The sequence below is a fragment of the Equus caballus genome, chromosome 20 (assembly GCF_041296265.1).
Source record: "Equus caballus isolate H_3958 breed thoroughbred chromosome 20, TB-T2T, whole genome shotgun sequence".
Classification (NCBI taxonomy): domain Eukaryota; kingdom Metazoa; phylum Chordata; class Mammalia; order Perissodactyla; family Equidae; genus Equus; species Equus caballus.
In genome coordinates, this window is record NC_091703.1 from 31,344,317 (window position 1) to 31,403,436 (window position 59,120).

A 59,120-nucleotide genomic window follows, 5' to 3' on the forward strand; every position below is an offset into this window, starting at 1 on the left:
CTGAAGCCAATAGCCACGTAACATGGACCTGAAGCCATGTTAATCAGGCACAACAGCTGCAATTTGTCTACCACATGGTTGAGTTTGTGGTAGTCCACTGTCGTCTTCCAAGATCCATCTGGTTTTTGTAGTGACCAGACTGGTGAATTAAGTGGGGGATATTATAGGGACGACCACCTCTGCATCCTTTAAAGTGGCATCAATCTCCGCCATTTCCTTTGTGATATTGTTCTTGACTTCCTGTCTTTCTTGGGAACAGGGGTGCAGATTTAAGGATTCTGCTGGGCCTCCGCCTACCATCTCTTAGTCCACAGACCAAAAAACCAAAGAGGGGATTCTGCCAACTACCAAGTATTTGCATTCCAATTATACATTTGAGGACTGCGGAAATGACTAGCGGATGGGTCCATGGACTCAGTGGATTCACTGCGATCTGGCCCTGGGCTAGGATGCCATTTATTAGCTGACCCCTTGTGCCCTCACTCTGATGAGGGAGGGGCATGGTAATGGTTCAGCTACATCATATGAGGGTTAGACTAAATGCCCTAAATGCTCTTCCTAGGGTTTTATAATTCTGTGTTACTACAGTGTAGGCCAACTCAGAGAGAAAAATTAAACGGAAAAGGAGGAAGTTGAGAATTTTTAAAAGTGAGACCCTGGGGGGGGTGGGAGGTGGGCAAAACGGATGAAAGAGGTCGAAAGAATAAACTTTCCACTAGAGAATAAATAAGTCCTAGGGCTGTAATGTACAGCATGGTGACTATAATTAACAACACCCTATTGCATACTTGAAAGTTGCTCAGACAGTAGACCTCAAAAGTTCTCACCACAAGAAAAAATTTGTAACCATGTGTGGTGACGGATGCTAACTAGACTCATTGTGGTGATCCTCCCACACATACATCAAATCATTACGTTGTACACTTGAAACTACTATAACATTATATGTCGATTATCTGCTAGTTTTTAAAAATGAAATGAATAAATAAAAGTAAGTGTTAGAAATGTCTTCACTCTTAAGAAAACAGTTTGAAGACAAAATCCAGACTCTGGGGCCCCCAATGTCTCGGAATTCCAACATGTAAACCTGAAAGCGCCCTCTGCTGGCAGCCAGTATTAAGCACCACTCGTCAATAACTACAAAATAATGCAGACCTCATTGGTACATATTAAGTTTTAATCTGGTGATCACACGTAGTGAGTTATATTTATATTTACTATTAGGTTCCCCAACTGTAAAAATGCAATTGAAACACCATAAGTTACAATCACTTTAAATTATACAGAATCTACAGATAAAAGACGTTCTTTGTTTTACAAGATTTCAAGTATTATAAACAAATTTAAATACTATTTGAAAATGAAATGGACTAGTTATTGAGGATAACTGTTATATTAAATAACTTTTTGGACATTTCATATTATAATAGTGTCAATATTTCTGGGATAAACATATGTCAAAAGTCTATGCTTCTAACTACTTTTTCCCCTGATCAAGACCAAACAAATCCATGACTATCCTATTTCAGTCATTATGTAAAATTTTGAACTGCCTAAAAAAAGATGGCCATAAGAAAGAATAAAAAACAAGTTTTATAGAATTATGACCTTTGGGGGCGGGTCACCAGGAAGATTGGCCCTGAGCTAACATCTATCGCCAATCTTCCTCTTTTTGCTTGAGGAAGATTGTCGCTGGGCTAACACCTGTGCCAGTCTTCCTCTATTTTATGTGGGACTCCACCACAGCACTTAATGAGCAGTGCTAGGTCCACACCTGAGACCTGAACCTGCAAACCTGGGCCGCTGAAGCAGAGCACGCAAAATTAACCACTATGCCAGCAGGCCAGCCCCATGACTTTTTTAAAAATAATAATGAAAATTATAAGTGGGGTCCTGAATGGATGAATCAGAGGCTTGAAAGGAATATCTGGAAGCCTGGGGGGACTCTCTGGCGGTGGGGGGAGGAGAGACCACCTTATTCTTCCTATTGACAGAAAGAAGCAGTGGGTGACCTTTTTACCCACCACAGTGATGACTGTTGCTGGCATGTTTCCTCTAGATGCTCCCCTGGCCCCTTGCCACAATGATTCATGCCTAATTAATTGTCTATGGGCTGTATGACCCCAGGGCCTTAACAGAATTAATGAGCTCTTCCTCTCCATGGGATGGGAGCCCTGGGATCCCTCCTTCTACCACCGCATCATGTCAACCTTTCCACCTCCAGTGCCACTAAAACAGGCTAAGTTCTCTCCAGACTAAGGGGAAAGGTTGTTCGCAATGAGCGCCATTCCAAAAAGGTGACTCTGACTTCCTTTGGCCTCATCTTACCTGCAGAGATTTCGTGGGCCATGGTTGGTGTGCAGCCTCTGCAGCCAGTCCACTTAGGTTCAAGTATCAGCTCGGCTGCTTACTAACTATACTGTCTTGAGAAAGTTATTTAAACTTTCTTTGCTTCAATTTCTTAACATTAAAAGGAAGATAACACGTGGAATTGTTGTGAGGGATAATCAGAGATGTGCTGATAAATGCTTAACAACCAGCTTGGTTGGAGGGAGGCAGAGCTCTAATCCGAAGGGTTTGCCAATTTCTATAGTGTAAATAGTCCTGCCATGGCTGATTCAAGCTACCAATGGTTTAATACTTGTCTCAGAAAATTCCTGAAAATTAGACAGTTAAGAGCTAATATGAGCCAGCTCCAGCACGTCACATGTATGTGTGCCTAGAAAAGTACCTGGTAGGAAGTATTAGCAATCCTTATTATGACTAGAAACATAACTGCCCATTCTTCTTGATTTTGTTGTTTTCCTCTTGATGTCCAAATGGAGGCTAGGCACTAGTTGGGTTTCATCATCACTGGGAGCAGAAGAGATTTTTATTTGATTGAGGGTAAGTAGAAACTCATTCTTCTCCAATGAGACATCAGTTTCCACATGTCCTCAATAGTGGAACACCAGATTTGGAGTTAAACAGGGTCTAGAATCCTGACCCTGGCACCTACTGGCTAGGTGACCTTAGCCAAGTTACTTAACCTCTCTGAGACTGTTCCTTTCTTGGTAAAATTGATGTAACAATATTTTTTTTTGCAGGGTTGCGATGAGAACCAGTTGATCAGGGAGATGATGGGCACGACGTTTGGCACATAAGAAGCACCCAACAAATGGTAGCTACTGAGAGCAATAGGAGGTAAAGATCACTGGATTATCATAAACGACTTTAAGTATCATAAACACTCGCCCAACCCCTGCCCCCTCTCCTAGCACAATGCTGGCACTTTTGAGCCTCAAAAAATTAATAAATGCGTAAACCAATGAATGAATGTGTCAGAGGGCAAAGGACTAGGAGAAAAATGGTAAATGAAAGAAAGAGTGGAAAAGACAGAGAGTAAAAGAGAGAAAAGGGGGAGAGTCATTAAGGAAGACGGAATCTAAAGAGATTCAAAAATAAGGCAGAGAAAGAGAAAGCGAAATGTCAAGAGAACGAGAAAGTTAGAAATGCAAAAAATTGATTAGGATGACAGTTGGCGGAAGAATAAGAAACAGCTGGCTGTTGTTTAGAGTTACAAAGAATTTTATATTAAAGAAAAAAAAGAAGTGGTAACTGCTAATGAGCACGAGGTTTCTTTTTGGGGTGATGAAATGTCCTGAAAGTTGATAGCACTGGTTGCACAACTTGTGAATACAGTAAAAACTACTAAATTATACACTTTAAAAAAGTGAATTAAAAAAAGAGTGAATGTTATGGTATGTGAAATATATCACAAAAAAAGAAGAGAAAGGAATAATTAATTAAAAATTCAGAACGGTGAGAGGGGTGGGAAATTGAGCAGTCAGGGAGGGGCGCCCAAAGATTCTAAGCTACTTGAAACGTTTGCTCAGTTCCTTAACCTGGTTGGTGGGCATACCAGGGGGTGACTTTATTATTCATTAAACTATAGAGATTTGCTTTACTCACACTTTTTTTGAATATATAAAAATATGAAAAATTTCTTTAAATATATCCCATAAGGGAGAAAAAAAAAACAATGGGAGAAAAATAAAGAACAAACCAAGACACAAAAGCCGAAATCTCTGGCACAAAGGAGACGTGGGAGAGCTTAAACACAAAATGGGAACCCTGCGATGGGAGATGCTCATGCCGCCCTATAAGCTCCCAGGGCACTGTGGTCAGCTGTCCCACCCTCTCGCCTATCACCACCCCCCCCCAATGGCCTTCCTAAGATCTCCTGGGACCACAGAACCCAAGTCCTTATCTCCCAACTGCCAGAGAGGCTGCAGCCTCTCACCCTATCTCTGAGTTGGCCTTCTATGCCCCAATACCGCTCTCCTTTATAGAAAAAAATCCAGCCACCTCCTCTAGGAAGCTTTCCCTGATATATCCACCTAAATTGGTCCTTCATCTGACAGACCCTTTTCTCTCATTCCCTCAGTATGTTGAAATTACTGACCTTTAAATCTCAGAGTCTTTGATAATGTTCCTGTGAGTTTCTCAGTGATTTTAATGTGCATGGGGCCACACTTACCTCTTGCCTGTAAACTTCTCATGGCAGGAAATGAGCATGTGGACCAATTCCCCCAACCAGGACACCTGGTTCAGAGACTTAGGCAACCAAACTGATCTGTGTGGGAACAGAGTCGCTAGACATCAAGGGAAAATCTCTCTCAGAGATATAACAAGTGTCTCTGATAAGCTCCCTTGCAAATAAAGAAGCATAAATAAATGGAATAAAAATAGCTCTACAAAATTCGTATGACCAATAGAAAAATGATCAATGCTATAGAGATAATTCATAGTCAGAAAATCCATTCAAAATATATTGCTTTCCTGGGCCGGCCCAGTGGCGCAGCGGTTAAGTTCGCACGTTCCGCTTCTCGGCGGCCCGGGGTTCGCTGGTTCGGATCCCGGGTGCGGACATGGCACTGCTTGGCAGCCATGCTGTGGTAGGCGTCCCACGTATAAACTAGGGGAAGATGGGCACGGATGTTAGCTCAGAGCCAGGCTTCCTCAGCAAAAAGAGGAGGACTGGCAGTAGTTAGCTGAGGGCTAATCTTCCTCCAAAAAAAAATATATTGCTTTGCTAGTTCTTCCACAAACACACAGGGACAATGCAACACATAGAACAGTGCTCAAAACATAGTGGCACTCAATAAAGGTGTGCTGAATTAGTTAAAGTTAATTAATCTATGTTTTACATCACCTCCTTTACTCTAAACCAGTAAGTCTGAGGTGCCAGTGTGAGGCTCCATCTGTTTTCCAGCACATCCACGATTTCCTTACTCGCACTAGTCAACGTCTGACCGGGAGGAACTGGGCGGGAGAAGGAGCTGCTGGATGGTGGCTTGCCTAGAGAGAGAGGAAGGGAAGAGAAACGTCCACCTGCTACAACCTGACAAGTACCCACGGTGATTTGATAAGACAGGTTGGAACACACTGCTCTGACATCGCTTATCCTTCTGGGTCTGGACAGGAGCAGGCCATGGTCAACCAAAGCTCCCCAGTGGGCTTCCTCCTTCTGGGCTTCTCTGAATACCCAGGACTTGAAAGAATCCTCTTCATCATTGTCTTAACTTCCTACCTCCTGTCTCTGGTGGGCAACACACTCATCATCCTGCTGTCTGTGCTGGACCCCAGGCTCCACTCTCCTATGTACTTTTTCCTCTCCAACCTCTCCTTCTTGGACCTCTGCTTCACCACAAGTTGTGTCCCCCAGATGCTGGTCAATCTCTGGGGCCCAAAGAAGACCATCAGCTTCCTTGGCTGCTCTGTCCAGCTCTTCACCTTTCTGTTCCTGGGGACCACTGAGTGCATCCTCCTGACAGTGATGGCCTTTGACCGCTACGTGGCTGTCTGCCAGCCCCTCCACTATGCGACCGTCATCCACCCCCGCCTATGCTGGCAGCTGGCAGCTGTGGCCTGGGTCATTGGGTTGGTGGAGTCAGTGATCCAGACACCACCCACCCTCCGCCTGCCCTTCTGCCCCCACCAGCAGGTGGATGATTTTCTGTGTGAGGTCCCAGCTTTAATTAGACTCTTCTGTGGGGACACCACATACAATGAGATCCAGATGGCTGTTGCCAGTGTATTCATCTTGGTTGTGCCCCTCAGCCTCATCCTTGCTTCTTACAGTGCTATTGCGCAGGCAGTGCTGAGGATTAACTCTGCCATAGCATGGAGAAAGGCTTTGGGGACCTGCTCCTCCCATCTCATTGTGGTCACTCTTTTCTACAGCTCAGCCATTGTTGTCTACCTCCAGCCCAAATATCCGTATGCTCAGAAGAGGGGCAAATTCTTTGGTCTCTTCTATGCAGTGGGCACTCCTTCACTTAACCCTCTCATATACACCCTGAGGAACAAGGAAGTCAAGAGGGCGTTCAGGAGGTTGCTGGGGAAGGACGGGGTCTCCAGGGAGAGCCGAGGGAGAGCTGCTTGATGTGCTTTCACACCGACAGGAGATTCTTCGTGCTTTTGTCAGGAAGTTTGTGTTCCCCACACTCTTGCCCTTCCACATCCGTCAAGCCACAGTAATTGGTGATAGCCACGTGTGTGTGCATATGTGTGAGTGTGTGTACGCACGTGTAAGAGACAGAAGCTGAAAATGTGGTAAGAGGAGGCACGTATCTCCATATGAAACCTTATACGAATCAAATTTAATATTTTCTCTTTTCTCTATTTCATTATTAACAGTCTTCGCCTCCATGAGGTCCCTAATTTTATCATTTCCATTTTTAATTCATCTTCCTGGTCATACATCATTATTTCTTCACCTCCATTTCTAATTCCTACCATATCTTCTTTGCTTCTCCCTCAAGTTTTTTCCATTTCCTTATGTGTCTGTTTTGCATGCTTATTCTATTTTACCCCCCAAATGACAGCAAGGGAGAGGGGAAGCTGAAACCCAGGTAGGTTCAGAAACTCACCCAAGAACCCACAGTATTAGAACTAAAATCCAGGCCCCCCTGCTTTCAGTCAACCTCTCAAATACATACTGTTGCTTTTATACTGTAATCAAACATCCGAGTGTCTTCAGGCTGGAAGCCAGAACAGAGCCTTAGGGAGAAAGCTTAACTTTCCAGTCCTAGTATTTCTTGTTTTACAGCGCCTGCAAATCACAGGCAAACAGCTCAGAGCGGAAACATCTTAATGTTTAGGCTGGCAGGACAATTCTGACAATGCAGACTTTGTTGTCATCTACCGGCAAAATGTGGAATTGCATGTGGCATCCCAGACTCCTGACCTAAGACCTCTCTAAAGGTCATCAGTTCTGTACTCTGCTCAGAAAGATCATAATTATGGAATTGTTATTATTAAGTATTTACATATTGATTATGATATTCCAGGTACCATTTAAAGCGATTGACACATATTGACTCATGTAATCCCTATAACAACACTAGGAAGCAGATATTATTATCCTTTTTCAGATGCAGAAACTAAGACACTGTGTTTAAGTAGCAGATTTAAAATGCAGAGATTTGGACCCAGGAGGGCTGACTCAAGTCTCCGTGCTCTTTTGGTACAAACGGTGCCTCCCCAGCCCAGGTGAGAAGCTTCCATCTCTCGGTAAACTTTGAGGAAATCATCCCAACCTAAAAATACATCTAACTCAATCCCCCAGCTGGAGGTTTGCTTCCCTGGAATAAGAGTTTTATCAAGTGCCTCATAGCATCTCATGGGAACAAGAAACAATAGCATGCTTGGGAAGAAGTTTTTTTACAGCTCATGGTGTGTGTTCCTGGCTTAGGTCCCCCACTCGAATTCAGACTGCAGGAAGGCAAGGACCAGAATATTGCAGAAAATTGGCACTCGTTTAATTCTATAAATCAATGAATGGGTGAATGAAGGAATGAATGAATCTCTCCAAATAACGTGTAAAGGGCTCTGCAGGTACCTTATCTCATAGATGCTGTTTCCAAGCTTTTCCACGGTCATAGCAACAGTACCAAATTCTCTTTGGGTACATGCTGATAAAATAAGAAAAAGGGAAATCCTACCTTTTTTCTAGTTCCAACACAAAATGGCTTTGACTCAACATTTACCCTGGCATCAGCACAGAACAGCAGCATTAACCTATTTTAATCCTAATCTTCATTTTAGCCATTTGTGTACTAATCTTATTGTCTCCTCAGCCTCATTATTAAACTGTGTCCTAATCTTAATGTAGATCCCTCATTTATATTTAATAATCCTAATCTCAGCCCTACAAGAAATGTTAACGTTAATTCCACTTTTCAAATCACTTACGTAATTTTTTTTCTCATGACCACCTCCATCCTCTTTCTCTCACTGGCACTTGGAAACCTCTATTCTTTTTTGCCTGTTTATCAACTCTCTATGCTCAGAGGCACTGATATTCATGAACAGTAAAATCCTCTTTAGACAAACTCTAGAGAAAATACAACAGAGAATTAAATGAAGCAATCTAAAAGAATCTGTTTTAATGAAACCTCATTTGTTCAATAAATGGTTTAACATAGGCTTTAGAACCAACATCTTATTCTGAATTAATTCTACATGGACAGCTATCTATCAGATACTCCAGAAGAAAATCCAACATAAGTTTACTCAGTCACAACCCTCAAAGTGTCCAGAGAAGATAGAGGTGGTCAGAGACATATTTCCAGCATAAGTAACCGAGACACAACTGAGTTGGAGGCAAATTAGAGGCCAAAGGAATACAAAATAAAAGGATGAAGTGTATGAGTGCTTAGGTGGTGTGGGGAGCAGAGAATTCTTCCTAGAGGTTTGAACCACAGCAGAGGGAACAAAATTAATACGAAATATTTGCTGATTTACAATATGGAAAGAGTTAAGCAAGTTGCGCATTAAGCTGGGAAGATATGAGGGAAGGAGTTACACCAGGGAGATAAATGATTAAGGAGAAAGGTATGGATTATTTTAGAAATTTATAGAAACTACTGAATTGGATAGAACTGGAAAAAGGGATCTCTTAAAGACACTGTAAGATGACAAGATTTAGGTCCCAAGATGGCGGCCACTTACCTAACCACCTAATACAATACGGTCCTGAGTTGGAAGCATTTAATGGACATTATTCAAAAACCTCAGGGTTTTAGTTGCCTATTCAAGTATGGTCACCATCTGAAGCTCTCACTGAATCAAGGATAAGTACTGATGCGTGGGGCCCAGCTCCTGTTGCATCCCTCCAGCCCTCAGTGAAGCCAGCCTTCCTGGTTTCCCTTAGGCGGAATTAATCACTCAGCCTTGAAGGGTACCAGAATATGCCACCCCAAAATAGGCCTCTTCGGAATATGAATTATTTTGAGCTAAAGGCTATTGAGAACCAGCAGGTGCAGAAAAAGCTCTAAAAACAGGACACAAGTTTTCCATTTGTAAAGGAAATTTACATTTATAAAGGTGCCTCCCTCTCCTGTAGCAGGAAGAGGACTCAGCAATTTTTATGAAGAAGGCGAGACTTAAATCTGCATAACAAACCTCACTAAACAACCCTTGTTTACACTTTTCCTGAGTAGCTTCCCATAACCTTCCTCCCCCACCCAGAAGCCCAAACCCCTTTTCCTTTGCTTAGCCAATGATGGAATACAAGCCCCAGTTCTAACCACCCCTGGGTTACCCATCACTAGGTGCCCACATGTATATAAGCGATGCACATATTAATAAACTTGTTTGTTTTTCTCTTGTTCATCTGGTTTTTTGCCAGTCTAATTTACAGGGCCCCAGATGAAGAACCTAAGATGAATAGAGGAAAAAGATTATTTTTCCTGCCCTCCACCCCTCTACACACACCTGGAGGGGGCACTCTGCATGCTGTATTACTTCCACATATGTCTCCTCTCTACACTATCGGTCCCCAGCACAGTGTCTGGCCTATGTAGACCTCAATGTATTCCGCCGCTATGGCCACTTGTGCTGGTTATCTTCGTGAGAGAGTCTCTAGCATTTCCTTCTGTGCTCCAGAGCACCATATAAGTGGATACCATATTGATAAAGTATTTTGAATATCACCACTTTTGGGGGATAAGCCATCAGTAAGTCCATACTCTGATTTCCCTCAAGTCCATGGACCATGAAGTGCAAAGGAACAGAACTCTCTGCTTCAAAAGCCTGAGTGAATAAACAAAAAGGTGCCTGTCCAGAGTGACTAAAATTACGGTGGACCGTGGGAGGAGCCACAATTGGCAGAAAGGGCTAGGTATGGGACTACTGCTGGCCCTGAGGCGTCCAGCAAGAACCAAAGGCTGGTCAGAGGCAGAAAGCTAGCAAATAGACAGGACTGGGTGATCAGCTTGGGAGAGTAGACGGTGTGTGAAGTGGAGTGAACACTGGCTTTGAAGTCTGTAGACCAGATGTGACATATTGTTCTTTCCAAAGAAGTCTGCAACAGCATATTGATCCCATCCCACATGCTTTTTACAGTGTGTCTGATACTCATCCCACCAAGAGTTGGGGACTATGTTTGCTCCCCTTGAATCTGGGCAAGGCCTTGTCTGCCTGGACGATTGGGATACAGCAGAGGTGATGCTATGTGACTTCAAAGGCTACACCAGAAAAATGATACAGCTTCAACCTAGCTGGATTTCTCGTTCTGTCTGTCTGTCTCTCTCTCGACTCACCTTTGGAACATAGTCACCACATCATGAGGAATCCCACGCCACATGGAAAGGCCATGTGTAGGGGTTCCAGCTCTCAGCCCACACCCACTTTAGACCCTTTAGATAACTCCAGGCCCCAGCCTTCAAATCTCCCCAGTCCTCTGAGTTCCTGACCCACAAAAACCATGAGATAATAAATGATTATTCTTTTAAGCCACTGTTTTAGGGTAACAAGTTATGCAACAATAGTAATAATAATACAAGCAGCTTGAATGCTTGCTCTACTCCTTGCTAGCTCTGTGACCCTGGACAAATCTTCCTCTTGCAGAGTTGTAGTCTCCTTGCCAGACAGCAGATATGAGCACAAAACACCTTCCCCACAGGGCTGGCTGTCCTGAGCATCAGAGCTAATAACTGAGATGTCTATCACTCCTGGTTGCTCTCTCAATCTGTCTTATTTATTTCCCCTGCTTACTTACTAACTTCATCTTCCCACTTTTGAGAATGTACATCCCATTAAAGCTCATCTTGCTCACGGCTCTACCCCGAGTGCCTAGAGAAACACCTGCCGCAACTTTCCCAATCAGAACTTGTTGAATGATTGAAAAGATAACAAAACTAACATAGCAGCAAACTGCTCACAAAATGTTCTGTGTTAGTAAGTGACTAAGGCAGGGACGCAAGAGGCCGTCAGGGCAGAGCAGGGGCCACCGAGGTCTGGCAGGCAGTCTAGCCCAGGGTACTCCAAAGTCAGAGAGATCTGTGAAGCCCATCCTGACCAGGGCAGGGCTGGAGATGCCAAGGGAGCTACTCCTCCCAGAACTGCTGAGTGGTGGTCTCATCACCTGGCAACACATCCCCCTTTCCACCAGCAGCCTCTGCTAGCCCTATCATTGGCTTGTTTCCTGCAGTCCTGCTAGCAAAGGATGGCCTGCTCACCCTTGGCCACAGCAGAACTTCTGACCCCTTTGTTTGTAATTGACCACCCACCTAAGTGCAAAGAAAGTGTGAGGTGGTAATTCTCGTCTTTTACGTTCTACCTGGGGCTGGTACATGGATCCTGCTGCTGCTTCTAAAGCCAACTGCTCATTTTCCACACTCCGGGCTTACCTATTCCATAGGCTTCTTCCCCCTTCCTTGAGAATAGTCCACAGTGGGAAGAGGGGAGACTCAAATTAAGTCCAATTGGTCCAAGGTGGATAATCACAGTGGACTGGTTTCCAAGTACTGGTCTCAGGTTTAACCCACCCAAGTTCTCGTGGAATTTCATAAACTGGTTCTTACACAGGATGGTGAAATAACAGGGCCCAGCCAACCCTTGCTGTTCTTTGGCAAAAATGTGAGAATTGCTTAAAAAATCAGTGCCAAAGGGAAAGAGAAAAGTCGAGCTTCAAAAGAGCACTTCTCCAAGAGGACACAAAAGCACTGGGCAAGTTTTTTTTGTTTCCTCTTGGCCATTCAATACTTTCTTTCATTTGGATAGCAATTTCCTTCCAAGATGCTCAGGGTTCTTAGACAAAGCCTTTTAAAGGTGTAAGCACTCAGGGGCCATCTCATCCACTATCTTCGTGCAGTCATCTTTTTGCTGTTCTTAGTTCCTAGGAAGGACCCTGCTCACATCAGCTGTTCAGCCACATGCTCCAGACTCCCAGTATGTGCCCATCACTGTCAGAGAACCCATTAAACAGCAGTGACGGTGGCTAGCATTTACCCAACAGACTCCATTGGCCAAGAACCATCCTAAGCACTAGTCTCTGTATTCACTCTATGGAGGACTAGATGATGATGATGATGATCTTCACAAATGAGGGCATGGAGAATAGAGATTAAGGAACATTTTTGCCTGTGGTGGAAACTGACGCTCTGATAGTCTGACTCCAGAACCCATATTTTTAATGGATAATGTCATCACTCACTAATCTCAACCCTAATCGTGTCCTGCTTTGCTCTGCTAAGCCCTCAGTGGATCAATAAAACACCTCTTTCCACCCTTCCACTTCAATGCCTTTTCATTAACAGGGAGCCCTCTGAACCTCCCTCCTTGGACTGAAGCCCACTCTGTTCACAATAAGGGACAAGGTGCTGAGTCACACTGTTCACTGCTTTATTGAGATTCGGGAAGATCCTTCCCTAAGAGACACCACAGTGTGAATGGGACACCACCTCCCACCCCATAAGTCCATCTGTCCATCTCAACAGTGAAGGGTGCCTTCCTTTGGTCAGGATTCTTACCAACTATCCACTAGAAGCAGCTCCCCAAACCTGCCCCTATTTCTTCTCCCTTAATCATCCTCCCAGATAAACACAAAGCCAAAGGGAGCACTCTTGGGAGAAGATGATTGTGAATGTGGACTGAGGGTGGTACATGAGCACAAAGGAGAGGGCGGAAAGTTCTAGCAGAAGCCAAGTGTGATGAGGAGAGGGTGTGCATGGCCCCACCAAACATGAATTGGGGAAAAGTGCATAACGATGTGCAGGGTGGGCACATATGGCTCTGTTGGAAGAATACAATGATTTTAAGGTGCAAAGGGTAAGGGTACACAAGGTACCGTGAGTACACACAGGGAAAATGTGTAGATGAATGTGGATGTGTGAAAGTACGCAAGACACAACTCAGCATGCCAGACAAATGGCATACGCCTACCCACACACTCACAAGGGCACACCCATGACCACGAGAGGGGCATGCGGTAACTACGAGTAAAGGGAATACAGAGGAGCACATGTGACCACAAGAAGGGGGAAGAAACCACATGTGAGAAGCATGTGTGCACATGAGCATGTCCAATTGGAACAAACAGGGGAGGGGAGGATACACGTATGTTGGGAAGCATGAGCACACACAGGGCAGAGGCGAAGAGCATGTGAGCCTTGGCAAGAAGAATGAGTGCCCTTAAGAAGCGAAATTCCGGAGGGACAAAACTTGTGGATGTTGTGGATGGAAGGAGATTATGATGGCGAGAGAAATGGAGAGGCCCCTGTTGAGGCAGAAAGGGCACTTTGGGGAGACCTCTGCTGGATGGGAGCAGAGCACAAAAGCAAGGGAGATAGCTGCAGGGTTGCTGTGGCAACGAGACAGAGGGTGTTGTAGAGAACAGAAAGGTGTATGTGGTGAGGCTGCCAATGAGCCAGTGAGTGAGAAGCTTCAAGCGAGGTACAAACTAAATTATGAAGTAGTAATATAAAATTGTATGAATAAATAAGAGAGAAAAGGGTCTGATTCCCAGAGTATTGGAGACCCAGATAACCCCAGCCTCACAGAGGGGCCCATATTTACAAGAGATGGGATGGGGTGGCATGTTCTTCCCATCTAGGGGTAGAGATCCCCTGCCTCCTCCCAAGCGCCCCCTTCCCCTGCTCCCTTTCCCTCCCCCTCCTGGCCTGTCCTCCCTCAAACTCCCTCACTTGTAAAGCAAATGGACTCGACTCCCATCACAGCTAAGCCGGTCAGGGGGCTCAGCAGGCCCCCTGGGTAGGCCCCCAGAGGGGTCTGGGGGTGTCGGAGGGTGGCGCCGCGAGCGGAGCTGCTGCCGAGACTGGAGCTGATGGCGCAGTTCAGAGACACGTTCCTCTTTCTGGAAGAAGAAAAATAATGGGAGAGTGGGTGGGGAGGAGGGAAAGGGAGGAACGGCAGAGAAAAATGCGGGGGGATTAAAATGAGGACTCAGGGAAAGAACAAGGGGAGCCAAAAGGGCATAGTGGGGCACCAGTGGAAAAAGAGAGATCAGGGAAACAAAGAACGGGGGAGGGGGAGAAGTCAGTGCACATAGCTTCCAATATCTCACACACAGATGTATCAACCCAGTTTTCATATCCCCTACTCTGGCTCCCCACCAGCCCCTAACTACAGCCTGGGGCTCAAAGGGCACCGTGGGTACCTGCCTAGATTCCCTTCACTGGGGGTATGTTCAAAATCCAGCTGCCCCTACAACCTGGCCCCGACAGCCCATGGCCGCCTCCATCTCCTATTGTGGGGGCAGGGGGGTCAAGTCCACAGTGCAGTTCATGCCCCACAGCTCCCTCCACCTGATGAGTCCAACCATCAGATGGAATCCTTGATCAACCTTTCCCCTTCCCTACCCTCCTCCACTCACTCCCTGCAGCTTTTCTCCTGAGACCTTCCCTCAATAGACCACACACACCCCAACCCCTATCTCAGGCTCTGGTTCAGAAAACTCGACCTGAGACTTGGGCCTCCTGGACCCCGCCACCAGCCCTGCCACCACCACACACCTCAGCAATGATCTTCTCCAGTTCGCGGTTCTCCTTCTCCAACAGCCGGGACTTCTCCTCCTCGTTGTTGTTGGTAGATGACCCTGTCTTCATGGTGTCCTGTGCCTCCGACTGCCACTCCCCTCGGGTGATCAGCCTGCGCATCTGCGGGGAACATTTGGGGCATGGGATGCCGAGCAGGGACTGCGTCAGCGATTAGCTGACGGTAACTTGGAATTGGAAAGGAATGAAAATAAGAAGGAAGCTGGGCCCCAAACAAGGGAAGAGTTAGGAGGAGGGGGCAGGGAAAGGCAGGGGAGAGGTCTGGGAAGAAGGGCTGGAGGGCATGGGGTAGGCAGGGCGAAAGAAGACCCCGAACCTCACCTTGGGCACGAAGAGCACAACCAGAGTGATATAGGAGGAGAAAACTATGGCAAGAGAGGCAAAGGCGAAGGCTGCATCCTGTTGGCTGGACAGGATCATGGTGACAGGCGCAGTGATGAGGCACAGGACCTGGGGGCAGAGCATTTTGGGGAGGGTCTTAGATCTGCAGGCTCAGACAACACCCAGGGTTTTCTTCCCCCCAGGAGAGAGTCTATGAGGATAGGTTCCTGGTGAACTTTCCATTTGAAAAAGATCATCCTCAACTCTAGAGTGAGAAGGATCCCAAATAAACTGTCCCAAACCAGTTTCAGCTCTAGGTCAACCCCTCCCTCAAGGCAGGAACTCCCATGATCTCTGTACACACATTCAGGGTCCTCGAGAGCCAGTCCCTGGGCAAATCTGGCAGGAAATCTTGATTCAGACTCCAGCCTGTAAACCACACACAAGTAATTTAACCTCTCTCTTTCTGCCTCCTCATCTTTATAGTGGAGATATTAATATCCACTTCATTGGGTGGTTGCATGAAGATTAATAAGATAGTGTCTGCAGTGTGCTTTATAAACTGTAAAGTGCTTTACATATCTGAGGCATTAAAAACTTTTTAAGACTTCCACCCAACTGATCCCAGATCTAGCGCCTGATTCTTCCCAGACCTCCCCATCAATGCCAGGTGTCCAGGGAACTCACCGCCACATTGTAGATGGCCATGCCCACAGCCCGGTGGTCATTGATCTTCTCAGTGGATACACTCTTGGTCTCATAAGCAAGAAAAATGCCCAGTAGCAGCAGCAGCCCCTTATAACCATAGAAAATGCCTAGGGTGGCAGGAAACGGTCACCTGGGCAACAAGACCTCCATGCTCCCATGCATCCCCATCCTCTCTATGCACTACACCTACCACTGCTCCTTCTTACAGCTCCACAGTAAGAAGGGGGCCTCCTCTCCAATCCAGCCCCTCTGACCTAGCACACCCCTCCCCGTCCACTCCTCTCAATGTCCACCCAACTCGGCCAGATTTCAGCTCTTCCTCCTTGGACTAGAAGCCACATCACACAGGAAGGTGAGGGTCATGAGCAGCTGTCAGTCAGGCAAAGGCCTGGGTCACACACAGTAGCTCACCCTCTTACCTCCAGGTAGGAAGACAGCTTTCCAGGCTCAGGGTAGGTTTGCCATTTATGGTCATAGATCAATAGATAGATTATAACAATAGACAGATTGTTAAAAAGGCCAAAGGGGACCTAAACCCTCACAGCCCTGGTCTTACTTTAGGGAGCTGACCAGACACAGATGGCATCAGGTCTAGAGATGAGGATGAGGCCATCCCCACCGGTCCTTCTGCTGAACACAAGTATTGCCTCATCCCTGCTTTAGACCCTAAGCTCCTCACAGCAAAAAGAATCTCCTTCATTCTCAGAGAAGAGTAGCGCAATGACAAAGAGGAGAACATTTAAACTGTGTTGACATTAGCTCTCTGTCTCTTTTTCCAAAGACCCTTCTCCCTCCAAACCTGCTGTCCTTTCTCCATCCCCCTGCCTTTGCTGCATCATTCCCCTCCTTCCCCCACATCCCACACACCAAGCCACGTATTCATCTTCCTGGAGCTGCAGTGCTCCAGCTGGGGCAGAATCGACACGTCAATATCTTCCTTCGGTTCCTCCTTGGCAAAAGTCTAAGGGGGAAATAGGGCCACAGGAAAGATGGTTGCCATTCTCCCCTCCCCTCCCTACCCCTGCTCAGTTCCTGACACCAACTCTGCCCCCTCTTTCCTATGAGATCCTCAATAGTGAGGCCAAATTCCACTCAGGCCTGGGGATGTTTGCCTAAACACCTTGGAAATGCTTGTTCCCCTTCCCTCCATGATGCCTCGAAAGTCTACACATTTCCCGGATCCCCACCACGTCCTTTCTTCAGATGAACCCAGAGGCCTCTGATGGGGCTCCTTCTAGGAAGGAGAGGAAAAGCTACTGATATGCAGAGGGCTAGAAAGCACTCTCCTACTGGGTGGCTTTGCTCCTCAGGACCACATGCAGCCCCGGAGGTCCTGAGCACTAGTGAGCCCTGCTCAGCCTCCTGACCGCAGTGCCTCCTCTTATGCGGTACCTCAATGGTCCGGTGCAAGGGGTCTACAATCTGCCAGATGGCAAGAGTGAGGACATCCATGCCCACCAGCAGGCCCACCGTGGCATACAGCTTCCAGGGCTCCAGGGTCTGGGTAAACATGGAGCACAGGCATGTTGGGGAAAGTCCTCTAGGCCCCAAGAGCCAAGGAGCTAGGGGCTGAGGGACAGGAAGCAGCTCACCTTCCTCCACTCCTTCTTTTCCTCCTTCTTTGTAAAGACTGTGTGGACCCACCAGATCTTGGTGAACATGGAGCCATAGCCCAGACTAAAGCCCAGACCCAGGAGCCAGAGGCGGGCCTAGGAAAGGAAAGAGGGCAGGGCAGAATACATTGGGGCAGTAGGTGGGACTGTGGTGAGGATGGGGCAGGGCTGTAGGAGGGAACAGATGACAAGGCAGGCAGGATGCAGCCCGTAGGGGACAGTGAGGGGGAGGGGAGAGACAGCAGGGCATGGTCTCCCTACCTTTAACAAATTCCTCCCATCCATTTTCTATTTTGCCTCCAAGGTGATCTTGCTAAAACCTCCTGGTTTTAATGGCCAATCACTTCTGACTGCTCCCCAGTGCCTACAGGTTGCAGCCTGAACACCAGATGTGGCACAAAGCACTTCACAAAACAATCCCAGCCACCTTTCCAGGCTCATCTCCCAGGAGCTCACCTACTCCAAGCTCCAGCCATGCTGAACTGCTCGCTCTCCCTTGATCTACCTTCTTTTGTGTCTTCGCTAGCCACATGACATTCCCTCTGCCCCAGTGCAACCACCCTTTATTTCTCCAGCTGACAAAATCCCATGCATCCTTCAATATTCAAATGCCACCTCTTGTGAGGTCCACCCAGCTACTCTATGAGCTGCTTTCTCTTCTTTGCTCCCACAGCACTTTGCACAGATCCCTACTCTGATACCTCTCATACTGCACTGCAGATAACCGTCTGCCTCTCCCACTGCATTGTGGTCTCCCTGGGAACAGACATCTCCTGATGAATTGTATGTGCATGTATGTGCAAATGCCATGTGCACAGATGCATGATCAGAGCAGGCACAGTGCAGATGAAAGAGAAGGAGTGAGGAGGAGCAGGAAGAAGGGTGAGTGTTTCCCATCAGCATTACAGAGAACTACACAAATATCACTGTTGAAGCCAGTCTTTCCCCACAGCCCCAGAACTTTCCACGTACCAAAAGTCCCGTAGGCCCTCCCCCTGAGTAACAGTGATCCCTTCCCCCTAACTCTTCCTGCTGTCAGTTCAGATCTCTGCCTCCGTCCTTCCAAACCCCAACTAAGGCTCCCACGGGAAGTCCACAGTTTTTGTTCTCAGCCCCCACACCACACACAAGCCGCCATTGTTCAGAGTTCTTTGTACAGACCCCCTTCCTTTGCCTTCACTGCCCCCCTCCTTTTGTCTGCAAGGCCTGCCATGGCAACCTCGGAACTGACAAGTGAACTACGGAGTGAAAAGGCTGGAGGCACAGAAAGAAGGGACAGGGTCAGACAGACACCAGAGGGGTGATGTTAGGAGAAGGAACAGGGACAAGAGTCGGGGAAAGACAAGAAGAAGGAAAGGCAGGAAACTATATACATCGCAGAAGGTGCTCCTGAGTAGGTGAGAGAGCCACATCCTGCAGGGGATCTGCCCCCCACTCCTCACCTGGCAGACGAAGGGGAACTGGTTTCTCCCGATGTGGTACCCATCCAGCCCCAGAGGGAAGACGGCAGCTAACGCCAGCGAGCAGCCCACAGCAGTCAGGTTATTCAGGTTGGGCTGTGAGTTCTGGATGTAACTAGGGCAGAGGTGGGAAGGGTGGGAGAGGAAGAGCAGGATTACCCCTCTACTCCAGGGAGACTCAGCTCTCCAAATGCCACACGACAGCCTGACCCAACCTCTGGGCCACAGGACAAAGGGAGACAAGCTCGGAGCTGGCAGCAGAGCCTTGAGAGACAAAGCCGATGGGTCATAGGGCTAGAGACAGGGCTGCATGGGTTTCCCCCACGGGATCCCCTGGCACACACTCCATTTAGAGCCCTGCACCATGTTACCTGGCCCCAAAGCTCTTTTACGTTCAGTTAGCTGCTTTGGGGCAGAGATGGGAGTTATATCTGGCTCCCCACTTTCTTTCTCAGTGGCCACTGGGAAGCAGGAAGTCCGAGTGGAAACCTTGATGAATCGTGGCCTCAGGAGTCACACAGCTTTTATTCATACTCCCCTCAAGGGACAAGATTGATCATTATCTTGAAAGGCAGACAGGACAAGGAAAATGTCAGAAGAGAAACTTACCGGACATGGGAGTTGTAGATGTTAAAGGACAGACAGACAACAGCTAGGACAATGCCCAGGCTGGAGAGAACCGAGACGGAGATAAAGAGTTTCTGTGACAGGAAGCGGAACGTCTTGATGACCAGAGTCTGGTCAGCTGGGGGGGACCCTCCTGCATGACACAGGGGAGGGTGAGGAGAGGGGGAAGAGAAAGGAAGGAGGACAAAGGATGAAGGTGGGACAGGAGAAGGGGTGAAGAACAAGGGTGCTGACGGACAGTCAGTCTTTGGCTCTGAGGACATGAGGCCCTAACTGCCCTGAATAGGGGTTGTTGCAGTTGGAGTCCTCACTGACGCTGGGGCTTTGGAAACAACTGGAAATGAGATGAGAGAATGGAGCGAATGTCCTGTCTAGAGGTTGAGAAAGGCTGAGGTCTATCACCAAAGTTGCAGAGTCTTTTTTTGTGTTGTTTGTTTTCTGTGTTTTTCTGTCTTTCTTCCAGCAAAGGAAAATGGGAGGAGAAAGATGGGGACAGCTAGAAATAATTTTTATGAGGTGTCTCAAAATTCAGATCAAAAACTGCAAAAGACAGTTGTAGAATCATAAAGCTAAAGAGCCTCAAAATATCTAGTCTGGCCTCCTAACCTTAGGGAGAAAAAAAAAAAAACTAATCTGTGAGTTTAACACTGGAAGGGTGATAGTCCCAAAGGGAAGCTCAAATTTGTCAGAGTTCACAAAAAAAAAAATTAATTTCAATTTGCTTAGTTTAAAAAAAAACAAGTGTAATTTAGGCCATGCAGCATTTATAGCAGTACAGAACGCTGTCCTAAATTCAAATCAAAAAAAAATTTCAAAACTCCAGCATTTCTGGGAACTACTAGATTTCAGCTGGGCAGGGCAGATGGCAGCTATCATCAGTCAATGACTGTGCCTCCTTTCCACCCTTAAGATGCCAAGCCTTTATTTTATCAGTAGGTCCTTCCTTTTGCCCACCTTTAGTATCTTTCCTATTTCCTATTATTTAGCCCACCAAGTACATGAAGAAATAATTGCTTCCTTTCCCTCTTTTTAAGCACATTTTAGCAGAAGACAGTTATATGAGCTTTGTATCCTCTCCTATAGTTTAAGCAACGGTTTTCTTGGCAGAGATGAAGAAGCAACTCTAGGCTTGAAGTAGCTGGTTCAGATACATCAAGGCACCAGAACATCTGGGAAACCCAAATGGAGTTTCCATTTCCACTCCCTGCCCACCTCCTGCCTCTAACCCCCAGTTACCCCAGCAATGTACTGTTTTTAATAGTGCATTGCTACCAACTGCCTATTCCCTCTCCAAATACACCAGTCTCTCCTACCTACGTATTGGAGGTATTATTCCCTTTCTCTTAATCCCGACCCTTGGCCCATCTCCCCGGCACATTTCAACCTAATGGCGCCTACCAGCCCACCCTCATTCAAATGCATGACCCTTTTCCTTGATCCTTTGGAGGGGCTGAAGGAAAATATAAACAGAATCCACTTACCAATCCACTTATCTGTTTTGGACCAGGAGAGATCATCCTTGGTGCTGTCATAGTAGCCAATCTTCTTGTAGCTGCCACCTGGGGAGATGACAATAGAAGGAGTGACCATGGGTAGGTGAAAAGCCCATCCTAGGCATTTTCAACTTCCCACTTCCCTAAAGTAGCTTTCTAAGGTTGTATCTGATTTTCCCTTCACCTGAGCCCCTGAAGGATACGTGGAAGGACCTGAGGAGTCGTTTGAATCAGCAATCTGACTTAAAAACAATATAAGGTGGATCCCAAGGCAATTCCTATAAGAATATCTTATATGTTTAAAGCCCTTCAGTGAAGAAGGCTCGACAGTCTGTCTGCCACCCATTCCACAGCCTCACACCTCTCTCGGCAAGATATCTCTCACTTTGATTCTGGCTTCTAAAACTTTAACATATTTCTGCTTATTCTTCCCCTCATGATAGAAAGAATCACAAGATCTATTTTCCCAGTGGCTTTTATTTTAATTTTAGAAATTTCTCTTCCGTTGGCTTGGGTTCTAATTCCTTAGACCAGTTGCATCTGCCTCTTAAAGAGCCACCAAGTGAAATTCAGTCCCTTCTAAGATTTCTGTCCTAGAACTGCCCTAGTTACCATAACTTTTCTTTCAAAAGCCAACTCACACCCCTTTGACCATGGCTGAAGTCCACTTCTCTTGTCCCGGTTACAAAGAAGATCTGAGAGGATGTGGGAGGTGGGGAGAAGGAAAGAAAGAAACTTTTCACGGAAGGCCAAGAAATGGCTCTCTTGGCCATGCTGTAAGAGGCTGAGAGTGGGGTGGGTTGAAAAATTAACTCATAAAAGTTTTGCACATATATAAGTATGCTAAGTTATAAGGAAATACAATCTAGGAAAGCCAAACTACACATACTACAGAAAAATTAGGAACGCTTGTTTACATAGCAAGGAAATTCAATGGATTCCCTTTAAAAATAGCAGATTTCCCAGATTCAGCTTTCCTTGAGGCCATGGGTATGCAAGCAGTAGGTCATTAACCCCTCAATCCAAGCTACCCAAAGGAAATTTCTGAAACTAAAATGGGAAGCCAGTGGGAAAGAGAGTAGCTGTTTTCAATTGCCCCTTTTCAAGAACACAACCACTGCAACCCAAGGAAACCCACCCACACGTAAGCTTTTTGTTATTACTGCTGGTATTTAACAGCTTGATGAACACAGTTAAATGAGAAGGGCAGGAAGTGGGGAGGCACCAAGGCAATCTTGTGATGTCTCCCAGTATTCTTCTCCCAGATGGCATCCTAGCTCAGCCCCTGCCTGGTCCCCCTGACATCCTCGTCCCCTCCTGCCCCTGCGCTCACCCTGTAGCTGCTCGATCAGTGTCCATGCCATCCGAGAGCCGCTGGCATCAAACACCACATGGCCCTGAGGGAGAGGAACATGTGGAGAAAGGCAAAGGGGATGAAAGCAAGAGTGAAAAGAGAACATTAGGGCCTCTTTGAATCCTTATGTTTTTGATGTAACTGAGCTTCTGAATGAATTCTATTTATGGCATTTGCCTGCATATAGGACATACCCCAGATGCCCATACCCTAGATTCTAGAAACATTATTCCTTTGAGAAGAAGCTTCACCCATGAGACTTGAATGGGAAAAATCCCCAGATAGAGCACCAGGAGACCTTGCTTCTGGCTGTGCGACCTGAGCAAGTCACCAAATCCCTCTGGACACTAATTTCTCCACTTTAAAAAGAATAAGGAGAACGACCTTTCACACTGTTTCCTCTTTTAAAATTCTATGATTCTCGTCTGACTCACAAATATCGAACTGAAAAGAAATGAGGGGAAGGGTTGAAAGAAATGGAATATACCGTTTTTCTCTTCTAGTCTCTGGTGGGTTTTTCTGCTTTGGGGTCCCTACTTCCCCGATCTGAGACTGATTATTGCAGAGGTAACCGGGAGAGGGCGAATGAATGTTCCCAGGAGAAGGAGCCTCTGAGAGATCTCTCTCTCGATGGGAGGACAGGGGAGTATGAAGGAGGCTGCCGTAACTCACGGAGACACCCTCGAAGGATGAGGAGTTCATCGCCCGGTAGATTTGGTCAGTAATCGTCTGGTTGTTGTAGTTGAAGTCTTCCAGACGCACACCCGAACGGCCGCCCCCTCCAGATGTCTTGTTCAGGGCCAATGCCAAGGCCCAGATGGCATCATAGGCCAGGGGTGCCTCCTGGAAGCCACCTGTCTCCTCAGGGTGTCTTTTTAGTCTCTTGGTCAGTTTCTCCACAAACTCCTGGGATGTCTGGGGAGGGAGAACAGGAGGAAAGGATTGGAGTAGAGGAAAAGGGGGGACAGGCATCTGATTCTGACTCTGACACTTCAACTTGAATGGATGGTTTGTGTTCATGTTGTCAGATTGAACATATGTACATTCAAAATCTGTAACTATACCCATATGTCTGTCTTAGATCAGAAGCTACCAGACTAGAACAGGGATTAACTGGGTCCCATGGCCTTAGAGTGTACAGCTGCTAGCTCAGAACTACAAACAGAGAACTTTAATGAATAAACACTGCATAATGAATGGCAAAGGACAGAAAACAGAGAGAGAGCAAAGCAAGAGACATGGATATTCCAATGAAGAGCTGCAATGTTGATGTTCTCTCATCCTTCAGACTTTCTTAACAGAATTCACCCAGGACCTAACAGCTCCTCCAATTCTGAAAGATCCTAGAAAAGGTGACACCACAGCCTTCCTCACTCTGCTTGTCAATCAGGAAGAATTTTTTTTGAGGAAGACTAGCTCTGAGCTAACTGCTGCCAATCCTCCTTTTTGCTGAGGAAGATCGGCCCTGAGCTAACACCCATGCCTATCTTCCTCTACTTTCTATGTGCGATGCCTACCACAGCATGGTGTGCCAAGCGGTGCCATGTCCGCACCCGGGATCCGAACTGGTGAACCCCAGGCCACAGAAGTGGAATGTGCGCACTTAGCTGCTGCGCCACCGGGCCGGCCCCAGGAAGATTTTTCTTTAGTGTGCTAACTTCTTGCCATCCTCCTCTGCTTTCAGTTCACTCTTAGAGGGGTTTCAGAAGACTGAGGATAGCAGAAATAGCTTTCACATTTTTTTTTTAAGATTTTATTTTTTTTTTCCTTTTTCTCCCCAAAGCCCCCCAGTACACAGTTGTATATTCTTAGTTGTGGGTCCTTCTAGTTGTGGCATGTGGGATGCCACCTCAGCATGGCTGGATGAGCAGTGCCATGTCCGCGCCCAGGATTCAAACCAACGAAACACTGGCCACCTGCAGCGGAGCCCACGAACTTAACCACTCGGCCACGGGGCTGGCCCTCACCTTTCACATTTTTGAAGTCCATTATTCAATTCCTACCCAAAGCCCTCCCAAACCTCAATTTTCTTTTTCCAAGAAAGCTGAGAAAATGATAGTTTCTTTGACTCAGTCATGAAACGGGTCGAGAGACCTGAATTTCTACAGCTGGCAGTAACTTTGTTTGGCTAATTGCTTCAGTTTTGGGAAATGTTTTCCATATTATGGAGAAAATCACATCTGCCCTTCCTTCCCTCCCAGAAACCATACAAAGGAAGGCTCAGTGGCCATCTCCTGGCAAGGCACAAATAATAGACAGGGGCACTACATATCTCTGTTTAGATTTGCAATGTATTAACATATACACACTCTAACAAAGGAATGAATAGGTGAATGAAGAAGAAAGAATCTTTGTTCCCCATGCCCTGCCCACTTTTCTTTATATTTAACTTTCTGGAGGTGGGGGGAGTGGGGAATGGAAACGATGTATGCAGTGTGGTGCAGGGGAAACAGCCTGAGCTTTAAAGACAGACAGGCCTCTGCCCTACTACACTTGAGGTCAGAACCAAGTTCCATTCTGCTCTTAATCTTCAGTATCCAGCACTGCACCCATCCCATGATGGACAAAGAATAAACATCCATTGGATTAGAGCAGTGAAAATGCTTTGTATGATAGTATAATGGTGGATACATGTCATTATACATTTGTCCAAAACTATAGAATGTACACCACCAACAGTGAGCCCTCATGTAAACTATGGACTTTGGGTGATAATGATGTGTCAATGTAGGTTTATCAATTGTAACTGCTCTGGTGGGGGATGTTGACAATGGGAGAGGTTATGCATATGTGAGGGCAGGGGGCATATGGGAAATCTTCGTATCTTCCTCTCAATTTTGTTGTGAACCTAAAACTGCTCTAAAAAGAAAAGTATTTTTAAAAAATGTCCATTGAGGGGCTGGCCCCGTGGCCGAGTGGTTAAGTTCGCGCACTCCCCTGCAGGTGGCCCAGTGTTTCGTTGGTTCGAATCCTGGGCGCGGACATGGCACTGCTCATCAAACCACGCTGAGGCAGCGTCCCACATGCCACAACTAGAAGGACTCACAACAAAGAATATACAACTATGTACCAGGGGGCTTTGGGGAGAAAAAGGACAAAAATAAAATCTTTAAAAAAAAAAAAAATGCCCATTGAATGAATAAACAGATGGATGGATGGATGGATTCCAATTCTAACTAATCCATCTCAGCTTCTTGTAATCTCAAACAAGTTATTAAACCTCACTAATTTGTTGCTCAGCTTTAAAATGGGAATAATACTAACTTCCTTGAAGAGTTATTATAAGGATGAATAATAACATGTATAAAATGCTGGTTTTAAAGTAAGCTACATTTTCTCTTTGGGAATTTCTCTGTCTCTCAACCTCATCTTTGTTACTGATACTCGGCTCTATAATATTTCAAGTCCTATATCTCCAACTGTCTCTAAGTTATTTGTAACTATATGATCAGTGATCTCAAATTCAAAATATCTAAGACTAAGCTTGGTCTTTCCTCCTCCCCAACACTCCCCAATACATGAGACTGAAACTGGAATCACCTTAGACTCTTTCAAATCACCAAGTCCTCTTAACTCTTTTGTTGAAATGTTTCATTAATATTATCCCTCACTACACAGAATAATGTTAATAATAATAATAATAATACCCAACATTTATATTGTCCTTACTATCTACTGGGCTCTTTCATAAGATACATATATCAATTTATTTAATCTTCAGATAACCCAATGAGGTAGATCCTATTTTTATACCCATTTTAGAGATAAGAAAACTGAGGCACAGAAAGACTTAACTTTCCTGAAGTTATACTGCTAGTGCACGGCAGAGCTGGGATTCAAACCCAGGCAGCCTGGCCTCAAGTCCATACTCTTCCTAACGATCCTACACTGCCTCTGTAAGTACAAATGCCCCTCTCCAAGAGCACCTGCTCGACAGACAGCTAGGCTGACATTTTCTGAACAGTCCTTCAGCCTCCAAGTCTACCCAATCTTCAGTTCAAAGTAAATACTGCATCATAAAATCACCCAAATGGGGAGGGAATCATCTGCTCTGCATGATGCCGCCTCCTGCCCAGAGCCTCATCCTCTCTGCTGGCTCCAGGTCACTACCACTAACACGCTTGGCCACTGGGAGCACCACTGCCCCTCCATGACTAAAGTTACAAAACACATCTTTCCCCCTTGACTCAGCAAAGATATGGTTATAAATTTTCTAATGGAAATGTTACTAGGCAACTTAAGGAAAACTGAACAACAACAAAAATTCTACAACCCATGGAAATCAGTGACATAACCTAGTACAAATTCATGATCCTAATTTTTTAATAGCGTTATATGGCTGTCTCTATATGTGAGAGTGGATGCTCAACAGTGACCTAAAATGTGTATCCTCAGGTAGCTTTTTATTTTGTATTGTACCCAGGGCTGATGGGGCCTCTATCCCGACCGGAATTTACTCACAATCTTTTCCCCAGGTATGCCATCTCCATCTTCCCCTCTAGCCCAGAGCTGTAATGTTTCTCCAAAACCACGATAGCCCCCTCTCCTATAATTGGCTCCTAAAGACTCTCTAAACCAGAGTTTCTCAATCTCTGTGCTACTGACATTGTGAGCAGGATAATTCTTTGTTGTGGGGAACTGTCCTGTGTACTGTAGGATGTTTAGAAGCATCCCTGGCCTACCCACTAGATACCAGAAACAAGAATGAAAATTGTCCCTAGACATTGCAACCTCTGGTTGAAAACCACTTGCTGTAAAAGGAGGTCCACAGACCAGCAACATCAACATTCCCAGGAAACTTGTTAGAAATGTAAATTCCCAGCCCCCTCCCGCCCCCAGACCTACTAAATCAGAACTTCCAAGAGAAGAGCCCAGAAATCTGTGCACTAACTAACCTTCCAGGTGGTTCTGAAGGAAGGTAAAGTCTGAGAACCACTGATCTAAACTCAAGGCCTTCCTTACAGAGTGAAGGCCACTCTGTTTCTTTTCTAAATCTCCACGGCTCTGGGCCCTAGGCCCAACCCTTGCTTCTGATCCGCTTCTCTTGGTCCTGGTTGAGTCTGCTATAATCCCTTCCCTAGTCAGTTGTAGAGACTGCTTCTACCCTCTGGAAAATCTTGGCTTCTCCACCAGGCATTTTAAGGCTACCAAATGGGCCTAGTGACACCTCTAAGCCTGGAAGGCGCGCACCATCTTTCTCTAGAGACCAAGAGCCAGAAAGAGACTCTCCAACTCATCCTGCTCCAGAGCCCAGACATCCGTCTATACCCCAGCCAAATCCCCGCTTCCTGGCAGGGGCTCCTCCAGCTCCCTGCTGTGGAGCAGAAGCCACGATTGGCAGCTCCTGGGCTCAGGGCCTCACAAGCCTTTCTGGCTTCAGTTACCAGCTCTGCTACTTCCCCAGGTTCTCAAGGACGACTCACCTCTCAGGTGCTCTACAGGGAAGTGACATTGCAGAATTTTTCCATCATATTTTTCAACCAAGATACCTTAAACACAGAATCTCAGAATGTCCCAGGACAGTGTCCATGACCAGAATCCACATGGCAACGGACTCTTCCATAACAATCCACTGCCAGAATAAATGTCCTGAATCTTCTTTCTCCCTTGCTCAAAAATTTCCATCAGCTAAACAGTGTCAGCCAATTAAAGTACAAACTTTTTAGCCAGATTTTATGATTTTCCATGGTAGGTGATGGAACAGAGTGGTTTGAAGTTAGATTAAACTCGGATTCAGATCCAGTGTGACCACTCAGTAGCTGCACGACCTGGAACAAGTCACTTAACCTCTCTGAGTCTCAATTTCCTGGTCTATAAAATGAAAATGATAAATGTACATCAGAGTATTGCCATGAGGATCACTGAAATCATGTATCTAAGCTCCCAGTTTACTGCAAAAAACAATTTTTTACTACAACTTTTATTTTAATAAGATATTTGGGGGCTTTACCTTCAAAGCAAGTATTCCAGACCTGGGGCTACCCTTGGTGTGATAAGCAGACATATAGGTTGCCCAAGATTCTTGCACTCGTTAAGATGTAGTGCTGAGCAAGAAGCAGCCTCTCCCCACCACGCCCTGCTCACTTGTGCGCCTCACCTGCAGGGCTGCCCCAGGCTTCCCAAATCAGAGAATGTGTCTTCTAGCTCCAGGTCTGTCACTAACCAGCTATCTGGGGCCAACTGATTTCAAAAGTCCCTTTTACATCTAAAATTCTAAAAGAGAATCATAAAAAAGCCTCAGGAGCCAAGCTAATCGTGTATCAATCAGGAGTGAATATTAAACAACTCTAAAGTGTTCTGAAGTCACCAAGAAAATAAAATGCATTTCTGCCCATGAACAGCGTTCTCAGAAAGGTATGCTTGCGTATACAGCACCTATATTATCATTAACGCCTCGCTCTTATTTGACTTCTTGCCAACTGCTCCTCGTTTCCATGGTAACAGCCCTTCTACTCATCAGGGGCCTACTAAACATACCACTCTCATTTCTTTCTTCTTCCTGGCCAAGGAAGTCACAGCAGAGGTGGACTCCACAGGAAACACGATGCAAACAAGTTCAGGGTGGGCAGAGGCCCCCGTCCTCCTGCACCTCCAAACTCTACACTTGCTCCCCTCCCCTGAGAGGCTGCCTCAGTCCCCTTCAACTGCCCAGATGCCAGCCTCTAAGTCCTCACACTCTCACCATGTTGGAAATGCTGCGGGTGTTGGCAGGGTTCAGCATGACAATCTCAGTGGTGATGTGGCCCTCCACCGCCTCAGTCATCTCGTCCACTGTGCAGTTGATGGACGGGTCATAGATCTTGAACCAATTGTCGGCATACCACCCAATGAGGAACCAGACATACTTCTTCCCGAAGAGCCGCTCCTTGTACACCTAAAAGCAGAGGAGGAGGAGGGATGGGTCTTTGTTTTGTCTTTTGTCTTATCTTACTTGACACTATCCAGTCTCTTGGGAATCAGAGAGCAGAGAATTAAAAAGAGAATTCTTTAAGTCTTGGGAGTAGTAGGAAAGGCTCAACTACTCCTCATTCAAATTTCCTCCCCAGGTCTGTCTCTGAGTGGCCTTTTCCAGCCAGTTAGAAAAGATGGGCTTCATGAGCCCCTCCAGAAACACAAAATGATAGGAAAATGAGATCTAGAGAAAGTGTCATGTGCGTGAGAAGCCAAGAGACGGAGTCGGAGCCAACAGACAGGGACATGGTATTAATTATCACCTCGGATCGTTTGCTATCAATTTGAGCAGAGGTACAGAGATGAGATCCCATGAGACACCCAAGGCAAAGAGCCCACCCAGTCCCCCTCCCTCTACAGATTCCAACTCCACCTCACAGAAAACTTTCCGGGCTTCGGTCTCATAGAAAAGTCCCACGATGATTCGGGCATCCTGGCGCTACAGAATAGAGAGAAACAGAGCTCCTGAGGGAGGCATGGAAACACTGGAGGGGCTAAGCCAGCACTTTCACAGCTTTGATTTCCTGTCCCAAAGAGCTTCGTGCAGGCTTCTGTTCAACGGGTAATGGATAAATGTCAACTGGAAGATGGAGCTAACCTTCCCCAGGAGATGCCACTGCTTCACAGAATCAAAATTATATGACGTGATAGGGGTGTTAGCTAATGCTATAGTGATAATCATATTGCAATATATAAACGTATCAAATTAACGCATTGTACAGCTTAAACTTACACAATGTTAAACGTCAATTATACCTCAATACCAAAAAAAACAACCTGCCCCTGCCTGACTCTCTTCTCCAACCCACCGCTGTTCCCCTACCCAGTCCTTCTGCAGGCTGAGCCCACCACTCCAGGCCATCCCACCTTAAGGTTTTTGACAGGCACTGCTGGATCTGAGAAGAAACTCTGGCGGAAAGTAATTTCGATTCCAGCCTCCTTCACTCGTTCCTCTAGGTCATCCAGAGTCTTGGTTGGCAATGAGAAACAAATAGAAAAAACATGGAGTGTACAAGGGGGTAAACACTGGAGATGTTACCTGGGGACTGCATACTCAGAGCAAGAGAACAGTAGTTCTGAACCTCCCTTCAACGGCTTCTGTCCCAGGGGAGGGGAGAGTCCAAAGGAAAGCATCTGGAGTATTAGGATGTAGCTTCCAACTGGGAAGGTGCATGGTGAGCCCCTCCCAAGGATCTGTGTCTGGGAAAGTCACCCCATTCACCCTGCTCCTACCAGACAGCAAAAATGGAGGAAAAGGAAACAGGAAACAGGAAAAGAACAGGAAAGGTCTGGCATAGACAGGATGATGTCAACCTCAAGAAACAAGGGGGCAAATAGACGAAAGGATCAGAGAAGAATGTCCTGAGTCACTGAGAGAAAGTAAGGGGAGGATTAAAGGGCCACTGAAGGTAAGAGTGGATAGAGGATCCAAAGAATAGAACAAAAGTGAGGAGGCAGACCGTCTTCTTCAGGTACGGAGCCTGTATTTCCTCTCCACCTCCACAAATCGCCTCTTCTACCTCTCCTTGTTTGTCCACATCTCTCTCTCAGAGTCAACTACCAGACCCATGTACCTACACTTGTCTGTCTGCCTCGGTCTCTTCTCTCTTTCTCTATTTCCATCTCCATCTCTTTCTCTCCCTCTCTCTTTCCCTGTCTCCTTCCCCTCTGTCCCTGTGTCCATTTCTGCAGCTCCATTCCCTCTGTTCCTATTCACATCCATCACCACTTGCCTTGAGCGCCTCTGAGATCTGCTACTTTCCTGGGTTCCTATCCCATATGCTCTCTTACCTTGTCTCAACTTTGGCGTGAACCTGCTTTAATAGAACTGGGTTATTTTGGGTCTGTCTGACAAACAGAGTATTAAAGGGGGAGAAAAAGTCCTAAAACCAAAAAGTTGGACAGGATCCTAAAAACTCAACAGTTCATTCCTCTGGCTACAGAAAGAACATGCACTTAACCCACTCGGAATGTGTTCTCTTTTGATAAAGAAACAAGATCTTCCGCCCAAATGAACCCCGACTCACATCTCTCCGCACTGGAGTTTGAGCGAATGCCCCTTCCACCCCACCCCTCCTCACCGAAGTGAAGACCTCAGTGGTCTGCTGGATGGTGGCGATCTTCTTCCAGCCCCACTTTTCAAAGAGTTTCACACGAGTAGGATTGTGGAGTGTGGCTGATGGATGAGTTCGAAAGAATGTAGGAAAACGCTGCCGGTTTGACAGGGCCGGTGAGCTCGAGCCATAGGAAAGCTAAAAGGGACAGGGGTAGTGCAAAGGGTATGTTCATCCTGGACTCACTAAGAGCTGTAAGAGTTCCTTCAACCCGTCTCCCACCATGGGCTTCTCTCCCTAACTCTCTCCAAACCTCCCTATTTCTGCCTGAGGCAAGTGATTCTCAAAGGCCCACACACCCCCTCACAATCAGAATGCTCTTCCACCGATCTAAATTCCATTCCTTCAAAGAAGAACGAGGTCAGCTGCAGCACTGTCAGGCCACTGTTGCTAGGAGGCCGACTAGCTCAGGTCTGCAAAGAACTCCGAAGCTTGGAAGCAGGTCCTCCGCAGTCCTCTTAAATACAAACCCTCAATACACACCCTCTTTAGTACAGCCCAAAAGGGAACGGCTCCACCTTCTGACCCTCACAGCCCTGCTTACCACAATGAGGTTCCACATCCTGGCAGCCTCAGCCACAAGCGTGGAGACGGAGCTGCAGCCAGGCATGAGGATGATCTTGATAGGGTCATTGTAGAGCAGCTCGTACAGGTACTTGGTGGCTTGGCCTGGGTCACACTGAATGAGGAGGAGGTGATGAGGGCAGGCTCTCCTGGGGCTCATCCCCTCCCTGCAATGCCTACTCTTTTATTTTTTCCAACAGCCTAGTTACTTCCCCAATTACCCATCCCTCTGCTGAAACCCTTTTATCATTATTACCATTGTCTTCTCCTTCTTGAAATTTCTCCCTGTCGAGTCTCTTGTTTTCCTTCATTCGTTAGACACCCTTTTCTGTCTTCCACGTGGCGTCTTACCCGCACTGTCTCCTGCACACCCCTCCGGCAGTATTAATGCATATACCACCTTCCCTCCTTTCAGCTCATCCTCAGACATCCCCCACCCACCTTCTCTCTATCACCCCTGTCGCTTACCCCATGTTTCTATGCTCCAAACATCTGCCAGATGAGTCTGCGGGAATATGAAAAAACTCCCCCCAAGTCCCCAGACAGCCTCCTCAAAGCCATATTATGAAAATTCCTCCCTCACCTCTGGCAAATTCCCTTTCCCCACCTTCCATTTTTTGCTCCCTCTTCTCTTTTCAGGGCTAGTGATAAACAAACAAGAGAGCAGGAACAAGACCACCAGGGGGTCCCAGCCCAGCAGATTCATCCCCACCTGCTGGGCCCTGACATTTGATGGGTCCATTAGAAAAAGAGACACTCGGTAAAAGCAGGGAAGAAACAAGGATGAGGGAAGAACTAGGGAAAATAAATAGAATGGGACTCTCAAGAAACCAGATGCTTTTTGGGGTGCCTGAAAGAGAGGCATGGAGATGGGGAAAGTAAACAATGCAGAAAGCTAGAGAGGAAAGGAATGATGGGAGGAGGGGGAAGAAGAGCCAGCCTCGGGTCTCCCACTGCCTGGTCCCCTCCTGCTGAAATATGACATTTCAGAAGCTGCTGGAGCCCTAAAGGAAGTGGAGAAGAAATGGAAGCCAGCGGGGAGCCAGAGCAGAGGGGACACAGCCAGGAGGCATAGGGGACTGGGGAGGGTGAAAGGGGGGGGGCAAGTAGCAAGGAAATAATGAAAGTGCCTTGGAGTCTGCTTGCTTCCCACTGAGGCCTGACATTTGGGACACTGTGGGAAGATGGAGAAGGGGGAGCAGGGGAGGCTGGTGGAATCTAAAGGACCAACACTCATCTGGAACTCTCTGCTGCCCACCTACCCCACCCCCTGCTAAGGCAGTTGAACACTCAAGCTTATTCATCCCCTTTTTACCATTCTCAGGTCCCACCTTCCCGCACTCTCCCAGCATCTATTACTCCAGATCCTGGTACCCCCACCCCACCTTCTCCTAAGGCCCCTCAGGGCCCCTTCCTTTCTTGTCTGAAGAAAAGATTGATAGGAACAATGAGGACATATGAAAACATGTAAGATAGATAATACAGGGCAATGTATGCCACCCTACTGTCTCTTCTTTGGTTTTCTCTTCCTTCCCTAGCTTTTCTAACATCCCTTTCCCCCTTCCACACCCTATTCATCACTGCAGATTCCCTCTACCATGTGATTCTCACCCCCTCCCCAATAGACTTCCTGTGTTCTCCTCCCTCTCTTCTGCTCTTGCAAGGATCCGGATTTGCAGGCAGGAAACGACATATTCCAGTTGACACATTCCAGTTTGTCTGCCTTTCCATCTCCCCCTTGCCGCCTCTGCTATTTTTCTCCTCCATCTCCCTTCTCTCAGGTTCCCCATCTGCTCCCCAACACCTCCAGGGAATCACCTGTCATGGTGGATGAGTTTGAGCTCACACACAGGGCTCCCCTAGCTCCCTGTGATCCCTTATCCTAAAGCCTGCACCCATCTCTCCCTGTCTCTCTCCCATACTCCCATCCCCCATAGCCAATTATCTCTCTTGCTCTCCTAAGTTTGACCCCTCCATCAGATCTCACCCTCTATTTCTCTTCCTGCCTCTCCTACTCTTATACCCAAATCTTTTCCTGTGCCCTGCTGCTCTTCCTAAAGGCATCCTGGAGTTAGCTAACATAGGCATTCACCAGGGCAGGATTTTTACTGGTAAAAATGCAGATCCTTGGGACTCACCCCAACCAAGGAGTTAGAATATATATTTTTAGCAAACTCCTCTGGTGATTCTTACGTACACTGAAGTTTGAGAATCACTGTGATGGTGTCAGAAGGGATCTGAAGTTCCCTCTCTAAGCTCCTAACAGTCCCGTGCTCTCTTCTCCCCAAGCACCCTACCTTCAACCCCACTTCTGCCCCCTCCTCTCTTCACATAGCTATTTCTAGGTATAGATTTCTGTTCTAAAGAATGAATATAAATCCTCAGTCCATCGCAGGGATAAGATCACCAAATCCTCACCTCTGTACTCTCTTTCACTCTCCCTCAATCCCTTAAGTCTCTGGGGCCACATATCAGAGAAGATAAATTTGAGGTCCCAAATCTCCCTCCTTCCCTGTGTCACACCCTTCCCCATACTCCCCATACAAGTATACATGTAAGGATGGGGTGGAAAAGGAATCTTATAAGACCATCCCCTACTACCCCAGACCCAAATTTTCTTACCTTCCCCCTCTCCTTGCCCACCTCCCTAACCCTACATCCTATTTCCCCTCTCACAGCTTAGAGGCCACAATGCTGTAGGGAAGATAAACTCAGGGCACGGGTTCCACAGGATGCCCCAGGACCTCTCACTGCCCCCTCCCCTGCTCCTTGCCCCCCTCCCCCACTGCCATTCTTTCCTGTTCTCTTTCTCCTCCCTGTATGCTGACTCCTCTCCATCCCCATGCTATTGTGGGGACTCCTTTGTGACCCCCTAATCCAATTCATTTTCCCAATGCCTCTGCCCACCTCCTGACCATTAGCCATCACCAACCACAATATGCCATCTATTCCCACAGTCTAGGAACCCTCCACAGGGCTGGGATGGAGGGATGAGGAGTCAGGTAGAGCTCACAGTTACCTTGCTGTTTGTTGTGATAAATAAACTAGAGCACTCAAGTCCCTCAAAATTTTCCTCATTCTGTCCCTATTCCTTCCAGCTCCAACCTGCTGCCAAGATTTACCTCGTTACTATGGTAAATATAAACCTCTGATCCAGCTCCCCACCTCTGACATTCCCTCCATCCCCTAACCCACCCCAGGGTTAGTTTACTCCCCAGAGAATCAGGATCAGCTCAGTTCCTACCCTAAATCCATCAGTTTCCCCAAAGCCGGGCACCTCCATGGGCCTCGGAACAGAAGGGTCTGCCTTGCACCGTGATTAACCATCTTGAACCCCAGACCCTCATCTTGACCCTCCAGCCCCTGTGACTCCCCTCAAGCTCCCGCACTCCCAGCCCATCTCCTGCTAGTCACACATGGGAGGAATCTGCCTCGCAATCCCAGAAGCGACTCAGACAAGCGCGTGCAGCTGGCCCCCTGCCCCCCAAGCCCCCACTTCCCACCCACTCCCATGTCCCGGGCTACCTTGCTGTCGTGGTGGATGAGCTTAAGCTCATAGTCCGGCAGGATGTCCCTGCGGCTATTCACGTCCTCCAGCGCCATCTCCACCGCGGGCTGGCAGGCCTGGCCCCCTGGCCAGCCCCCGCTCATGGGAAACAGCGCCCCGATGTACACTGCGCGCCGTTCTGAGGAGGGGTGTGGGGGGACCCGCGGGTGAGGCCGCGGGAGATGAGGGGAGTGGGAGGCCCACATCGGAGCCACCTCTGCCGCCATCACCACTAGGAACGGCAGTGGCCACCCTACCCGGGGAGAGGGGGCCCCCGGACCCATGGCGGGGGGCGGGGGTAGCTGCTTGGGGATGGGGAGGAGCTCAGGGGGGACACTTTTCCTGGGGAGGGCTGCTGAGGGGGTGTCGAGGAGGCGCGTCCATCCCTGGTTTTGTGGGGAGGAGGGGGCTAGGGCCTCAGGGAAGCAGGGAAGGTTGGCTTCCTACGGCCCTCACAGCTCTAGCTCCCGCCAGCGCCACCGCCACCGCGGACTCTCCTCGCGGACTGACTGACCGACCGAGGGGAGGAGGAGGAGGAGGAGGGAGATGTAGGGCTGGGAGGGGGCTCTGACGTCACGGGCGGCGCGCGGCAGCGGTGGGGGGCGGGCAGGAGTTGGGGAGGGAGGAAGGGGGCGGGGATGGAGGCGAGCGCCGCTGTGGGAACGACAGTCAGAGGGGAGGGGTGGGGAAGAGAGGCAGGACGCGACCCCCAGGAGGAAAGGAATGGGCAAGGAAGGGAGGGGTCCCACCTAAGCGGACACGAGGGAAGGAGAAAAGAGGGGAAGGGGCGTGCCGGGAGGGCGGGGTGGGCGGAGGGAGCCGCGGGAGGCTGAAGCACAGAGGGGCGGGGGACAGAGAAGGGAAGGACGAGAGTGGGACGCGAAGGAAAAGGGGCTGGCCCCTGAGTGTCTTAATGGGGGTGTGAATAGCTGGGGTGAAGGACTGAGGGTTGTGAGGGAAAGGGCGACAGCAACGGTTTTGGAGAGAGTGTTGGTGGGGAAAAGGACGGTTGGTGTAAAGGGGTGTGATGGGGATCGAGGAAGGGAACTTGAGGCTGGGTAGACAGAAGGCTGAGAAAGGGTGATGGGAGAAGGAACTGAGAGAAAAGAGAAGGGAAAGGGTACAGAGAAGGAAAGGATACGGGGAGTAGCGAAGGAGGGAGAGTGATCCAGGCGGGGGTGAGACAGGAGGGCCGGGCTGATGGAGGCGTCAGGTGAAATCCTAGGAAGGGGGCAGGTAGGAAAAGGTTCCAGAGAAGGTCGGAAGGAACCCCACAGGGGCAGACAAGGTGGTAGCTCAGGGTCTCCCAGCACCCTGCCGCCCCCTGCTGGGGCTCTGCCATTTGGAAGAAGCAGAGTCTGGGAGGAGGCGGAGCCCAGGGATGTGCTGCCAAGCAGGGAGATGGGAGGGACGGCAGCCTCGCAGAAAACCGGGACTGGAGGCAGGAAACAGGTAGGGAAAGAAGGGGCCGGCCGCATACTGGGGTGGGTGGGGGGAGGTGGGAGAAGGAGTGAGACCCCGTAGCCTACAGCAGAATCCCTGGGGGTGAAGGGTGAAGAGTGAGGGGTAAGGAGATCGCAGTGCACACGATAAGGGTTTATGATCTCACCTGAGTGTGGCGTTCGATTCACTGGCAGCAGGAAAGACGGGGATCAGAGAAGAGTTACCACTGGCGCCCAGCTTCCCTGGCCTGATCCCCAGCCCCCTCCCACACCTGTCCATGCCGAAGACCGGGGAGAGCAGAAGCCTGCGTTTCTGAGGGGAGGGTGCCTGGGGATAAGAGCAAGGTGGGGCTCTGGGTCAGGACATGCTGGTTTTCTTCTTTTATTTTTCATAGGACAACAGAATTTGAGACAGGAGTGCCAACAGCTAAGACATGGGCAGATCCTGGTTTTGTGGAGCCTAAATATTATAAAATTTGGGGGTCTCTCTTTAAGAGAAAAAAATTACAAATTACAAATACAATTAGTTTTAAGCTATTGCTGTTAAAATATCTTACTTTTGACATTTTTACAAAAACCTATGATCATGTGAACCCATTATTAGAGCCCTCTACATTATTAGAGTACAAGAGGCCTGTGTAAACGAATTTAAATCCACCCCAGGATGGGGCTCCCAATTTCCAGAATGCAATGGTACACTACAAGCAGAATAATTAAGTTAAGTGAGGAAAGCCAGGTCCAAGCATCTTGAAAGAGTCTACACGGGTAGAGGAAGCATGAGATATGCCTGCATCCCGGGAGAGAAGACAGCAAAGGGAGAATCTAGGTGCCCAGGAAAGGGAGAAGTTTGCAGAACTAGATGGCAAAAAAGGAGGTGGGCACAAGACCAATTCCCTTGAGGAATGATGGAGATTGTCTGGGAGGTATGGAAAAGGACTATCCTCTTCCCACCCCATCCCTGGGTTGTCCTTAATGCTTTGACAGTTCCACCGCCAATTTTAAGTCTTTTTATTTTCACCCTGGTAATTTTCCACCCCAGATATTCTTTCCAATCTTATTAATTTTTCCAAATACGACACATGATTTATTTCTGAGTCTTTACAATAATTCAGTTATATAATAAATGGAGAGGGATCAATTCTAGAAGAGGGTTATACATAGAAAGTTCTAAGTTTAGAGACAGGGATGGAGGGTAGGGGAAACTAGAGTATTTAAACCCTAAGAAGGGTGATGGTGGGCAAGATTCATAAAGAAAAAGAGAAAATGTGAGACCCAAGAATTGGGAGCAGGGAGGAGATATAAAAAGAAAAAGATAAAGGAAGGAAGCCCCCAACGTAGGTAAAGAGGAAACTGGAGACTGCAGGAGGAGGTTTGAGGCAGGCAGATGGAGGAAAGAGTTGGGCTCTCACCTCTGCCTCCCCAAAGTCCCCTACTATGTATAGCGCCCCATCCTTTCCCACCATCCATTCCCACCCCACTCCCATCCTCTCACAAGCGTCCTCATCAGCTGCATGCAGGCAGCTGTTCCCCTCACCCTGGCAGTGGGGCTTGGGGGTGCTCCACTGGCCCTGACTACAGATGCTCCGGGAGCTGCCCACCAGATGGAAGTCGGGGTCACACCGGAAATCCACCCGGGCTCCGTCCAGAGCTGGGAGGTCCCCACCCGTCAGGAAAACCTTCCCATTTTCCAGGGTCAAATAAGACTTGGAGCAGATTCGGACTGTGGAGAGACAGGAAAATAAAGAGAGAGGAGAGTTGAAGAAGGCTCCTTCCCCTTGGGGGTGCAGGGTGGGGGGGCTCAGATTTGGGTCTGGGTCCACAAGCATCCTACTCTGCAGGAACTCAGGTGTAAAAGGATTCCTCCTAGCTTCCACTCCTCCCTTAACCCTGTAAGCATCCACACATTCCTAAAAGAAAAAAGGGAAAAGCATTTCCATTGTTGGAACCCAAGATGGAGCTATAAGCACATAAAATGGGATGTCTTCAAAGTCAGCTACAGTGGGTGGTTCTCTGGCTTTGAGATGTGTGGATGTATGTAACTTTAGATGCACAATCAGATTTGCCTTTCTTATTATAGTTGGCTTATATTAATGTTAAACTGGGTTTTGTTTCTTGGATATATGATCTCTGCATTGGAGAAAGAGTATTTGAAAATGTGATGAACTATCTTAGAAGGTTTTTGCATACTCTGCCACTAATAATCCTCAAAGAGAACAACTCACAAGATGAAAATCAAGTTATTTTATCAAATGGTCAATGGCCTAGTGAAGGGAGGATGAAATGAAATGTGCAGACTGCTAACTTTACTGCCTCCAACTGTGCACAGCAAAGTCCCTCTTACACAGTAGTCGTTCAATAAATGTATTTGTGAATTTAATTACACTGGATTTAAAGTGCTGACTTGCAAGTAATGATGCTAAGTTTGAGGCAGGAAGAGGAATGGTCTTGAAGAGGGTAAGGGCTTTGCAGGCTACTCACCACAGCGGCTGGGTGTGTCCATATCTGTCCAGGAGCCATTAGCCAGGCACTTGCGGACCTTGGGCCCCACCACTTCGCGCTCCCCCCGGCACACATACTCAATCTCATAGTCCACTGGCAGGAAGTTGATAGCCTTCACCTGATCCCGAGTCAGGCCCCTGTACCTGATGCCCCCTTCCCAGGGCGGGTGTATGATCTGGCAACCTGAGGGGTGAGTCCCGGAGGCATAAAGAGAGGAATGGTGGGAAAAAAGGAAAAGGCAGAGTCAGCAGTGGGCGACAGGGGAGCGTAGGGTGTGGTCAATGGGCAGGTGGAGGACAGAGGGGTTGGGATGGGATGCTAAAGGTTGGGTGTGGGGATGGGGACAGAACCCTGGGCTAAAAGATGGAAAGCAATGAGCCAGGGTTAAGGCTAACGAGAGAGCCTACAAATCGGAGGGAAGGGTGCTGGCTGGGGGTAACGGAGAAAAGTAATTAAGAAATCGGTGTAGGGGTATGATATGCAAGTGAGATTGGTAAGAAAGGCTAAAGGAGGATATTTGAGTTGAATGAGGATGAGAAGAGCGTGGGTTCTTATAAGGCCACCTGGGCAGCAACGTGAGACCAAGGAAAGGGCAGAACTGAGGTAGTAATGTGGGGCCAGGAAAGGGGTGGGGTGGAGGAAATAATGCAGGGCCACAGGAAGGTGGCCTAGTATAGTAATGTGGGGCAGGGGAAAAGGGGTGCTAGGTAATAACGTGGGGTGACAGAAAGGAGGTCAGGAGTGGTAAAGTGGGTCCAAGCAGACGGGGTTGCCAGGCCGGGATGCTTTGTCGGGCTGAAGGGTCAGTAATGAGGACCGGAAAAGAGCGGGTGCAAGGAAATGGGGAGTGGGGTGGAGGGGTGCCCGAGGTCGCCGGAGAAGGATGCACCTTCTGAGGTGGCGTTGGGGGTCTGTGCCCCGCCCGCGCCGGGGGGGCGGAGGAAGAGCGGCGCCAGCAGCAGCAGCAGCAGCATCTGAGTGAGAGGCGGCCGTGAGGACCGGACCGATCCCCGCCGGCGCGGCCCGGACCGGGAGGCGGCCGGGCCTCGCTCCCGTTACCTCCCAGGCTCCGACCCGACTCAGCCCGGGGACGAGGAGTACGCCCCGCGGAGGAGGCGGGGGCGGAGCCCGGCGCGGGGTGGGGGGAGAGGAGGAGAGAAAGCCTGTCCCCACCCTCCTCCTGCCTCCCTCGGCCCCCCCACCCTCCCGGGACTCCACCTCTCACCACCTCCTCTCCCCCGGCCCCCGCGGCTCGCCGGAGCCCGGCTTACCCACGCTCTCCGGCTCGGCCGCCTCATCGCTCCCCTATTTCTTCCCCGCGGTTCCCCGTCTCCCCCAGTCCCCCGGCCCCCCGGCTCGGCCCTCCCCCGCGCGCCCCTCTCCAAGCCCCGTTCCCCCGGGCCCTGGCTCTTACCTCGGCGCGCCGGCCCAGCTCCCCGGCTCTCCCGGGCCTCAAGGCCCCAGGCCCGGCCGCTCCTCCCCGCTCCCCCTTCCTTTCTCCTCCACCTTTCCCCTCCTCCCGTCCCTCCTCCCCTCGAATCCGGGCTCCAGCCCAGCCGGGGTCTCTCCCTCCTCTCTCGCTTCCTCCAAACCCCACCCCCGTCTCTCCTTCCCTGGGGCGGCGGCGGCCGCGGGAGCGGGGAGCCGGGAGGGAAGGAGGCGGCGCCGGGGACCGGGGAAAGCTCCCGGGCGGAGGGAAGAAGGAGGGTGCAGGAGAAGACCGGGAGGGGGGAAGAGAGGGGGAGACCGGGGAGAGGGCACCTCCCACAACCCGAGCCCCAGGAGCCGCCCCGGATCCGGCCCCGCCCTGGACCGCCCACAGCGCCGGGGGGCGGGTGGCGGACGCGAGCTGGGCTGAGAGGTAGGCGAGAGGGAGACTGTGCACACGCACGCATGGGAGGGGACCCGCGGGCAAGACAACTGGAAGTGGGGTGGGGGCGAGGGAAGCCGAGCCAAAGGCAGAGGATCTGGCGCTGAGACAGGAAATCTGGGATGCAGGTGAAGAAAGAAGGTTGCACAAAGAGAAGGCATCCCTGAATCAGGGTGAGAGCAGAAAGGCAGAGGCCGAGGGCCAGGAGGAGAACGAGACCGACGGGGGTGAAAAGAGAAGCCAGGTCAGACAACGGAGGGGCGGGAGGAGAGGGGTGAAGGCCAGGAGCCACCTGAGCGCCACAAGAGTTGTGTGGGGAAGAGAGAGCTGGGAGACCAGAGCGGCTCCATGGGTCCTGCAGCATTGCTACTCGCCTGCACCGGGAAGGGGACGCAGAGGGAGGACTGGAAGCAAAGACCGGGAGGAGAGCATCAAGGAGAGAAATTGAAGTAGTGGAAGAAAAAGAAAAAAGAGCCTCCAAGTGGGCAGGAGCCAGCATGATCTTCTACTCCAAAAGGGCCTAGCAATCAATATTTCTTGACTCAGGGAGAACTGGAAGCTCTGGAGACAGAGTGGGGAAGTACAGGCCTTTTGACAGTTCCAGAGGCTCCTGGCTATTGCCTGGTGGTGTCTGTGTGTGCGTCTGTGTGTGTGTTATTCATAGGAGTGAGTTTGGGCTCGAGACAAGAGGGGGTCTCTTTTGGTGGGGGGGGGGGGGGGCAGAGCCAGGGGAAAGCTCCTTTCTGGCTGGTCCTGGGAAAGAGATGGGAAAAAGCCAAGTACTGTGAGACTGATTAGAACTGAGGTTCTCAACCTTCAACCCTTTTTATATCAAGTATTTTATGACTCCTTTACTATGCTGAATTAAAATTCATAGATGATATAACCTACCTACACACATAACTTTTAAGAAACCAACATGCTTCCCTGTCTGTAAGATAAAGGAGAAATGAAAAAAGTAATTTGTAGTAAAATGACATGAACACTGCCTTAAAGTGTGAGTGTGGAGGCCTGACTGCACAAGAAGTCATAATGAAGTAAGCAGATGCTTGCATTTACCCATAGAATCACGGGGCTGGAACTGCTACAAACGCAGGCTGATACAGGTGCCGAGCTGGTGACTCAACTACCTCCAGCATGTTGCCATCAATGAAGCGATTTAACAAAATGTTGAACAACTCTCCGTAACAAAGTCAATCTTCCCTAAATTTACTCAGAACTATAATTGCATTCCTAGAAAGTTCATTGTATATTAAAAACGTTTTTTTAAAAACGTATTAAATTCTAGGCTCAGATAATTAAATACAGGTTTTCACCTGCATGAATGTCCTAGGGGACATTTGAGAGTCTGGACGAGGGACAGTTCTTCACTGTGCTATGCTTTGAAGAATATCTTATACTCCTGCCCTACCCATAAATGCCAATATTGCCCCCTCCATCAGTATAATTACAAAAAGAAAGCCCACAAATTTTCAAAATGTTCCCTAGGGACTGGCTGAGAACCAGTGAGTGAGAAAACAGGCAGAAAAGAAGGAGAAGAGAGGCATGATTTCTAACCACTCAGAATGACAGCCACCCCTCCTGTGAATGCCCTGTCCTCTCAGCATGGCAGAACCAAAACATGAGGATGTCAACTAAAACAAAGTTATTGACACCAGGAAAAACATCATATGAATGAGAAGTTTCCCCGACTGCTTTGGAAAGCCGAGTTTCTTGACTCTGTGCCTGGTCTGCACGCTGGTTCAGCTGTCTGGCCGGCAGACACCCTCCCTCTGTGTTCCTATGTGGTCCTGGCATGGCTGAGCACCCAGAGGACACCCTTGCCACATCCTGCAGGGTCTTTCTGTAGGGGAGTGTCTGAGTAGGCCCTCAATGGGGAGCCTACAAACAAGCTCTCAAGGTCCTCATCTAGTCTTTCATTCTGGCAACTTGTCTCTCTTCTTTCCTGGAGTCCTGCCTGAAATGAGGAAGATGGAAGGAGGGAATGGCCCCTGGAAAAGAGGAGTCTATGATTCTATGAAATCGAAAGTTATCTTGGTGATATTCATTGCCATGCTGCTAATGCTAAATCAGAAAACAAAACAACTGTAATGTCCAAATCTCAGAGTATTGATTTGGCAAATTGGAATGTCTACATGCAAAGGAATAGTTACGGAAACATGTTTAAAAGAGGAATGACATTGATGAGAAAATATGAGAGTTTGAGGAAAAAAAGCAGGGTACAAAATTTATACAACTGTGGTATATATCTTTTAAAAAGCTGGAAGAAAATACATCAAAATGTTAGCAGCAAATGCCTCTGGGGCCATGAATTTTGGGGTAACTTTTCTTTCTCATATTTGTTCAATTTTTGTTCAAGTGGTTTATGAATGTTAACTTTATAATCATTTTTTTGTTTCTTTTTTTTAAACCTTCCTGAGCAAGTTGAAACAGTATAGCCAAAAATCTGTTATTCATTTAGGCAGAGGCATTTGAGGATGTGGACAGAGACTCCAATTATACTCATTATACAAACTGCTGACTTTTTTCCACTAGTAGTTGCAACTTCCTCCCTTCACACCTTTTCATCCTCCAGTGTCACCTCCCAGATTCCTGACCTATATTCCTGAGGGCCTTTGTTGAGGTCCTGACCCCACCCTCTCCACAGCCAATCCACTTCCTTCTTTTCCTTCCACACCAACCACAAAACTCCTCTCCTCTAGAAAGGTCCTGGCTGTGATCCCACCCTTCCTCTCTCATTCGTGTTGTTCTTTGTGCCATGGGCAACACCACCTCCTTTTACAGTTTTTGACTGTTTTTCATAGAGATGGAGGACTTCCTCCTCAGATTGCCTGAGAATGACCAATCTTGTTCATTTTATTTTCCATGCTTCCACTTCCTTTCCTTTCCTCTGCCTCATCTTCTACCCAACCCTGAGAACATATAGCCCAGAACTTAGCACCCCACAAGCCCTGAAAACATATTAACCAAAGTAGTTTAATCTCTTGACGACCTGCTAGAAGCTAGGTGCTTTCAAGGGGTATCTAATTTAATTCTCGCACAACCATGCAAACTAGATATGAATGTCCTTATTTTGGAGTTGTGTAAACTGTGATGTAACAGAAGCAAATCAAAGATCACCCAGCTATAAAACTGACAGAGCCAATATTTGAACTCAAATCTATTAGTCCATTTCCAGATTCTGTCCACTGCATTCAGACTTAGTTTCAAGGCACATCTCTCACCCAAGTTCCACCCCAAGGCATTCTTTACCAAAGGTCAAACTGCACCTCGGTTCCATTTTCCCATCTGAAGTAACAGTGGTCAGTGTGTGAAGCGAAGATATTCATGTCCTCTTACGTTAGGTTGAAAGACTTGTCTTCAGGGCGAGTTTTCTGTCCTATACAGTTCTTGCTATTAAAAAAAAGTATGAGACAAATGTTTGAAATTCAAACATGAGTTATTCACCTACCAGACTTTACTCTCACTTTTTAGTGAGGCCTTGAACCCTTTCCTCCATACTTTAATATCACTAAGACTCTCTTGTTTCACCCTGGCCCTCATTTTTCATTTATGTGTTCTCTCTCTTCCTTTCTTGATAGGAGTAGGCACCCAGAACTACTGGGCCAGAAAAAGGTAGGGAGATGAAGGAAAATCTTTCTTTAACAAATCCTTTCAATTGCTTCCCACACACAATTCTAGTTCAGTTGTACATTCTTGACATTTCCGGCCTTGGTTCTTTGCCAGGAAAAAGAAACAGGAAAATTACAAAGCTTTTTCGATTATGCTTTTACAGGCATATACAGGGAAACCCAGTCTGGAATTCACAAATCTTAACTGAAATTTAAAAACCACCTTGTAAATACCTACTCCCCTGCCCACAAGACACTCTGAGGTGGGGAACACTGTCTCATAGGTACTTAGGGCCAATAACCAGATTACAAAGTTGCCACTGTGAATTGTCTTTATAAATGATTTCTCCATAAGTTATCACTTCTATAATAAATGAATACAATATAATCAAATGCTTGGTTAACCCAAGCAACAAAAAGGAAAATAGTAGGCTTATTTGTCCCTTCTTCTAAAGGACATATGAGGTCAGGTTAACAGATTTAGAAAAGGTCCAATTCTCACTAACACAAACTTAGTGAGCATTTCTACTCCTGGAACTGCGAGAGAATTGGATTTTTAAAGATTTCAAAATAAACAAGTATTATGTTTAATTAAATATGTATGTAATTAAGTATATACCAAGTGTGAATATCTATACATAATTATTCATGCCAATCTGAAAAGCATATGCATCATGATACATGTATGCCATCGGTTGGTAGAGTTTTGTTTGTTCATTTTGCTCCAACAGATTTGTCTCTTCCGTTATGTCCAATTCAGGTACCTATAATGATTGCTCATTTATTCAAAGCACACCAGCACCCTAACCAAATAATACTTAGAGTAAAAAGACACATCACCCAGATTTTTCTATCAGAAACTACAGAACGCTGAAAACTCCACTATTTGATATGTATGTGCAGGTCTAAAGCCCATAATAAAATAAACACAATTACATTTCTGCAGTAAAATCTATGACTATTAATAGTAGGTGGAGTAAATAAAGACTATAAATAGGTTCACGTCTGGTTTTGCCACAAAATGGATGTAAGTCAGGCCAGGTTTTGCCACCAAATGAGCCAGAAACAAAATTTTTGGTTTTCAGAGCATTGTGGATTTTAGAACTACAGAAAAGGGTGTGTGGAACTGAGTTTATAAACATGAGAAAATATTTACAAATAGGTGTTTTAGGAGCCCAATGAACACATCTGAGGCAACAAACTAGAAACTCTATTCGTGGAAATACCATAAAAACACCAGCAAGGATCCTCATAAAGGAGACCTAACCAGGTCCACATCCATGGCCCTATTACAGTGGGTCCTGCCTGGCCCAGAGATCCATATGTCCCCTTCAGACCCCAGCAGAAGGGAAAGCCTGGGACAGATGTGAAGCAGGTTCTGCTGTTAGCAATCTGGAGTAAACAAACACCTGCTGGTTTTAATTCTCCCTGCCCTATCCTTCCATACCATCACTCTGAAATTCTAAATGCCAGCGTGACTCATACACACCTTCAGATGCTTCCAGTATTTATTACACTTAGATCAGCACAGAAACATAATACCTTCTTGGTGCATAATCTACAAAGAACTCACATCATCTCTCTTAATCCTTTCAACTATTTCTCTATGTTGGACGAGAAAACTGCAGCCCAGAAAGTTTAAATCATCTGCCCAAGGTCACACAGCCAATAAATAACAGAGCTGGGTCTCAGACCCAGATCTCACGTCCTCCTCCCTCTCACTCATGGTGCTCCAGCTATGCTGGCCTGACTGCATTCTTTAAACTTGTTCAAATACTTTCAATTCAAGGACCAAGCACACCCAGCTCCCTCTGCCTGGAGATGCCCTCCTAAGCATCCCCACCTCATGCTATGGTCACCTCATTAACAGCTTAAATATCACCTCCTCAGGGAAGCCTTCGCAGAATTCCTCAGACTAACCCAGACCCCACCCCAACCCTGCAAGCTGCTCTTGTAGTACACTGTAGTCATAGTTCAAAGCACTTATTTATTATAGGATCACTTCTTTAATATCTGCCTTCCTGACTAGACCTTAAGCTTCATGAGGGCAGGGACCCTGAGGATGGTGCTCATTTCATCCCCACTACAAGAGCTGCACAGTGCCTGCTACCTGGTTAGAAGCTTAATTTAAAAATCCACAAAAAAAGCATCTCTTCTGACTCGAAGATCCATTTTGACCCCACTATACAGAATTATCACACCACTTTCCAAGCCGATTAACCTCTTGGTGGTCTCTGTTGTTTGTCAAAGACCATGTAGGTATTGGTGAAATGGGATGCTTTGTTCCATGGGCCATAATAGTGACACATTCTCCACACACTTAAGTCCTTCCACCCTGTGAGTTATAGGATCATAATAATAGCATTGATTTTACAGTTTGGGGCCATACGCTTTACTTAGATTGTCTCACTTGCTCCTTATAACATTCTCTGACATAGATATTATTTCCATTTTGTAAATGGGGAAACTGAAACTCAAATGAATTTAATAATTTGCCCAATTTCTTACACGTAATAAGCCAAGATGAGAATATTTGATTATCACTCAAAAGACCCTGCTCAGCCTGATGACTGGCTATGAGAAGCATCCCTGAGGCTCCTCGGGGTCTGTCTCCCTGGGAGCCCTCTGCATGTCAGCATTGCTGTTGTGGCTGAAACCACTGGGGTAATCACTACATAGGTAAGATTTTCGTTAGGAGTAGGTTCACTCTGCCATAGAGCAGAAGACTTGGCTGGGACACAGTCAGAGTCCACCTCCAGGAAGACTTCTCCAGTGTTTAGCAGGATGTTCCCTTTTAGCAACATCTATACTTACTCACCTTATTTGTAGGTGCTGTCATTTTGCTGTCCCCGATGCTGGTAAGCCCAGTACCCTTCTCTTACCAGCCAGTAGCCTTACCATTAGCAAACTAATGCTTCCTCTTCATCATTAGGCCTGGCAGGACATCTGTCCATCTCCTACCACCCATGAGTCCTCTAATGGCATTACAGGTATACTTTCCATGCATGCTCAAATTCTCTTCCACATGGCAGCACTAATGGTGGCCCAAGTCAGACTACTAGGATTGCAAGATTTTACCAGGAAGATGGTCTTGCTGCTCTTGCTGCTGCTCTTGGGAAAGTATCCGTCTGAAGATTAGACTCCTTGGTCTTAGCCCCAAGATCCTACTGTGAAATAGGGACAAAGGTGGAGAATTTCCAATTGCATCTGGAGCAAACTTTCATTCTTTTTGGATAATTACAAGTAGGACAAGGGGAGGCGGTAGAAAAAGAAGAAGGAGCCCAAGACCCAGTGGACCTTAGGAGAAGGACTGGTGACCCTGTTGTCCCTGGTTGCTGTCAAGTAGCCAGAGGTTAAAACAGAGTGTCTTCTGTCATCTTCCTGCTGTGCTCACTATCCCAAATCCTAGAACCAATGCCCTGCTTGAAATCTCTCTCCCTACACCCAACCCAAGTGACGCCATAGTGGGGAAAATGTAAAATAGCAGGAGGAATGTATGAAGCAAGTATCTTGGACTTTTTTAGTTTCTGACCAATATTTTACTAAGGAGATTGGGGGTAATGTGGTTTCTAACTCTAGCGGCCCATGGCAGATGAGTACAAAGTAAGCTGGTGGTCAACGTGGAGGGAAGAGGGATGGATGGTCAGGGAGGAGGATGAAATGGCTCAAATAGTGGCACAGCTAGTATGGGCAGAGCACCTTCAACCATTCCTAGAATCAGATCTACTGCAGAGTCCTAGCAGACAGTAGTTGTTATGAGCAAGTGACTTAACTTCTCTCATCCCGAGCTTCCTTACCTATAAAATGGGGGAATCCTATGCCCACTCATCTGCTTCACTAAATAGTTATGAGGTCGAAACAAGCCAAAGTGCTCTATAAGCTTGAAACACTGACAAAGTATTAGTACTTAAAATCTTATTATGGGAGAGAATTAGAAGGAAGAAAAAAGATGATCCAGACCTTGAAGGGACAGGAAGACCAAGAAAATAAATGTTTGTGTGTAATGTTACAAATGTAGGAGACACTCATTGAATGTTTGTGGTTGATTTAGAAACAGAAACATGGAGTTTTTCCACTTTCTCAGCCCAGAATGAATACTTTCTCACATCCTTCACCAATAACCATTCGGAAAGCACCAGGATGTTGGAAGGAGCAAGCTAAGAGAGGCTGCCTCCTTTTCCTCCACAGAGGCCTCCTCTCTGAGTCTTTCACTCAGACTCATAGATCTCTTCCATCTCTGGACGCTGCTATGGCACTTGGTCCTGAATTGATCAGGAAATTCCCCTGAAGCCACCACACCAAGATTTGCAAAAAATTGCTTAGCCTCTCTGTGCCTTACTTTCCTCATTCTTTTTTTTTTTTTTTTTTTTTTGAAGATTAGCCATGAGCTAACTACTGCCAATCCTCCTCTTTCTGCTGAGGAAGATTGGCCCTGAGCTAACATCCATGCCCATCTTCCTCTACTTCTATACGTGGGACATCTACTACAGCATGTTGTGCCAAGTGGTGCCATATCCCTACCCGGGAACTGAACCGACAAACCCCGCGCCACCGAGAAGCAGAATGTGTGAACTTAACCGTTGCGCCACCAGGCCGGCCCCTCCTCATTCTTAAAACAAGGATAATAGTGTATCCCTCCTGGTGCTGTTATGGGGATTAGCTGAGATAATCATGTGCGTGAAAGTGCCTAGCCCACAGAGGCTCTCAAAAACAGTTAGCTCCCTTCGCTCCCATAAGTCCCCCCGGCCAAGTCTCAGTTCAGATGCTCACAATGGGTACAAGAGGTGTCCTGGTGCACCCTCAGGATGGACAGGATGGGTTTCTGATGTATTCTTCCAGAGAGAGATTATTGCTATTTAACAAATGTAATTCCCCCTTTCTGACAAAATAGTAGTATACTATAATTGAGAAGAGTTCCATATCAATACATAAAGAGCTCTCTCTTGCTTTATTATAGCTAAATAGTATTCCATTTGATGGCTGTTTCGTGACTGATTTAATCAGCCCCCTTTTGATAGACCCTAAGATGTTTATAATCTTTTGCAATGACAAACAATGCTGCATTGAGTAACTTTTGTACATATGTCATTTCCCACATGCGGGAATTTATCTGTAGAATCACTTCCTGGGAGAAGAATGGGGTAAATAGTGTATGAATTTGTTATTCTGCTAGATATTACCAAACTATGGGCAAAAGGGGACTCTTCCCTAAAAAAGAGAACATCATCAAGAGGTCTGCTCAGAAAGAGAAAACCAAAGAATTCAGAAAGTTTTTCCTACCTATGTATTGACATTATTGTTAAGTGCCTCATAAGAAAACATTATTATTTGTTGATATCATCTTCCATAACTACCATTAGAAGTATTACAGGTAAATGAAGGCAACTCAGTTGGCCATAGGTTTTTTTTTCATTTATTCAATAAAAATTTATGGAGTAAGACATAAAGCCAGACACTTTGGGGTCACACACATGAGCAGGACATGGTATCATAGTCCTTACATCTAGTAAGATGATTTTAAAACTGGAATCCAGAAGATAGCAAAATAAATCCATGCTCCATCTTTATTATTTAAAAATCAGAGACAGCCCTAATGGCCTAGAGGTTAAAGTTCACACTCGCCACTTCATTGGCCTGGGTTCACTTCCTGGTCACAGAACTACACCACCTGTCTGTCAGTTGCTATGCTGTGGTGCTGCTAGCTAAGCTCACATAGAAGAACTAGAGTGACTTACAATTAGAATATACAAGTATGTACTGGGGCTTTGGGGAGGAAAGAAGAAAAAAAATAGGAAGATTGGCAACACATGTTAGCTCAGGGTGAATCTTTCCCTGCAAAAAGAAAAACCCCTAAAAATCAGGACAGGTATACATATTTGTTATGATCACTAATTAAAACATCAAGTTTCCTTACTTTGAGGTGGAATGACTCATACACATAGACACATGTGGTGACTAGAAGACCAGAGGAAGTTACAATTTAAAATATGTTTGATTAATAAGAAAAAAAAGAATGAATTGTACATAAATGTAGCTTTGTTGCCAAAAATCACCTCTCTAAATAGAGTTCAAGTTGGGGCAAATAATGTAAAGGTATAGAAAACAAAACAAAAGCTATAGAAATGGGAGAGAAAACTTAGAGAACCATGAGGTCATGGTTCCTAAGAAAACAGCTAAATATAAAATCAAGCCTGCATATCTCCCCCCCAGCAGAAACACCTGAAAAGAATGCCAGTCTGGGAACTGAGAGTCCAGAGTTCTAGGTCTTGCCCTGATAATAGTCATCTGACCGACCTTGGGCCCCTCACAACACCTCTGGCTTCAATTTCATCATCTGTAAAAGGGAGTAAAACTATTTGATCTGCTTATGTCACATACTATTGTGAGAAACAAATACAATCATAGAAAACATTTTGAGGAGGTTAAAAACTCCACATGGATGCAAATTAATATTTCTGGCATTGATTGACATTCGTGTTGGTATGCTACACCCCATCAAATCCTTAAATGTGAGTCCATCGATGGATTAATATTTTGATCAGTATAAACTCTGTACAACTTTGGCAAATGACTCTGGTATGTCATCCAGTAAGTACTCGCCTTCTATCATATCCCTGTTGAACTTCACCCAGGGGCTTGCCTGCGCTCGGTGTCCAATGTCAGAGCAATAACTTACTTTGACCATTAGATGGCACTAGTTACAAAGCAAGCTTGGGTCCCCTCAGAAATTGAGCATTTTTTCCAACTAAGGAACTTTTTCACGTTTGTTTGTTTTGTAACTTTTTTTTAAAAAATCGTTATTATAAAGGCCATATGTTCACTGTGAAAATATATCAAACGGTATGACATAAAAAGGAAATCCCCATTTCTGGTAAGGCTGGCGGCAGTTTCCTAGCCCTGCTTTGAACACAGTAGTGTGTAGCCCTAATTAACCCCAGTTAGGCAGAAAGCTGTGCTGGGGTACTCGAAATCACTATAGTGTCTCAAGGCCACCCCAGAAGTATAACCACACTGACCCAAAACCACTGTGCCCACGCCTACCCCACCCCACCCCTAGACACACACATCTTCACATTCAACTCCACTCTCACCAACCTTAAGGCCCCAGTCCCCTTTATAGCTTACTGGCTCCTTACAAAGTCCTTGTCCTTCTCTAAGGGAAAAGCATCTGCAGTCTAACGGAGCTGGTTGAACTTTTGTGGTGCTGTTAGTAAGTTAGTAAGAGAATCAACAGTTTCAAGAAGCATATTCAAAATCTTATAGTCAGATATATTAACATAATAATTTTTCCCTGTCCACATTTTTTCTGGAATAAAACTATAACTACATCTGCCTCCTTTAGCCAGTGATTTGGCAACACCAGCCTTTCAGAATGTTGCTGAGAACCAAGGGCAAATGGGAACATAATCGCTCTGGTTGGTCAAAATGGCTGTCAGAAAGTTCATTCGCCAAGAAAGGCTAAGTTTGGTTCAACTTGATTGGGCTCAATTTACAAAAATATGGACCTCAGTTTCCTCCTCTGGCATTCGGGGGATCTTTTTTTTTTTTTTTTTTTGAGGAAGATTAGCCCTGAGCTAACTGCTGCCAATCCTCCTCTTTTTGCTGAGAAAGACTGGCCCTGAGCCAATATCCATGCCCATCTTCCTCTACTTTATATGTGGGATGACTACCACAGCGTGGCTTTTGCCAAGCAGTGCCATGGTCCACACTCGGGATCCAAACTGGCGAACCCCGGGCTGCCGAGAAGCGGAACATGTGAACTTAACCACTGAGCCACCGGGCCCGCCCCTGGAGGATCCTCGAGCAGCCCTCAGGCTGGGTGCTCTAGGACCAGAACCACCAACCTTTCCTGGCACATACACAGAGACCAGCTGCCACTCTTGAGCGAAACTAACATTCTCCCTTCCTGGAAGAGGACAGTAGATGACGCAGAGAGAGGGTCTTGTGTGCTACACCTCTGGGAGTCTTGGAAGCTGTGGAAGTGGCGTGGAGAATAACCTTAAGAGAAGGGATAGCTGAGGAGAAGAGGGGAGAAGACGCTGGCTCCAGATAACCCACGTTTGTGCCTGGCCCATGAAAAGCAACCAAAGCCATTTTATCATGGGTCATCCCTGCCCCACAAAATAGCTCCCTCCAGGCCATCAGACACAGGAAGTTCCTCATCAGAATGCAAAGCCCTAATCTAGAATTCAAGATCAAAGTCAAAAACGCTAACCTCTCAGTTAACAAATTGGTGTGATCAAGTAAAAGTGTAAATATTGACCTAGAGGGTTAGAATGCAAGAAGGTGCCTGAGGTGGGGACCCACAGCCTGAAAGGGGGAGAATAGGAAGGCTGGAGGTCTAAAGGTGGGTGTTCTCCTTTGTCATTCACTCTTTCAACAAATTTAGTCTATTATGCATCCCTCAGTCTTCCACACCTAGGAGATGCAGGAAAAACAAGATAAGGTCCTGCCCTCATGGCCCAGCTTTCTATGCACAGGCCCTGCACAATAGATGTATTAGGGTTTCTGAGAGCCAGACACAGGCCTAAGCACTTTATGTACCTGTCTCACTTAGCCCTCACGTCAACCCCATGAGGTAGGTGGTATAATCTCCATTTTAGAGTCAAAGAAACTGAGATTTCTTTAAGCTATCTGTCCAAGGTCATAGGTCTTCCCACAGGACAGTAAACAAGAGGCTGACGTTTATCAACCAGCTGGATGGACCTGGAATTTGCACCTGGGCTTCCAAGCTTCTATATCTCCCATTGTATGTGAAGATTCTGGAATAAGGATATTACCACTCCTGTAAGAGCTCTAGGAATTCCAGACTATATAATTATCCTTCCATATAGTTTTCTCTACTAGGAAAACAAGACTGTAATTGCCAGGCCCCAAGATGATGGGCAAGACCAAAGTTGCCCAGTTCCAAAATGGCCACTGCCACGTTTTCCTAGTGTCAGAGCAATAACGCAGTGACAGAAGGGCCAGCACCAGAGGTGGGTGCTCCCAGAGATATGCCAGGTGCCAAAACGGCCACCTTCTTTCCTTCTCCTGAGCTATTGGCCAAGCAACATTATAGGCCTCCTTAGTCCAGGTTGGGCTAATGCAGAGAAACGAAGTAGATAGAAGAGGAAAGCAGATAAGCAAGGGCAGTGGATCCAAAGTGAAAGGGCAAAAGTCTTTGCCTGGGGGAGGTGGGTGTCACTGCCTCGCTGGCAGGCACCTCGCTTTTGCCTATTTGTAGTCTCCGCTTTATTCTCCGCCCACAAAGGCTCCTGGCAACGAATTCTCGGTGGGAAAACCGTGGACGTCAACCGTTGTGGGGCAGACTGGGAGCGCCTCCCTGGTCGTCACCTGCAAATCCTGCGGAGATGTTGGCCAAAAGCGATGGTGCCAAGGAAATGGAAAGGAGGAGAGGAGGAGGGGAAAAAAAGATGGGAAAGGAAAATTTAGATTCTTGTAGGATCCTACAGCCAGGACAAAACCTTAGAGTCACCTAGCCTAACCTCCCGTGCAATGTTGGCTTAAGCATCCAGGAATGGAACGCTCACTCCCCAGTCCGTTCCCTGGTTGACAGTTCTGATGGAGAGAAGATTTTTCTTTGTATTGAACTGAAACCTGCCTCTGAGGGCTTGCGCCTAACTGTTCTACCCCACGAGGACCTACGGAACAGCTTAATACGTATTCCACAGAACAACTCATAACATTTTGATCAAAATCATTTCCCTTTCTGGGAAGAAGAAAAAAAAGCCTAAGTGCCTGACTCACCTGATTCGTAACAAGCTGAGTGATTTCTTTAATGAAAGATGAAAATAATGGTGAATATTTGAATAGTAACTAGGAAGACACAAAAATGGAAAAACGTTGGTAGATAAAATTTAAACCTTTGGCAGAACACCATTGGTTTTATGTTCTCTATATTTTTTCTGGTTTTCTGCACTATGTGTGTTACTTATATAAACACACCACTATGAGGAGCAGCTCCTGGCTTCCCCACAGCACATGCTCACACGCCACAAGCACTCACTTGCCCGGAGGCTGCATCAGCTTGATTCAGATCTTGCTCTCATTTCTCTGCTGACCTATGAAACATCTGGCTAAATGGATATAAATTAGAGATTTTACAGTCTATCAGTCAGTGAGTCTCCATGGGATATCCTGGCCAATTTAAAGATAGAAATACTACGAAAATAGGGCACAAAAGTGGAAGAGAAAATGTCCAATTCCTCTTGATATTTATGCCACTAGAGGGAGTTTCAAAAGAAAAGTCTCTGCATGTGAGGGTTAATGACAGTACTTACTGAGTTGTTACTCTGTACCATCCACAGTTCACATGGACTCATTTATGTAATTCTTATCACGGCCCTGATGAGGTGGATGTTATTATTCCTCTGCTTACAGAGGAGAAAGCTGAGGTACAATGTGTATACTTGTACAAAGTATACAACTTTGTGCAGGGCAAGTTATCAATGTTGATTGAAATTACAAACGAATGTGCTCTTTGTGCCAACAATTCCAACTGTGTGGAAGGCAGAGTGAGGTTCATGGGTGTGAGACTAGGGCAGCTGCATGGGGCCCCATCCTTAAAAGAGGACACTGTGTTTGGGTTTTTAATACTCCGTGTCATCATCTTGAAATCCTTAGTAATTTTATCTTTCAGTTTGTGTTTTGTAAGTGAAGTCTGATGGGACAGTGGAACGTGAGCTGGGGGCTAGGAGCCTAGTCTCAAGCTTGGTCCTGCTTCTCATACCTCCCAGCCTCCCCAGGACTGGTTTTCAGCTGTCTGCTCCTCCCCGCAGGAACCGTTGCCACCCTCTGTGCTACCCCCCTTCCAGGAGGAGCCTGAGCACAGGGGAGAGCTGGAGTCAGGCATGCACACCTCTCTTGCCAAGCTGAGGGGCAGGACCCCAGGCACTTGCAGAGGACTGCATTCACCTCCATTAGTACCCCTGTGCCTGAAGGAATGTGACATTAAATAGCAAAAACAAAGTCACCATGACATGTAGAGAGTGAAACTGCAGAAGAAAGGAAAAAACTTTTTCCCTGCTATTTGAACAAAGGACTCCATAGTTTCATTGTGTACTGGCCCCTCAAATTATGTAACTGGCCCTAGTAGATGGGTATTCATGGCCAAATTATATGTGAGAGCAAAAAGGTTGAAAACGATTGGCTGATGCTCATTGACTTGTGTGCCCTCAGATCACACGTAACTAGAATACAGCTGCAATATAACTGGAATATAACTTTCATGAAGGCAAGAACCTTATCTATCTTGCTGAAACTTTTATAATCAAGGCCTAATATAAAGCTTGACACATAACATTTGCTGTTAAATATTTATTAATTTATATTGATTGAATACATTTTTATTTCTATGTAGTAAAATAGATATTTTAAAACTGGAAACAACCTAAATGTCCTGGGAAACTAGTTAAATAAGTATAATACATTCATGCAATACAATATTGTGTAGCTGTATAGAATAACAAGAATGTTCTTTAGGTATTGATGTATAAAGATCTCCAAGGTAAATTGTTACCATTTATGTAAAAAAAAAAGCTGGGGGTGAGGAGTGGGGAAGGGAAGTGCTATAGTTGGTCCTCACTTGCGGTGACTGCCTCCTGGAGCTCCCTCTAGTGGCACATGTGTGTATATGAAAGGATTCAGAGAAAACAGGTGGGCTCTGGTTGGCTGTGAGGAAGATTTTTAAGATACGGTATTTTATACCTTTTGGCTTTTGAAACAAAAGCAAATGAACAAACAAATAAATAGGAATCAATTTTTAAAAGTACAAGAGAACTGTGTTATGTATTAACATGGAATTATGCATTAAGTAAAGAACACAAGAAGCTGAACAGTATGTCGGTTATCATTTGTGTGAGATGTATAGTTTATACATTATCTGGAAAAGCTCATGCAGCACTGTTATTGGGCAAATACCTGGGTAAGCCACCATTTATTGAGGGCTTACATATGGATAGCATGTTACTTAACGTACACATTCATTGTATTTACAGTATGTCACTTGGCATACCTGATTGTATACAAGCCTGTCATCAGACATGACGAGAGATGCATATTAAACAAAAATCACTGAGGAGAGCAACACACACAAGAAACAACCCGAGAATACTCACAAGATCACATAACAATTGCTACACAAAATCAATTAAAGTAATATTTAAGTGCTGAAGAAAATGACCAGCTCTGATCAACACAGGACAGTTTCACTTCTTAGACACATCCACATTGCGCTCCATGCCCCGCACAAACCTGGTGCTCCTACACCCCAGATTTCTGTAAATGGCAACACCACTGGCTTTGTTTTTGCTGGTGACACCTCTCCCTTTCCCTTGTTTACATAACCTTTGTCCAAAGATCATGTCATCAAAGGGACTTCTCTCAGCTCCAAGAATCCACCCCCTTTCCAGAGATCTGAGGCAGTTGAAGGCAGGGAGGTGAGGGGGGTGAGCTCTTCAGACGTTATTATGGGGCTAGAAAGCTTGGCTTCAAATCCCAGCTCGGCCACTCCCTACTGGCGTGACCTTGAACAAGTAACTGAATTTCTTTTGTGCCTCAATTTCTTCTTCTGTAAAATAAGAGTGATAACAGTTTAACATTTGTTTTGTCTTTGTGAGGACTGAACAAGTTCAGACACGTAAACCACTTAGAACAGTGGCACACGGAAGCTTTCAGTAAAGTGTTTTTTCAGAGATGCTGTGATTTCTCCAAAGTGGCTTTGATTGGCCAGCTCCTGACCCTCTCTGCTTCCCAAACCCTCCACACCACCATGATCTCCCATCCAGCTTTTGACAAATGGGCTGGTACCGGACAATTTCAAGCACTCTACAACCCCCAAACCCTGCCCAGGAAAGCATCTTGTGCATAACTCTCCTACCTGAATGTGTGTGATGAAGGAAGAGCATCACGGATATTTTAGGTTCTGAAAGGAGAGAACCTCCTACTTGAGAGGAAGTCAGACACGCGCAGAAGGTCCTCTTCCTGACTGATTCAACCCTTTTGACCTTGACTTTCACCCTCACAGCTCCAGGATACCCAATCTGCTTGTGCCCAAACTCCAGAAGCCTTGCAGGGGGAAAGAATAAGCAACTCCCAGACTGAGCTGACCACAGTCTGTCCTTCTAGCCCCTTGTGCTCCTCTCTGACAAAAGCAGAAAATGTGTGTCCCAGTCGTGTTCCCAGCCCTTGAACAGTGCTACCTAATATAATTTTTTGTGATGATGGAAATGGTCTATATTTGTGCTGTCCAATGTGGTAACCACTAGCCATATGTGCTACTGAGCATTTGAAACATGGCCAGTGCAAACAAGAAACTAAATTTTTAATTTTATTTAATTTTAATTTAAATGACCACTTGTAGCCAGTGATTACTGTCCAATCATCCCTCAGTATCTGTGGGGGGATTGGTTCCAGGACTGCCCACCCCCTTGCAGATAGCAAAATCCATAAGATGCATAATATTTGCATATAACCTACCCATATCCTCTTCTATACTTTAAATAATATCTAGATTGCTTATAATACTTAATACAATGTAAATGCTATGTAGATAGTTATACTGTATTGTTTAGGGAATAATGACAAGAAAAAAAGCCTGTACATGTTCAGTATAGATGCAACCACTGTAGGCCTTTCCATCTGGGGTTGGTTGAATCCTCAGATGAGGAACCCAAGGATATGAGGGGCCAACTTTTGGACAATATGGCTTTAAATTGTCCATCCTGACCCTTTTTTCTTATTTGATGAGACATCCTTGCCTTGTGATTGGGAAACATATTTTTCAAATGTGGTACTGATACTGGTCTCATCCTTTAGTAATCAGCTGAGTCCAGGGGTAAGAAAAAAGGTTGTATTTCCATTCCAGGTCTTGCTTTCCCCTGTGACATTGAGGAAATTAAAGAGTGATTCCCAGGCTGGAGGGATATGTCTTGATTGCTGGCCCTGTCCTCATGCCTGTGTGACGGACAGTCACTGATCCTGCTGATCTTCCTTCCTCCATCTTGCCTCTCGGAGCACAAGTGGCCATCAACTCCTGACTTTCAACTCATGACTTTCCTAAATGTATTCTTTGGGAGTGAGAAGCTAACTAAGCTGAAGCGA

General features: G+C 46.7%; 2 protein-coding genes across 8 annotated transcripts; one reads left to right on the forward strand and one right to left on the reverse strand.

The window, feature by feature from the left end:
* Positions 1-5,473: 5,473 nt before the first annotated feature.
* Positions 5,474-6,427, forward strand: OR2H1 (olfactory receptor family 2 subfamily H member 1). The gene is given in 1 exon segment (NM_001390985.1): positions 5,474-6,427. A coding segment is annotated over 1 exon segment (954 nt).
* Positions 6,428-12,651: 6,224 nt separating this feature from the next.
* GABBR1 (gamma-aminobutyric acid type B receptor subunit 1) lies at positions 12,652-41,787 on the reverse strand. Of its 7 annotated transcripts, none has more exons than XR_011429661.1 (24): positions 40,951-41,328; positions 40,426-40,510; positions 39,516-39,719; positions 38,572-38,757; positions 37,205-37,225; positions 35,574-35,734; positions 32,029-32,163; positions 31,452-31,622; positions 30,238-30,339; positions 29,744-29,809; positions 29,102-29,293; positions 23,092-23,334; positions 22,399-22,462; positions 21,054-21,131; positions 19,555-19,705; positions 18,928-19,060; positions 17,465-17,581; positions 17,265-17,372; positions 16,740-16,833; positions 15,852-15,979; positions 15,529-15,593; positions 15,165-15,293; positions 14,802-14,945; positions 12,652-14,143 (listed from the first exon to the last, which is right to left on the reverse strand). XR_011429661.1 is itself a non-coding variant. In XM_023624578.2 (24 exons), exons 2-24 carry the CDS (start codon positions 40,508-40,510, stop codon positions 13,970-13,972), a joined length of 2,940 nt encoding a protein of 979 aa, XP_023480346.1. In that variant the 5' UTR covers positions 40,951-41,328; the 3' UTR covers positions 12,652-13,969. The 7 variants fall into 7 exon arrangements, 5 of the variants coding, with proteins under 5 accessions (XP_023480346.1, XP_070100454.1, XP_070100453.1 ...); XR_002802188.2 differs by lacking the exon at positions 40,951-41,328 and adding an exon at positions 21,707-21,760; XM_023624578.2 differs by lacking the exon at positions 15,529-15,593 and adding an exon at positions 21,707-21,760.
* Positions 41,788-59,120: the final 17,333 nt, after the last annotated feature.

What these genes read in the sequence shown, in the direction of transcription:
- GABBR1 (XM_023624578.2), bottom strand. Translation starts at nt 40,510, where the DNA reads ATGCTGCTGCTGCTGCTGCTGGCGCCGCTCTTCCTCCGCCCCCCCGGC. An exon ending in TCAGCCATGGTCAAAGGGGT is followed by an intron (nt 21,132 to 21,706) that starts GTGAGTTGGCTT and finishes TCATCTCCCCAG; the next exon opens with GTGGCAGCTACAAGAAGATT. An exon ending in AAAAGAAGGAGTGGAGGAAG is followed by an intron (nt 17,373 to 17,464) that starts GTGAGCTGCTTC and finishes ATGTTTACCCAG; the next exon opens with ACCCTGGAGCCCTGGAAGCT.